The 69,529-nt window shown below is 51.6% G+C and overlaps 2 protein-coding genes across 2 annotated transcripts; one reads left to right on the forward strand and one right to left on the reverse strand.

The window, feature by feature from the left end:
• Positions 1 to 11,162: 11,162 nt before the first annotated feature.
• LOC111151618 (insulin like growth factor binding protein 4) lies at positions 11,163 to 23,238 on the forward strand. Its single transcript, XM_022509716.1, has 4 exons — positions 11,163 to 11,949; positions 19,294 to 19,451; positions 20,188 to 20,322; positions 21,988 to 23,238. The coding sequence occupies exons 1-4, from the start codon at positions 11,601 to 11,603 to the stop codon at positions 22,120 to 22,122; spliced, it is 777 nt and encodes a 258-aa protein (XP_022365424.1). The 5' UTR covers positions 11,163 to 11,600; the 3' UTR covers positions 22,123 to 23,238.
• An 11,039-nt stretch (positions 23,239 to 34,277) lies between these two features.
• LOC111151750 (tensin 4) lies at positions 34,278 to 55,181 on the reverse strand. Its single transcript, XM_022509921.1, has 13 exons — positions 54,996 to 55,181; positions 51,712 to 52,243; positions 45,146 to 45,560; positions 43,515 to 43,939; positions 41,287 to 41,373; positions 40,824 to 40,949; positions 39,469 to 39,561; positions 39,283 to 39,360; positions 38,242 to 38,307; positions 37,238 to 37,406; positions 36,057 to 36,125; positions 35,778 to 35,804; positions 34,278 to 35,257 (listed from the first exon to the last, which is right to left on the reverse strand). Exons 2-13 carry the CDS (start codon positions 52,148 to 52,150, stop codon positions 35,116 to 35,118), a joined length of 2,136 nt encoding a protein of 711 aa, XP_022365629.1. The 5' UTR covers positions 52,151 to 52,243; positions 54,996 to 55,181; the 3' UTR covers positions 34,278 to 35,115.
• Between the last annotated feature and the right edge of the window lie 14,348 nt (positions 55,182 to 69,529).

Here is a 69,529-nt window from a genome sequence, read left to right on the forward strand (position 1 = left end):
CATCCCTGGAAAGAAGTTAAAAAGATGTTTATGGAGGGTGCAGGAGGGCCTGGAATAGGGGAATTGGGCTAGGGTGGGTTTCCTCCTCCTCTTCTTCTTTTTCTTCTTCTTTATTTTTTTTATAAAGGAAAGGAGATTTGAAGGTATTTTTTTTTTTTTTTTAAGTAGGCTCCACACCCAACATGGGGCTTGAACTCACAACCCTGAGATCAAGAGACATACGCCTTACTAACTTAGCCAGCCAGATGCCCCTAGGGTGGAACTTCTTCTCACCTGTGGACCAGGCTGGGTTGGCTGGTCTGGAGGAGACTGTTCTTTTTTGTTGTTGTTGTTGTTGTTGTTGTTTTAGAGAGACAGAGAGAGAGAGAGAGAGAGAGAGAGATGGGGTAGGAGGTGCAGAGGGAGAAGGAGAGAGAGATAATCCCAAGTAGGCTCCACTCCCAGTGAAGAGCCTGACTTGGGGCTCAATCTCATGACACTGAGATCATGACCCAAGCTGAAATCAAGAGTCAGAGACCTAACTGATTGAACTACCCAGGTGCCCCCTGGAGGAGATCCTATCCCAGAGGGTCCCACTGGTCCCTGAGCTCCATGGGAGCCGATCTGGGCCTGGCAACCTTGAAGGGCCAGGGTAGCCCCAGGTCCAGGAAGGCCTGGTGTCCCCAGGGTTCCTTCGAGCCCATCAGTCCCAGTCCCTAGGTATCCACAGTGGTCCTGGGAGTCTTCATGGCAAGGAAGTCCTGAGGTCCTGGGGGTTCTGGAAGCCCTTTGCAACCAGGGGGACCAGGAGGTCCAATTCCATCTTGCACCTGGAATGAGAGGCAGGAAGGATGGAGGTGAACCACAGAGCTAGCAATGTATATTTTGGGTGTGGGGGACTCTCGTAGGGAAAGGCAATGCAGCCAAGCCAGAAACTATGATGGAATAGAATGTGTACATGGGAAAGTGCCCATGGCCCCGAAATTATTTAGAGATTTTTGAGATATCCTGGGGGACAGACATTAACTGAGTCACCCACAGAATCATTAATTCTGGGTTCAAGGCCCTATTACAGTACTTGGGCACACATATAGAGACTGTCTTAGAAGGAATCTGGGTTCTCAGTTTGAGATTCCTGTTGCCAACTTTACCCCAGCCCCTGACTCAAAGGACCCTCAACCAGCCTTCTACCCAAACAACACTATCATTTCTCATCCATTGACCACTTACCCATTACCCTCTCTACTTACCTACCATCCATCTAGCCCCATCCACCACTTACCCTCCCACCCACAAACCATCTACCTGTTTTTCCACCCACCATCTACTTACCACTCACCTCCCACCACCCATACACCATCTACCCCTTACCTCTGGTCTGACTTCTCCCTTCAAAAGTGAGGCTGATCTGGGGCTACAGGATGTGCTGAGAGGCTAGGGATAGCTGGGGGCCCTGGAGGATTAGGGGGTCCTGGGCTCCCCATAGGCCCCCTCTCATCAGTAGAGCCAGGAGTCCAGTCCTGGGGTGTTCCTCTCTCCTTGCTTTCCCTGTTGGGGCAGAAGGGCACGTAGTAGAGGTAGAAGTGGGAATGGGGGAGTGAGTTTTCTATGTCGCTCCAGCTCCTCAATCTTCCTTCTGTTCCCCTATGCCACCCCCACTGTCATCCCAAAAGTTCCCAGAGTTCCTGAAATTCCTACCCAGACAGGAACTTACCTGACATTCATGGGGTCCAACAAAACAGACACATCTAGAATATGTGATAGGAGCAGAGTTGGATCTCCTTGGAAGAGAGGAGATTCAAACTGGCTCTTAGATTACCAACCTTCTCATTGTACAGATGGGGAAACTGAGGCCCAGAGAGAGATATAACTGCAGGTGGCAGCAATCGGGCAACAAGCTGGCCTGGAGGATGGGGTGAAAAAGCCAGTATGTCTCTTAATGTGGTGGGGAATGTGATCACCTGGACCAATCACATTTTTAAAAATTAATTAATTTATTTATTTTTTATAAACATATAATATATTTTTATCCCCAGGGGTACAGGTCTGTGAATCGCCAGGTTTACACTCCATCACAATTTTTAAAAAGTTTTTTAATTTATTCATTTGAGAGAGAAAGAGGAAGAATGAAGGAGAGGAAGAAGTGACCTGGAGCTGGATCTCAGGACCCCTGGGATCATGGCCTGAATGGAAGGTAGACGCTTAACCGACTAAGCCACCCAGGCACCCCTGGACCTGTCATCTTCTACACAGTTCTGAAATTGGCATAAATCCCAGAAAATGTCCTTGGGAGGTGTGATGTTGTGATAAGAAATATGTTGGTCTTTCTTTGATCCTGGCACAGAGCTAAAACCCTTGGAATTTCCTAAGCAATCAGAGCCATAAATGTGTCTTTTGTTATGTTAATGAGGCTTTCAGAAAGCCCCTAGGTAACCTGACGACAGGGGCTGGTTGCCAGGGAGCCACCCCAGGGATCAGAGAGTGGGAACTGTTCCAAACCCCTACCTCTGAGGAGGGGAGAGGTGCTGGAGATTGAGTTCAATCACCAATGGCCAATGATTTAATTAATCATGCGTCTGTAATAAAGTCTCCATAAAGAATGGGGTTCCTCCTCTCTTTCTGGGCTCCACCCGAAAGTCTTCTATGATTCTGATACCAATTCTGATGTGTGGGTTTTCCAGCACCATCAAACAATTAGTTCTCTGAACCCTGCCCACTGGGATCCCTGTCCCATTCCTTAATGAGAGTCAGGGTGGGAGTAGTGAGAGAGGATAGACATTCCTAGGAGCTAGCAGCTTCCCTACCTCTGACTTTGGTTTGTTAACCCCAGGGGTCTGATCTGAGGAAGAGGTCACCTGGAGCTGCAGAATGAGTGAATGAAGGAATGAATGAATGGAGAGGGGGAGTCTGGACTGCGAATCTTTTGTCTCATAACTATCTATAAATCTCTCCCGTCTCTCCAAGTTCTTCATTTTGTCACATCTGCTCATCTTTCTCTGCCTTCCATCTCTGTGTCCTACTCCTTATTCAGTCCCTTCCTCTCTTGGCCTTACCCTCTCCCCTTCTTTCTATCCTTCCACCTCAAAGCATCATAGAATCTTAGAATCAAAAAAGGTCACAATAATGACACCACTCATTGGTAACCTGTTTTCAGTTATACATGTCCTTACACTTATATAGGTAGTAGCCTCACCCAGTGCTCCTTAATAGCCTTTTGGGGTGAAGTAGGGACTGACCTCCCTATTTTACAGATGAAGAAATTGAGGATCATCATGGTGAAGAGAAAAGCTCATGGTACATGGCTTATAAGGATAGAGCTGGGATTTGAACCCCTAGCTTTGACTGCAAGACTAGAGCTCTCTGCCTCACAGCTTGTGTACTCTAACCCAAGGGCAAAATTCTCCATTGCAGGCTGCCTGCCTTTCCCCTGGCTTGGGGCCCAACTTCAACTTCTCCTGCTTTTTAGATCATAAAGATTGGGTGGGGGTGAGGAACAGATTGCACAGATCTTGAGGATTACTGGCTCCAAACATCAAGCCTCTGGAAACAGTGATGACTGAGTGGGTGAGGGTGGGAGGAATCCAGGTTTCAGGAGAGGCAAGGTGGAGGCTATGTGAATTAGGGGCTCCAGGCAGGATGGCCCTTCTTTCTGGGCTCACTCAGCCTTGTCCCTTTGCCCTCAAGTTCTCTCCAGCCCTCACTGGCCATTTATAGGACTCTCCCTGCCTTTCTGGAGACAAGGAAAATCAAAGACTGCAGCAGAAGAGGGCCCTGGCATGGAAGGCCTGGTGGGCAATGTGGCTCTCTCTGAGACCCTCTCTTCCCACAGGTGGGGCTAGATCTGGGTTCTAGGCTGCATCACCAGCATTCCAATGGATGGTACCAGAGTGATCAGACTTTTGCTAGAACTGGGCTGGCAGGGAAGACACAACAGCCTCTGGGCGCACAGAACCCTGAAAACCGGAGCTAGGAAGATAAGAGCTTCAGCTGCAAAAGGGCAGGGCCAGCAGGAACAAGAGGTGCTATTTGGGTTTGGGCAAAATTCTTCAAGGCTATGGTGCCTCTGGAGGTGGTGTGGGGGTGCCAGTTGGAGCCTGGGATCCATCATGACACAAATGGGTTCAAATCACATTTAATTGCATGTGACCTTAAGCCAGTCTTTTTACTACCTGGAGGACCATCTATACAATGGGTCTAGGTTACCATGGTGATAATAATAATAATAATGGCTGGCATGGTTGAGCCTTACTCTGTGGTGGGCCCTGTGCTAAGTGCCTCTCTACATTGTTTCTGTAAGTTCTCATACAGCTCTATCAGGCTGGGGTGCCATTAGCCCTCCTTCACAACCTATTTAAGGATAAGAGGGAGGGTGTCACTTGGCCAAAGTTATAGAGCTAGTAAATGGCAAATCCAGGTTTCAGTGCAGGCATTTTGGCTCCAAGCTCTTAATCTTGCTCATTTGATTGGTCATGGCTAATGACCAACACCTTCTGGGTACTTACTATATAGTAGGCACTATGGTAAGTGTTTTATACAGATTCATTCATTTAATCATTATAGCCACTCTATATAATAGTCAGTTAACGTGAAAGCTGAGGATTCTGAGGCATGGAGAGGTGTGCTCACTTAGCCTAAACCTACTGCCAAGAATCCAGTCCAGGCAGGCTACTTGAACGCCAGCAGTCTTTAAAAAAATAAACAAAAAAGTTTTTTCTTAAAAAAATGAAAGGGTGCCTGGGTGGCTCAGATGATTAAGTGTCTGCCTTCAGCTCAGGTCATGATTTCCGGGATCTTGGGATGGAGCCCCTTGTCTGGCTCAATGGGGAGCCTGCTTATCCCTCTCTCTCTGCTGCTCCCCCGCTTGTGCTCTCTACTCTCTCTCTTTCAAATAAATAGATAAATAAGTAAATAAGATCTTTAAAATAATTAAAGTTAAAAATGAAAGTACATACAGAAGAGTGCAGAAATAAGAAATGTTTAGCTCAATGAATGTTCGTATAGTGAATATACTATGTAACTAAATAATAAACATCACCTGTACCCCATGAGGCCCTTTCTAGTAACTTCCATTCTCCCCAAAAGTAACCCCTATCGTGATTTCTGAACCATAGCTTAGTTTTCCTGTTTTTGAATTCTATGGAAAGACAATCCTACAGTAGCAATCTTTTGCTTGCTTTGTGATTCCTCTATGTTGTTGGTAGAGCAATAGTTTATTCAACTATAGATTTATCCATTCCACTGTTGATCCCAGTGTTTGGCTATTCTGAATAATGCTGCTATGACCACTGTATATGTGTTTTGGAATACAAACATGCACACACACACATACATTTCTAGTGGGTATATATCTCAGGGTAGAATTGTTGGTTACTTTCAAGCAGTTGTACAACTTTGTTTTCTTACTGGCATTATATGAGAGTCCCTTATTTCATACTTGGCACTGTCAGTATTTAAAATTTTTACCAATCTGGTGGCTATAAAGTGGTATCTCAGTATATTTTTCCGTATTTATTTATTAAATGAGGTGAAAGCAAGCACTCTGTAAGCTTGTCATGACAACCCTAGGAGTGCAGGTATCATTCCTATTTTGTAGATGAGGAATGGAGGCCACAGTTGCTCTTTTCCCCGTCCTCTTTCACGATCCACTCACCCTTCCTGGAGGCCCCTTCCCCACTTTCCCCAGTAGGGTTGGGATGCCTGGTTCCCACCAAGTTTGGGAGGCCCTCAGGTCAGGATGTTCTCCTGGGTAAGGAAAAGAGGAAGGGTGGGGTGAAGTGGGCAGGGATGGTAGGACAGAAAGGATGAGGCATAAAGAGGGGTGTGAAGAGATTCTGGCTCTTGGCATGGATGAGGGGACCAGAAGAGAGGTCTGGAAATATAGAGAAAGCACGACAGTGGATATTTGTGAATTTTTAGTGCTGGTGTAGAAAGAGGAATTGTGTAGCCGGGGAATATGAGCCCACGTGTGTATGGATGTTGGGGATTTTTCCGGATCCCAGGACCTCTTTCTGGGGTTTTTGCTAAGTCAGTGGAGTCTGTGGGGTCTCTCTAAGTTTAGAGCCCATTTAAGGTGTCACTCTGGGTTCAGCAGTCCCTTAGTAGAGTCTCTTGGGAGTTTTCTAAGAAGTAGGTAAGAGGTAGGTAACACTTTGTTCTCCATGGTTGGGGGAGTAGAAGGCAGGACCTAGTGGCCCTCCAGAGAATGTGGGAGAAGGACCTGGGGTCTACTCTGATTCTGGGCTTCTGATCTGTCAGGTCAAGAGGCACCCTGGCAAACAGGTATGCTGTTCTTTTATTCAACAGTTGTCAGGGGAGGCTTTCTAACATCTGTCACCCTCCTCCCAGAGTGCCCTCTGCATCGGTACTTTTGCAAGAGTCGTCTGTATAGATTCTCCGAGGTTGTACTTCCCTCTCCTCCCACTCTCACCTTCCTTGAGCCCTTAGCCCATGGCTCACTGGAAATGCGCTGGCAGCAGAGGCAGCCTGGCTCAGGGCACTAAGTCTGTAGCAGGTAGTAAATATATTTGACTTAAATCTTGGTTCTATTAATTACTAGCTGTTTGCCCTTTGGTGAAACTCATCACCTTTCTGGGCAGTGACAGAACTCTCAAAGGACCCAACATCATTCCCTTGACTTGCCTCCTACACAGGCTTTGGCTGATGAGTTAATGAGAAAGTGATTCCACGGGTGTCAATTGGCTTGGTGCAAACTCTGGAGTGTTGGGAGCCATGATTGGCCTGGGGTCTAGGATCGTGCAAAGACTCCAGAGGTTCTAGATTCCTCCAACTGCCCAAGCTGGAAGGGGGTTCCCAATTCAATGTGTTCCCCTCCCCCATTTTACAGATGGAAAACTGAAGCTGAGGAAGGGGAAGTGGTCACAAAGCCGGCAAGTAGGGGAGCTGGTTGGATTGGAGATAAGAAACTGAATCCTGGCCAGTCCAACTACAGATGGGCTCTCCTCTTCCTTCTGCATCCTCTGTCTGGGCGTTCATTTCTGGAGCCACATGTCCTGAGGAAAGGACCCAGGCTCTAGCTCCTGAACCAGATTTCCCTCTGCACTGTGGGGTCTCTATGGAGACTCTAGCTCTCTTGATCTGATCTCTCCAAGTATGGGGCCCTGGTGCACAAGGAGGCAGCTGTACTGATGGGCCATTGCTCAGCTCACACCTGGAGTGACTGTAAGGATGTCTCCCTGGGGTCTGGACATCAGCAGACATGGAGGGGAGTTGAGCCCCCTACTCAGTTTGGGCACTGTGGGAAGTCCAGGGCAACCAGGGAGGGGCTGGGAAGCCAAAGGTATGGGGAGGCGTGGGGCCTATTTCTCTGCTACCACCTCCTCCACTCTGACCCCCTACACCCATCTTGCACTCTCTACAATAGTCTTTTGCCTTTAGCATTTGTTTAGGATACTTCTGACAGCTATTTCGGAAGGCTGCGAAACATAAAGGTTTATCATATAAACTCTGGAGCCGGACTGGCGGGGTTCAGAACCCTGTTCTTTGACTTACTTGCTGTGTGACTTAAGTAAGTTACATATCTTTCTGTGCCTTAGTTTCCCTGTCTTAAAAAGGGGATAATGATAGCCCCTACTTCATGAGATTGTTGTGAAGTGCACTCGTGAAGCACTTGGAACCACGTCTAGCACATGACTCATGCTCATTAAGTGTTAACCTTCATTATATGCATTTTGCCTACTCCATCAGACAAGACACTCTATAGGACAAGCCCATGAGTTTGGGGGTACCCTGAAGGCAGGACTGTCAATTCTCTAAGAAGCTCATCCTGAACGCAGTAGAGTTTTGAAACTGAACCAACAAGGAGCCTAATTAGACTCTGAGCTGCAAGCCAAGGATATTGTGGGCTGGAAGAAGTGGGCGGGGAGTGGGGATCATTCTCACTTCTCCATCCGTAGCATCTTCCTGGCATCCTGAGTACCCAGGAGCTTAGGGACAGACAAGGATGCGAGAGGGAGGCAGGGGTTCTTTTTCTTTTTAAAAAGTTTATTTTATTTTTCAGTAATCCAATGTGAGGCTGGAACTCACAATCCCGAAATCAAGAATTGCATGATCTTCCAACTGAGCCACCCTGGTGCCCCAAACAGGTTCCTTTTCTGATAGAGCCCTGGGCTGGAAAAGATGACAGGGAAGGAAGGCGATGTTTCTGTCTCCGGGGGCTCCTGGAGGTGCTCTCGGTCCTCAAGGAAGCAGCAATCAGTTGGAGAAAATCAATGAGCAGCCTCTGTACCCCATTTCTTGGGTTCCAGAACCCTTTCTTATCCATTATCTCATTTTCTCTTGCAATCATCCTGTGGGGTAAGCCCAATTACCTCTCTCTTGCTCTTTCTTTTCTTATTTTTATTATATGTTTTTAAGGTTAATTTTCTAAGTTATATCTTTGTTTCAGGAGCATGTAAAAAACACAGAAGAACTGAATTCAGAATTTTTTTTTCTCTTTTTAAAATAGAGGATGAAATGACCCTTCCAGACATTAAGTGTGTATCCAAGGTCACACAGCTCTTAAGCGGCTGTGCTACAACTTGAACCCAGGTCTTCTTACTCCAAATCCTGTGCCCTTTATGTAGCCTATCCCCAGACACCAGCAAGCCCAAGGAGGACACTAAACCTAGTCCTCTGAGAGCCTCCAGTCTGCCGGGGCTGGGGGGCGGGGGTGGTGCCAGACGACCAAGGTCCTTAGTTTCCAGCCGGGTGGCTGATAGGAAGGAGCAAACACTCAGGGCCCCCTGTAGGCTGGACAATTTGCACAATCCAGTCTTTCTCTCTCTCCCCTCCTTATGCTTTTATCTTTCTTATCACAAAGCCCCATTTTCCAGGTAAGAACAGTGAGCTCAGAGAAACTTGTTTCAGATTCCCCAGTGAGCCCAGTGGCAAAGCTGGGATTAGAATCCAGGTCAACCTAATGCTAATACTCGTGCTTTTTACTCTAGCGTGGCAGATGGTTGGCTCATGAGTCACCTTCTCTGTGAAGCTTTTCCATGCCTTGGTCGTAGAACTGACCACTTATGCGTCTGGGTCCCCACGGTGCCCCACATGAATGTCTCCCAGGGCACCTGCACACTTCTTAGGTTCATTTTATTTATATGCCTGTCTCCCCTCACTAGGCAGTGAGCTCCTTGAAGGCAGAGAGTGATCTTGGTCATCTCTGTGTCCTCAGTATGTAGCACAAAGCCTGCGCAAATCACTGTCCAGTAAATATGTGTTGCACGAATGATGGGGAGGTGCTTGGATGGCCTACTTATGTCTATTTTTCTGCTTCCTTGAAATTAATCCAGACGGTGCTGTTGGGTGGTGGGTGGGCACCAGCAGATGGATGGGGGATGCTGGGGTAGAGGTCTGGGCACCTGTCTCACCTGGAAACCTTTCTGGATTTCTCACACCTGCACTCATGCTTCACTTCAGGTACTTTTTTGCTCTAAGTCCAGCCTCTCCTGCACGCCTTCCTCCACGTCCCAGTGTCTTTAGCTCTCCCAAGTTTGCTGTCTATGAGGCAAGTCTGGCATTGGTATCAGAACTGTCCTTTCTGATCCCATTTTACTCTCATAAGAGCTTTAAGAGGCAGAATAGGTGGAGATGACCTACCTCTATTTTATAGTTAGGGACATTCAAACTCCAAGGGGTGGTGTCCAACTTCATACAATAAGTTGGTGGCAGAACTAGGTTCAAGATGATTGAGGGGGATAGGGCTGGGGGAAGTTTTCTGAATCAGGGACAGGCTGGGCTTCTCCCAGGGACATGAGGATCCTGGCTCTCTTTGCTGTGCTCCAATACAGAAGAGACCCCAATATGTCTGTGAGATGGCAGGGAGAGGATTGTACAATCTTGTCCCCTGCCAGAGCTCTCCAGACCTTCTGCAGTCTTGATGATTGCCAGTAGGTGCCGTCAGTTTGCAACTTTTTGGTTCTGTCCAGGCAAGTACAGCTTCCAGCTCCTCTCTTCCTTCTATCACCTGGACAGTCTACACTTGGAGAAAGTAGGAGAGGGCCTAACTGCTGTGAGACTGAAATGAAAGACTGCTGCCTTGGGAAAGGAAGTAGGAAGCAGGAAAACAGTCTCTGATCTGCACTTGGCTTGGCTGCCTTGCTGCTTTCTAGGCTAAGTCAGGCCAAACCAAGCCAAGCCAAGCCAAGCCGAGCCAAAAAAATTTTTAAAAAGTCCACAGTGGGTCACTGATTGTGCCCTGACAGGCACTCTTTACCCTGAAACCAGGTCCAGGACAGGAGAAGCCTTTGTAGGGGAGGACGGGTGAGTACCTGGGGGACCAGAGAGAGAACCTAGGAGATGGGTCTCTACTCAAATATTACTCCAGGGTCTCTCCGGATCGTAGCAGGACTGAGGGAAGGGTGAGGGAAACAGGCATCAATAGCATCTCACAGAGGGACTAGCCAGCCTCACACACAATGCTGGCTGAATTAGAAGGCACCCCTTCCTCGAAATGCTTGACTGCCCTCTGCTGGAAAACTGTCATAACAGCTACACAAACCTACAATGCCCAGAAGAGAAATGTTGCCCCCTGGAGTTGTGCTATGCACAATTTGCACACTGAGAGTGGCAATCTCCCCAGCCAGTCCTCCTCTGGGGAAGGAGTCGGGCAGTAGAAGCAAGCGTCCTGGAGGAAGAAGAGGCTGGGCACCTCCTTCTCCAGGAGTTCGGTGGATTCAGTTCTCAGGAAGGTAGAGCGGATCAGGACCCAGATGAGACCCAGGGGAGATAGGGCGCGCGCGGCCGGGGCGGGGAATTGGAAGGGCAAGTGGGAAGAGAGCTTACTAACTTCTTAGGGCCATGAGGCCCTTCTGGGTCCCTCGTTGGGTGCTTGCTTCCTTTTCCCCGCTTCACCCGACTTGGTCTCTAGTGGTTGGGACTGGAAGCACTAGGGTGGGGTGGAAAGGACTCTGGCCCGGGAGACTGAATCGCGGAGCCGGGAGTCTGGGCTAGGAGGAGGTCGCGTTCTTGGAGGGCGGGGGGTGGGGCTGCAGCCGCCTTGGCGGGGAAGGGGAGGAATCCTCCAAGGTCGGAGGAGGGGGCCAAAGAGCAGCCCCTTGGCGTCTCCTCTCCTTTCTCTCCCCTCCCAGGCTCCGGTTCAGAGGCGCTCTCGGCGCCTGCCACGGCTTCCAAACTGCTCCCCTTCCTTCTGCGGCAGAAAAGGACTTTCAGATGTTGTAGCGGCGGCGGCGGCGGCGGCGACTCAGGACAGCGCCCCCTCCCCCTAACGGCCGCCTCTCCCTCTCCCCCCAGCGCCCCCGCTCCCCCACCTCTGGGAAGGCGCTGGGGGTGTGGCCAGGGGCCGGTATAAAGTCCGGGGGAGCCGGTCCCGGGCAGCCGCTCAGCCCCCTGTCCCCCCTGCCCCGCCGCCCGCCGCCTGCCGCCTGGGCCCGGCCGAGGATGCGGCGCAGCGCCTCGGCGGCCAGGCTCGCTCCACTCCGGTCCGCTTGCTAACTTCCCTGGCTCCGTCCCTGTCCTCCCGCAGGGCTGCCCCGTCTCCCCGCGCCCTCCGGGTCGGGTCCTCCAGGCGCGCCAGGCGCTGTCTCCCTGGGTCCCTGCTGCCAGTCTGCGCGCGCGTTCTCAGCTCCCGCGCCCAGCGCCCGCGCCCCGGTCCTAGCTCGGTCATGCTGCCCCTCTGCCTCGTGGCCGCGCTGCTGCTGGCCGCCGGGCCCGGGCCGAGCCTGGGCGACGAAGCCATCCACTGCCCGCCCTGCTCCGAGGAGAAGCTGGCGCGCTGCCGCCCCCCCGTGGGCTGCGAGGAGCTGGTGCGGGAGCCTGGCTGCGGCTGTTGCGCCACTTGCGCCCTGGGCAAGGGGATGCCCTGCGGGGTGTATACCCCTCGCTGCGGCTCGGGCCTGCGCTGCTACCCGCCCCGGGGGGTGGAGAAGCCCCTGCACACGCTGATGCACGGGCAGGGCGTGTGCATGGAGCTGGCGGAGATCGAGGCCATCCAGGAAAGCCTGCAGCCCTCTGGTAAGGTGCCCCTGTCCTTGCGTGCCCTACCTGGTGTTCTCCTCTCCTAGACGCCCCTTCCCCTTTCAAGCTGGCCCGGAAAGCCCTTGAAAATCTTTCGTGAGTTAAGGAGACAGGTACCTGGCAGGGCTGGAATGGCATGGGACAGGCTCACCCAGGGAAACTGCTGTCGAGTCCCTAGCAGCCTGTTGCCACCAGCAAGGAAGACTGTCCCAGCCCACCATCTCAAACCTCCCAAGGGTGCCTATTTGGGAAGAGAAGTCTCGGTGGTAGTCCTGGCTGCTGGTGCAGGAGTGGAACATAGCCTGACCTGGTCCAGCCAGCAGCCTGCAAGTGAGCGGCTTGGGGTCAGATAACTAGAGGATGGGGATGGCAGTGGTGGCGGCTTTCTGTTCCTGACCCTGGAATGTCCCTCATCCTGGCCACACTTGAAACCCGAGGGCTCTAAGAAGCCAGGGCTTGGCCTTTTGACATTGAGGTGGGGTGGGGTGGGGTGGGGTGGAATGAGACATGCAAATCAGAGGGGCTTTGGTGGTGGGGGGCATCAGAGTTGCCCCTCCCCAGAGCCCCTAGGCAGCTCACCCAGCTGTTTGAGAGGCATTGGGAAGACAGAGGTCTCTCTGCCAGGCCTGGGCACCTCATCCTGCTCTGGTATATGGGCACCCTGCTCCTCTCCCCTGGCAGGTGTCATCTGAGGTGGTGGAAGAGAAGCAAGTCTTGGCTCCCAGCCCAGGGCTGTAGAAACCTAACGGTGTGGGATAGGGAGTAGAGAAAGGAGAAAGAGGGGGAGAGAGAGGGAGAGGGGGAGGTGGGAGAGGAAGAGGGGGAGAGAGGGAGAGGATTAGAAGGCCCTTTGCTCTAAACTCATTCTTACACTTTCTCTTTTTCCATTTTTTCGGTGAGCCTCTCAGTTTCTCCTTATAATCGTTCTCAGTCTTTTGTATTCTTTTGTTATTTCCTGCTACATCTCTCAGTCTCTAGTTTCACTACCAACACTCTTGAGTTCTCCTTTCCTCAATGTCTTCTGCCTGTTATCAGTTTCTCTTTCTCTATCTTGTTCCCTTTCTGGTTTTGTTGTCCTGCTTCTCTCACTTTCTCCTCAGCCCCTTTCTGTTGCTCTTTCTCTTTGTGTCTCTGTCACTGTTTCTCTTTCTGTCTTTGTTCCTATCTTTCTGTTACTTTTGGATTCTCTCTGTCTGCTTTTCTGTATCTCTGCCTCTGTTTCTTGTTCCCTCTCTGACTGTTTTGCTCTCTCTGTGCCTCTGTCCGTGTCTGTCTCTTTTCCTGGTGCTTGAAGCTTCCATTGTTGCAGTCCGGATGCTGGGACTCCGGCCCCAAGCTTCCTGCCTCGGGTCCCAGACCCGTTCCACTTCCTCAATCCTCTGCAGCTTGTTAGTGGAGGAAAGCAGGATGCAGGGAAAACAGGAAGGAGGTGGACCCCAGGGGTCTGGGCCTCAGGCCTCTCTGCCCTTCCTGTCCTTAGGCAGTGAGAGATGGGTCAGCAGAAAACATTCTAGGAGAAATGCCAGCCTGGCACCCGACACATCTGGGAAGCGGGGGTGGGGGGGTAGGGGGCGGGGGCAGGGGGGCTGGTCCTGAGGGAGTAAGGGCATCTGATCCTGGGGCATAGATGCCGGTGTGAGTGGAAGAGGAGGGGAATTGGTACCAGACCAGACTGGGAGTGAGGGCTGAACCCTTGGCTCCCTGAGTATAATGGGACATCTTTTCTCCATCCTCCACTGGCCAGTGCGTATGTATCTGGCACCAGATTAGAATGGGTGCTTCTCCTCTCTCACTGACTTGAACTCAGGACAGAAGAGCTCTCAGAGGGTCTTGAGTACCCCTTCCTCCCTGGCTGAGCAGGAGCACCTCATCTTGTAGTGGGGGAAAATCTAATCCCCTAGGGGCTTTGGGGGAAATGGTATGAAGTTTGTGATTGCCCTGTGGACATCATGTGAATTGGTCTTTATGTCCCCTTGGGATTACAGGGTCCAGGTCTCTAATGCCCACTCCCTCCCTCCTTGCCTGTCCTCCACCCATGCAGGGTATGCGAAGATCTGGAGAGGGAAAGGGCAAGCCTGGAGAACCCTGGGGAAAACTTGGTACCTACTCGGCAAGCTGTGTCCGTGCCTTCTCACCTCCTAGTCATCACAGAAGCATCCCTTGCGCCATGTGAAAGGTGCCCCCTAGAGTTGTGCAACAGCCCTGCAGGGTCTCTGGTGTGACAAGATGGCCAGAGCTCAGGCCTTATCCCCACTATTCTGTCTAACCTTTCACTGTCAATAGGCCAATGTCCCTCCTAGGTCCCAAGACTTGGACCCTCTTACCTTGGGAATATTTTGGCAGAGAGTATCAGGCTCTTCTTTCTGCCTTTTCCTCTTAGAGCTAAGCTTCAGCAGGTGACTGGGGGCAGACAATCACTTGGCATGTCCCTTCCCTTGGCCTGCTATGTCCAGCTGCTTACTATTTGCCCCAGGAGCAGGTTTCCTCCTTCCATCTTAAGCCTAACCTCTCCATAGCCCTCCTGTCCCAGCTTTCTGAGCCAGGAAATGTTGTGGGTTAACACTGCTCAGGCCCCCAGAGGTGGGGGTGGGAAGGGACGTGTGTGTCAGAAGTCCACAATTCTGCATCAGGGGGCTGACCCTTGACTCATGGAATCTGGGGGAGTGGACAGTACGAAGATCGGTGTTTGGACTGGGGAGCTCCTAAACTGTGCTCTTGAGTCTCTCTGGGACAGGGTTAGGGCACAGACAGACTGGGTTAATTTTTAGTCAACACAGCAAATATTGTCCCCCTTACTTCAGTACTGGGAATCCAGTCATGTCATGGGAACAGGGCCTTCCCAGAAGTTCTGTGCCTTGGGGGAGGTAGGGGGAGGAGCATGGCTGCTTAACATTTTTTTCTTTAGTATTGGCAAAGCCAGAATTATTGGTGCCTCGGGTGTCAGGAGTCTTTCCATTTAAAGACATAGGAGCTGCAGGGATAAGTCTGTCCTCCTTCCCCTCCACCCAGGCTGCTGCATTTCCTCATCTGTAAAATAGAGATGACAACAGGACCTGCCTCACAGGCTTGGGGTGTCTGGCATGGAGTAAGAGCTTCATCAGTTAGAGCCATGATGAGGATGGTGAAGAAGAAGAAGAAGCTGAGAAGATTTTGGTCCAAACTTAAATCCTCCTCTGATGCTGGGAATTTTGAGGGACATTAGGGCAACTGAGCAAAGTAGGGGGACATTCAGAGTTGTTGAGGGGGTGGGGAGGAACTTGGTCCTTTTTGCTGCTGTAAACATGGGAAGAATAGATCAGCTTTCCTTCAGTCTGAGGCAAGCAGCGTGGCATGATGGTGAAGGGGATGCCCTCTGAACTTGACCTTGAAGTAAGGGCTGGGTACCTGGGATGGGTGATCTTGGTTTCTCTAGGGAGAGTCCAGGGGAAGAAAGAAAAAGCCTTTCTTGCGGGGTAGGGGGGTGAGCTGAAACGCCTGTGTCTGGGTGGCTGGGCCCACCTACGTCACAGCCTCACCCTGGGTGTCTTGAAGGGGATGGGGGCTGGAGTTGAGGAGGAATCATGGGGTTGGAATCAAGCTTCCAGAAAGAGGAAATCCTCTAGCTTTGACCATGAACTTTTCAGCCAGTGGTGCCAAAGCTGTGAAGTCTTTTCTCTGTCTGGGCGCCTTACCCTTGGTTGCTAGAGCAAAGACCAAGGTTTGCACTGTGGTTGCATGTTGTTGGCCTAGCTCCACACAGGGGCTGGAGGAGATGACCTGGCCCACCTTGGAAGTCCCACCCTGTAAATAAGCCTTTCGGAAGTCCGAAAGTCATATCTTTCAGGGGGCTAGGTCTGACTCTGGGGGGACCCACAGGGATTGAGGGCCCCACCTGGGTGAGCACGACCAGAAGGATGGAATTCCTGAGTGAGCGGGGAAGTAGCAAGAATTTAGCCAGCTTTGGAGAGTGGAAGGTTAACATTTTTCAGAGGCCCAAGGCTACGATGACCCTCACCCTCCCAAACCCAGTGTCTAGGGGTGGATCCTGGGGTGGATCCTCAGTCTGCCTGCTAAGCAAGGCTGAGCAAGGAAAAGTTACAGATTAAATGGAAAGTCAACAAGCGATGGGGCAGGCAGAGTGCCCTGCCCCCAGTCTGTGTCTCTGCCCAGGGCAGGGTCAGAGTGCCCGAGTGTATGTGGGTGTGCCTGTGTGGACCAGTGTGCCTGGACACGTGATTGTTTGTATATGTTTGTGGTTCTTGAGTCCTGGCCTGTCTGTGTCTGAGTGGGAAGATATGGATATACTCTGTGTACATATGTGCCTGTGAGAGTAAGTAAGACGCTACTCTCCCTCTCTGGTGTACTCTTCCCTGAGCTTAGACTCGAGGTAGGGACAGACCGGGACCAGATCTTCAGAGTGTCTGAGCAGCTGGAAGTTGGCATGCTTGGTGTTGATGAAGGACTGATCTCCTCCGTGGAGTGCCCTTTTGGTGGGGTGAAGCAGTCTGGCCTTGGACAGGAAGGGTCTGAGTATGGCATGGATGAGTATCTGGACTCAAGTATGTGTATTTTGGAGGCTTGTAGGATTCTTCAGTTCTTCAAAAAATAAAAAAGGAAGTTTGCCTAGCAACAACAAAAAAGTGGGGAAACCAAGGAAGGGGAGGCCAGGCACACTGCCTGCTTAGCTTTCCCAGATAACCCCCTTAGTGTGACATGGGGCCCTACCCACACAGCATAAGCTATGCTTCCAGCCTTGCCCTATGGCCCATAGAGCTCCAGGTTTCAGTGAGCGGACCCAATTGTCCTCCTTTTTTTTAAAAGATTTTACTTATTTACTTACCAGAGAGATTGAGAGAGAGAGAGAGAGAGAGAGAGAGAGAGAGACAGCATCCACAGTCAGAGAGAGAGGGAGAAAGAGAAAACCCCAAACAGACTATGTGCTGAGTGCAGAGTCCTACCCCTGCTTGGGGTTTGATCTCACAACCCTGAGATCATGACCTAAGCTAAAACCAAGAGCCAGATGCTCAGCTGCTTAACCAACTGAGCTACCCAGATGCCTCCAACAGTTGTTCTCCTTAATCATACCTCCTAGGTTAAGGGAAAAATATTCCATATATTCATTAATAACCCCCAAGAGTTAGTCATTTGTGAACTTCAACTCGTGGAAACTCAATGTTGGAAAGCCTAGTTGCGGTTACATTTCTACTCCAGATCTCTAGGTTCCTGAGGCCTTTACCACCCTGATGGGCCACACTTTCAGGATGGGAGACTCTCTACCTCCGTTTGTTAAGAAAACTCTTGCTTACTTCTTGAACCTGAGAACATTCTGCCGGCTTGCCAAGAGAAACAAGTGTTACTGTGCAAAGTAGTGCTTCCCTTTATGGCCATGAAAAGAAAGCAAGCTCAAAGGAAAGACCAAAACCTTTTCCAGGTTCCAAGGGTGCCCCTTGAATTAGCATCATGGGCTGTGGCACATGAGTCCTTTTGATCCCTTCCAGTCATTTCCGGGTAAAATGTCCATGGCTCAGCTCAGCTCAGCCTCTGTTGTTTCAAAATTTGGCTCTAATTCTTTTATTTCTTCCATTTCCTCTTCTTCTCCATTATCTACCTCCAGCCTACACCCCTGCAACACCGTGACTCCTTTCTAAAGTCTTATGCTTTTGTGCAAGGTGGATGCAGGGGCAGGAATCACTGGCTATTCTGGGCCTTTTGGCCAGAAAGGTTCCTTGGGAGGGTCTTTAGGGTAGAGCCTGGATCCCAGATCTTTTCTCTGGTTCTGACTGAGGGTTTGGGGTCCATCTTCTTATGGCCCCCTTGACAATCCTGGTCTTCTGAAATTTGCCCACATCGCTGGGAGGTCTTGCTATAGTGGATATTCCTCGGTTGACCCTTAAGAACTTGATGTCATCTCTGAGACGAGTCCCCTCTGGACTGTCTTTCTTAGGATATTAAATATGCAGAAGGACAGAGTATATCTATCTGCTCCATTCATTCTTTACCTTTGATTCTTTCTAAACCCGCCTTCCACCCATGACAAAACCTTCCCATCCTTGGTGACTCAATTTTATAAATAATCTTTGGGTATGGAATCTTGACAAAGACTTTCTGAAAGTCTAGATTCCTCCTTGCCTGGTTTCCCTTCATCTACTTGCTTCCCCCCACACCGCCAGAACTAGGAGAATAAAAAGAGAACTAACCCCCAACTAACTTTGGCTAGACGGAAAAATACCATTTGACCCAGAGGCAGCTCTGGGACTGCTGCCATGCGTGGAGGAACCTGCTAACTCCTCAGGAAAAAAATCCTGACGCAAACCAGATGTAACCTTCTGTCTGGCTGCCAACATCTGGAATGCTGGCAGGGGCTTTGCATTCAGGCCAGCAGCAAGCTGCCAAGCCCAAGCATTTTAGAGGTGACTCTGATCTGCAGAGAGGTCTTGCTACCTCTTTCTCCAGCTCAGCCCTGAATCCCAGTTCTGGCTGCCTGGAGGTTGGAGTAGTGGTTAGGATTCTGGGACTTCGGGATCGGGTTATTCTTGAGCTCAGATAGAGTCTTCAGGAGATCCCAGGGAGAGTGTGCAGGTCGAGCCTCACCACCCCCATCTCCACATCCCCAGTGCCCTGGCTCTGGGCAATAGACATGGACTTCGGATGGAGTCCAAAGTCTAAGGACGGAAGAAATTGGGGTGGGGGAACTGAAGGGAGGTGTGAGGGTGTTTTTGGTCCCGTGGCCACACAGTGTGTCACACACGCACGGACTCACACTTTCAGATGTAGACATACACACCCACTCCCCCTTCTTCTCTCTTGTTCAGCCAATGGGGAGAGCCTTTGGGGCCAGATTTCTCATCACTCATGGAAATTCTGATTTTGGCCATGTGGAAGATGGGTAGCAGAGCCAACAGATCTGAGGATCCCCTGGTTGGCTCAGCCAGATGCTGAAAAGAATAGGACAGGAGACAGGAAAAGAGAGCAGACGGAGTGGGGGATGGTAGGAGGAGCTGAATGGAGGAGGGTGTGAGATCTGGTGGGGAGGCTCCTGCCTGCCTTAGACCTCCCTGCAGGGCCCAGGGGACACTCCTGTTGTCTGCGCAGCTGCAGCTGGTGACTCATCTGAGGGCTGGACTGGGTGGGGTGAGGGACAAGTCAAGGACTTTAAGAAGAATATTCTCCTGAGGAAATCCCAGGAGAATGGGGAGGAGACGAGGGTGTTGCTTTCATCCCCCCCGAAACTCCAAGGTCCCCTATTCTTTCCCAGAACCAGGCTGGAGAATCCCCAAGAGAAAACCAAGGTGGGAGGTTGGGTGGGTGTGCTGCCCTGTCCTTTCCCAGTGCTGACCTCTCCCTATCTCGGCATGACTGCAGACAAGGATGAGGGTGACCACCCCAACAACAGCTTCAGTCCCTGCAGCGCCCACGACCGCAGGTGCCTGCAGAAGCACTTCGCCAAAATTCGAGACCGCAGCACCAGCGGGGGCAAGATGAAGGTCATCGGGGTGCCCCGGGAGGAAGCTCGGCCTGTGGTGAGGACCTCTGACCTACAAATGCACATGTGCACACCCTTCCCCACTAGATCTGGATTATGTTCATTCAGCAAATGTTCACTGGATGCCAAACTGTGTGCAAGAGGCACCTAGAATGCATCATCAGGACCCAGACAATCCTCATTCCTTTCCTTGAACTTCCTTTCCTGTTCATCAGTTATACATATTGCTGCAGTGGAAGTAATTGTTAAGTACTGAAATACTTCCGTACTGGTGTGTAAAAATAGTGGTTGCTCCAAGCTTCCTGGTGTTTCTTCTCTTGGATTCTGCATGCAGAATTTTTTGGTAACTAAGGGGTTAATGATGGCCGCAGCAGGGGGCCTGGAGACCCTGCCCCATGGTCTGGCTAACGTCCTTTCTGATGGATGGTTCTGATGGATCCATGCCCAGCTCTTACCAAGTTGTTAATTGTATGATGTCTGCTATCCCTCCTGCTTAGAAATCATTCCCTTCCCAACCATCTCCATAGGTTTCCACAGCCACTTACCCCCACAAGGTCCCTTCCATTCACACCCTTCCTTTTTAGAAGCTCTTTGGCTCAGGATCCTCTCCTTAGTGTCCTGCTCTGTCCACCAGGGTCCCCTGAACACTGGGCCCTGCCTGGCCTCTGGGCCTTGAGCCTCCTTTCTGGGTCTTTAGTTCTGATCTGACCCCCAGCCTTGGTCTTCCTGCCTCTCTCCCTTCTGCTAAGCAGTTTCGTTCTCCCTTCCTCTAGCCCCAGGGCTCCTGCCAGAGTGAGCTGCACCGGGCCCTGGAGCGGCTGGCCGCCTCACAGAGCCGCACCCATGAGGACCTCTACATCATCCCCATTCCCAACTGCGATCGCAATGGCAACTTCCACCCGAAGCAGGTGGGTCTTCATCCCTGCTGGCTCCATCCTGACTTCAGCTCTTGGGGCATTCCTGGTCTCTCCACGAGATGGTCCAGGATGGAGATCTCGGGAAAGGGAAGACTTCCCCACCTACACCTAACCCCTTGGACCTTCCCCCAGCCTTACAGTTTCAGCTTTTTTTGCCCACTGCCCTCATTTTGGAGATGAGGAAACTGAGGCCCAAAGTCACGGCGTGAGTTAATGGCAGACCAGCTGTCCTGCCTTCCCATCTAGGGTTATTTCCATCACCTTTGGATCTACCACTTAGCACTCCTGCCAACCTCTACCTCCCCGCACTCTCTCACTCCCTGTACTGTACTCTGTCCTATGAGTAGTTCTCTTTTGCCATAGAATGTCTCAGGTTTCATTTGGGGAAGGAGGGGCTCAGTCATGAAGATTTAAGGAGGAAATTCAGTCTGCCCTTTCCCCCAAGATGAGTAACCAAACCACCTGGGGTACAGCCAGGATGGAGGTAAAGCCAAATCTGACAGCTGGGAAAGGGAGCTTTGGATGGAAGCAGAGGAAGGAGTGGGACAGGAGAGAAAACATGAATGCAGGAACCTCCATACTCCCTCATTCCCTTGGAACATGGGTTCCTCTCATAAGCCCGCAGGAGGCTAGGATGTTCAGCAAGGTTGGCTTGCCTCAGCCCCAACTCTGACCCATAAGAAGTGGGCTTACTTGGACGGGTGGCATATCTGGGCAGAGCCTTATACTGGGTGTGACCTGGGGAGTCCTGGCCTGGGTCTTTCTCCAGCTCTTTGTGGGCATAGATACATACATTCTCCCACTCTGTGCTCTATAGATAGATCCACAAAGTGGGCTAGACACCTAGATAGGAAGAGCAGGGCTGCTCCCAGGTCTGCAAATCCCAGGATAGCATGAGGAGGTTATGAGTGCAGAACCAAAAAGGGCCTCTCAGACCAGTGCCAAACCTACCTGCAAGCTTTATCCCAACACCAATTTTATCTTTGTCCCCTTTAAAAAAAAATCTATTTATTTATTTATTTATTTATTTATTTGAGAGAGAGTGCAAGCGCAGGGGGAGGGGCAGAGAGACAGGGAAAGAGAGAGAATCTCAGGAACCCCACACAGGGCACCATCTCAAAACCCTGAGATCATGACCTAAGCCAAAACCAAGCTCAGCCGACTGAGCCACCCAGGCAACCCCATCCTTGACCAATTTCTAAAAATTTCCCCTCATTAAAAAAAGCTAATAGACTTTATTTTCTAGAGCAGTTTTAAGTTTACAGAAAAATCGAGCAGAAAGCACAGGATTCCTATCTATTCCTCACCCCCAGTTTCTCCTGTTAACGTCTTGGTTTAGTGTGGTACATATGCTACCACAAATTAAGGAACTAAAATTGGTCCATGATTTACCTTAGGGTTCACTCTTTGTGTTGTATAGTTCTGTGTGTTTTCTTCCCCCAGTTTTTATCCCACTGAACATTCTGACACTTGAGCCCTTTATCCCTAGACCAATGCTGGCCCCTGAGACAACCTTCATTTCTTGGCCAAGATCTGTCTACTCATGAAAGAGGCTCTGCCCTCAGAGGCCATCTTGGATCAGCTGTCTGACTTGGGCTGGGGTGGGACTGGGGCAGGCTGCCTGGGAACTGACCTCTCACACCCTTGTCTTGGCAGTGTCACCCGGCCTTAGATGGGCAGCGCGGCAAGTGCTGGTGTGTGGACCGGAAGACGGGAGTGAAGCTTCCGGGGGGCCTGGAGCCAAAAGGGGAGCTGGACTGCCACCAGTTGGCTGACAGCTTTCGCGAGTGAGCCCTGCCAGGAGGCAGTGGGCTCAGTGCCCCCTGCTGCCCCCACCCCTTAGAGGCTATAGAGCTGACCTGGAGACTGAGTCTGAGTTCTAGCTCTGTCTCTGGCCCAGAAGTTTCCCTTTCTCTGTGTGTGTGTATGTGTGTGTGCATGGGTGTGCCCTTGGGGTGAGCCAAAGCCTAGTGGTGTCTTTGGGCTTAGACAGTCCGAGAGTTCTGAGAGTGGCAATGGGGAGCCCTGGTGTGTCTCCAAATTGATCCTGGATTCATTCATTCAATCATTCATTCATTCAGCCATCTAAAAACACTTATTGACAACATACTACATGCCAGCTCTAGTTTTTTAGTCCTGGGGGCTCTTATTTTGACTTTGTCTGATTTGGGCATGTGAGGCCACTTCTTATAAGCTGAGCACAAGCTTGTGGGGGAAGAGAAGTCCCATTTCCAGAATCAGAGAAGCAAAGTAGACATGTACCTTGACTTTTGTACCTTGTACTATTGTCCTTCCCCTCAATTTAGTCAGAGGGTAGAGGCCGTAGGGAAAGTGTGGGGTGGCAGATGATTCAATGGTCAGGAGTCCAGACCCACTTCCAAAGCTCAAACCCACCAGGCTCCCCTTCTTCTCTTCCCCAGGCCCCTCCACGGGGAAGGACCTATAAGACAAGCCCACCTTTGGGTCTGGTGTGTCACATGGTTTGTTGCCTGGCTGCTCAGACCCTGCTGTGGGGGAGGGAAGAAGGTCAGAAGCAGTCATGCGGGATAGAGGGCTGGGGAGGTGGGGCCCATTTCTGAATATTCAGAGTGAGAGGAAAGAATGCACAGTGGGACTGCATGTGCCTGATGGAGCAGAGGACACACATGCTGGGGGGTAAAGGACTTGTCTAGGGTCTTGCTTCCTCCCCTGTTTGTGGTCACAGTCACAAAGTCACCAGGATGACTTCATCCTTCCAGTGGCTCACTGCCTGTGGCTTTGCCTCCATCCCTATACCTCCCTGTCCTCCAGGCATTTCTGACTTGACTGGATGGAAGGAGACTTAGGGACCTACCAGTTGGCCATGATGTCTTGTCTTTTTTTTTTTTTTTTTTTTTTTAACAAAACAGAACAAAACAAACAAAAAAAAATCTAGACAATTGTGTTTGGTTGATTTATTTATAATTAAAGACAGAGATGCACCAGGGGTGGGAAGGGGGTTCATCATGTGGTCCCTAGACCTATCCTACATGGTAAGAGGATTGCAAAGTCAACCAATTCACCCTCCTCTTCCCTGCAGTCTCCTCCTAGGGAGCTTCCCTGTCCCCAAAGTCATACTGTCTGTGTTCAGACTCCTGGTGGGCAAATAATGGCTTCTGAAGGAAGGCAAGCAAGGACAGCCCTGCTGGGCCAGAGCTATTTCTGGGATCGTATCGTGTGTGAAGCTGGGGTATTTCCTAGGGCACCAGGCAGATTGGATTTGCATCTGGATTTGATGTATTAATTTAGTGGGGGAGGCACTTCCCTGAAGTTGAGGGAAGGGGGTAAGCTCCAATATATTCCATAGCTCTCACTGTCCAGATTCCTTAATGAGGTGGTTGTGTCGTGATTTGATTTTGAGAGATTGGGAGTAGGGGCATCTTTGATTTTGCTCTTCTGAGTTGGGCGGGCTGTGGGCTCTTGGGGCCAGACCCAGAATTTGTGCCCATGTGGTACGATTGGATTTCTGGTCACCCCTCTCCACCACCTCTGAGCTCTGTGTGTGTGTACGCTGATCTCCTGGGCGGGGGTCCCTTCTCAGGCGGTCATAGGCAGCCTGAACACCCTGTGCACCAACTCTGCTGTGCTCTGCAGGGGTGGGGGGAAGGGGTTCCCTCCTGTTGGGTTGTCTTCTGGATTCCTAGCCCCTTTCCAGTTCCAGAGGCACTCTCAGACTTTAAATTCTCTGGCTCCTGATGAATTGGCCCCTGTGCTATCTGCATCTTAAATCTGGGCCTGCAATCCTCATCTCTCTAGCTCTGCCTCAGTGACAGCATCCCGCAGCCATCTGGTCTCCCTGAGGCACCGCAAGCCACTGCCAGCAGTAGGAGATTAAAGAGCAAAGTGACCTGGGCCCCCTGACCCCCGTTCATGGAGCCCCCTACTTCCTGGGCTGAGGCCAAGGCATGTTGGGGTGGGAGGTAGGTGTAGGCTGACAATTAAGTTTTAGGTCCTTAAATCAAATAAATGTAGGCAGAGTATCTCTTTCCCTAAAGCATCTCTTTAAATTTCCCTTCTTTATCCAGCCCCCCTTCTCAATGCTCTACCCCTGGTACCATTGGTAGTGAGTACTAAGAGGTCCTTTTCCCTTCGTGGGCCTCCAAAAAGAGCTGGATCTGCTTGGGAAGTAGCCGCATATGTGGCCTGGGATGTGCCTTTTTTATATCTGCATATTTGTGGTACCTGTGTGTGTGGGTTTGAGTGTGGGTGCACGCACGTGTGTAAATACAGCAAAGTGCTACTTCTGAATACACGAAGCGAATATACAAGGTGAGATGTGAACACATGTGTCCTGGGTGTGGGTGTGCGTAGGAGAGATGCTAATCTGAGGGGTGTGTTTATGTGGGCTGTGTGAATCTGTGAATGCAAGCGACGTGAGGCGGGAGGGAATGGAGAAATTCACAGAGTATGTCTGTATTTCCCTGCCGACTATGAATGCATGGCCTTCACTCATTAGGTCTCCCCATTGCAGGATATGTGGGGAGCTTAGGCAAGCATCAAAGAATAGAGGATACACACTTTGGGAGAGGGAATCACACATCCCACGGAAACACTGCCTGGCACTTGCCTCCACCATCTGGGAGTCAGGTCCTAGGTGTCCAAAAAGAAGGAAATAAAGGCAGCTCTGTGTCAGCGTGGGCACGCTCTACCACTCCCAGGCTAGAGGAAGTACACTGTCCTGGCCAGTGCCACAGTGGGGAGAACCAGGCTTCAGAGGAGAATTGCTGGTCTAGTTTGCACCTGGCCCCACCCCCTCCCTGCCCAGCCATGGTCTCCAAATACCCTTGGATGGTCGCTCTAGTAGCCACAGGGCATCAGTATGTCTGGCAGCCATGGAAGGGAGGAGGGGGCAAGGACTAAACTCTTGTGTCCTGTTGGGACTTACCTAGATAAACTTAAAACTGAAGTCCTTGAGGGCTCTGCTCTGCTTCCCCAAGAAACGTTATTCCCCTCCACTGTGGCTTGGAGCAGGCGGGTGGGAGGCTCCCCACCAGGATCCCTTAGCCCATTGGTGCTGATCTACTTCAGGCATTTGGTTTCTATTTCCCAGCTCATTAGTTGAGATCAAGCCCTGCTGTCGCTGAGGACTGGGGGCTGGGTGTTCCACTGGCAAGCCAGCAGGGTGCGAGTAGGGAGAAAAAAGGGGAGACTTGGACTGACTCCAGTATTGGATTCAGGCAGGGGCATCTCTGGAGAGTTGGCCAAGCTTCCTCGCCCCTCCTCCTACGAAGGCCCCTAGGTTCCAGCTACTGCAATCCCTTTAGCTCCTTCCAGGAAAAGGCTGCTTGTCCCAACCCCTCTGCCCTCTGGGCCACATTCAGCTGTACCAAGCTGCTCCAGGAATGTTATGAGGCATGCAGGACTTGGGGTGCCTGCTTGGCCCCCCTCCCTGGAGGGGATATGACTGTGTGCTAAATGACCCTGAAACATTCCCAGCCAGAGAAACTCCCCCTGCATTCCAGCCCCCTATGGCACTGTCACCTCTGACCTAGAAAGAGAGAGTCAAGATGATGTGGGAGGCAGGCAGGCAGCTGCGACATTGGGTCAGTTGGTGGGTCCTGGGGTCCTCTCAGGGAAGAGGGGAGGAAAGGGTGGGTTTGTGAGTCAGGGGAGAGGATCAATGGGGAGGAAGCATATTCATGGGGGAGGAGAGAGTTAATGAGAACAATAAGTGGAGGAGAGACAATGGGGCAGACCTTTGGGTATACCCACGGGGGCGGGGGCGTAGACACCACTTCAGCCAGCCAAGGGTCTAATTAGATCTTCACTGTCAGAGTGATCTGTCCCCTCTATGTCTGAGGCCCCAGGGCCTGGAGAGAGTTAGGGTCAGGGAGTAGAAGTGGGGGTGCTGAGGATAATTAGAAACATGCTCTACTGAGTGAGCAGGCGCCACCAGGACCATTTCTCCCCTCATGGCCCCCCTCTCTTCCCCAGGTCCCCAACCCCCTTCTCCGAGACCTGGACAATTCCAGCCAGACTAGGGAAGGGGCTGGTGGAGCCTGGGAGTAGAAACCCGGTGGGATTGGCTTCCTGGGCCCTTACACAGTCTCTAAAGAAGTGCAAACAACATATTTTCGCCATGCAATGGTATTTAATTACACATAAAAACAGAGCCATTAAACTGAAATTAAACCCTTGTTGGAATCACTTAATTCAGGGCATGACAAATTGCTTTCAGTGGAGGCGGCAGTGAAGTCCCCACAGGGAGAGATGGAGATTAGCGGCTTCCATGGCTGGCTGGGTCCCCTTGTTCTCTTTAGAGCTCGCTCCCTTGCCAGCTCTAAATTCTGAAATTGGGATTGACCTTCTTCCTAAAGACCACCCAAGCCAAGGGAAACCTCTGGGTTGGTTTAGGATGATAGAAATGGAGGGTTGGGGAATCACTGTCCCATCCAGTTTTAGACAATACTGGCTAATTTTATCGACGGGGAAGTTGAGACCCCAGTGCCAAAGTCATCCAGGGCCAGAACTAGGACCCTGGCACCAAAGCATGACCAGGAAGGTTTTTTTTTTTTGTTTTTGTTTTTTTTTCCAGGCTTTTATCCTGCACATCCCAGATAGAAGTTGGGACTGGGTAGGTGAGGGTTGGGGAACCTCACTAGCTGGGGTGGGTAGATGTCTCCAGAACTGGGCTCCCACCTGGTCCAAGTCTAGAGATGGCTGGGAAGGCAAAACGGTGGCTCTGGTTGCTTACCACCTGGGTGAGGTTGGGCAGGTGGAACTTTCTACTTCTATGAGCCAAAGTTTTCCCATCTTTTGAAGGTGGGATTGTAATTCCTAATAAGACTGCTGGGCAGAATGCAGGAACAGGGGTTGGGTCCGAATTCAGTAAGTGATTCTATTAGACTTCCTTCTCAGGACCTCTGCTTCCCCATTTGTGATAGGATCCAGGTGGGGCCTTGTGGTTTCCAGGACCTTGCTTGCTCTGACTCTGTTTGCAGCCCCTTTTCCTCCTTCCAGACCCCTCTTTCCTTCAGTTTTCCACTCTCCTCTGTAGTCTGTCTTTCTAACATGGACATAGTTCTGGGGTCTATATTGTTGCCCCCTAAGATTTGCCTCACCGAGTCTTCCAGTTGCTGTGTGAGACCCAGCTGGGAGGTGAAAGGAGATCTAATAGGACAGGGGCTGCACTCTGGGGAGGGGTTGGAGTGGGGGGCGGTTCCTATGCACAGCCTCCCTCCCCCATGTGCCCTCTATGATCTGGGAAACTGCTCTGATTAGAACCAAATGGGTCTGCTGTGGCCTGAGGCATCTCAGAAGTCCATTCACTCAATGCAACTTCCCCCTCACCCAAGGAGGGGAGGTGGGTGTAGTTTAGGGAAAGTGGGGACCTGGGGGTTCTCTGTGCCCCAGCTAGGAGAGAGAGTCCTTTCCCTCTTTGCTACTCTACCCACTAGTGCCCTGGTAACTTTTCTATTAGTCCAGGAAGGGCAGCAGTGGGGCGCTGGCCAGAGGACACATTTGTCACGAGGCTTGGGTGGGTAGCCCCTGACCATCCGACCATCCGACAGCCTCCTCTGGGAGTAGTACCCCATCCCCCACCTCTGCAGTGAGGCTCAGCTGCAGGTTGCCCAGTAAGGGCTGACTAGGTCTGTACACTGCCTCCTGCAGTGGCCTCAAGGTCATTCCCCTTCCCCTTGGCCTCCTAGGCCTTGGTGGACAGAGAGGTTCTTGTGTTGGGGGTTGGGGTGGAAGGGCTGGGGCCCAGGGTTCCTGTCATTGCAGGCCTGGCAACTCCTCAGCTGCAGATGGCTCCCCCCTCAGCCTGGCGGCCAGCACAAATGCCTTACAGCTGTACCTCTACTGGCTTGCCCCACAGAGACTGGAGACAGAGGAAGGAAGCTGGGGGGCACAGAGGGGCACACATGGATTGCTGGGGTAGGTCTGGGACAGGCCAGGATGGATGCCCAGCAAACCCAGGTTGCTGGGAAAGTGAGAATGGCAATGAACACTGGGACCTTGAGACTGTAGGGCGGGTTGGGGGAGGAGCTTCCTTACCCTGCAGGGGCTGGAATGGGGGCTTCCTGGGAAAGGATTGTGGGGTGGGGGAGCGTCGTGCTTTCTGGAAGGGCCAAGGCTCAGGGTCCCTGCCTCCCTCCTGGGTCCTGGTTTCTGAGCGCAGCCAGAGCTTCTAAATTGGAACAGCAGGGAGGGAAGCCCAGTCTTGTCCCCACCCAGGGGAAATTGGACCAGACTGCTCAGGAAATAAATTTAATTTTCCAGCATCATGGAAGTTTAGCCAGACAATAGAGGTTTTTTTTCCCCCAAAAAACATAAGTTAAAAAAAAGTCCAATTGCCTTTGGCCGAGCTGTTTCCCAACTTCATTTCTCAGCCTCAGTTCAAGGCTTTCCATTCAAAGTGACATGTGACTGTTCAGTGACCCTGGCCTGATCGCTGGCTGTGTGAGGGGTCAGGCCAGGCCAGCCCGGAACTGTGACCACCCCCACTTCCAAAAGCCCTGGGCAGTGCTTGCCCTATGCAATGAGGGAGGGGTTTTGGTAAAAACAAAAACCCTCCCCAAAAGAGATTTTGAATTTAGGGGTGGGTGAGTCCCAAATCCCAGGCAGTAGGCCCAGAAGGGTTTATGTAAGAAATGTAAACTGGGACCTTGAAAGTTTTGATAAGTTTTCTTTTTTTGGGAGAGGAGTGGGGAAGTTTGCCTTTAAAATGCAAAGGGATTTTGTAAATCCCTGTGTGGGGATGTTCTTGGGGTTCAAATGAGGGGAACCGGCCCACAGGCTGGGGAAGGGCTAGTTTCCCTCTGTGTTCTCTGCAGATGGTGGCCTTATAGGGGACTCTGGGCTCTGGCAGAGGAAGGGAGGGTCAGCACAATCCAAAGTAGAGGGCGGGTCTGGAATGGGGGGAGAGCAGAGGCTGTCCACAGGCACATCCCATTGACCTAGGGTGGGAGGTAGCAATGGGGAAGACCACACAGGAAGCTTTGGGGAGAGCCGGGTGGTATCTCACTGGAGAAGGGGTACATGTGGTGGGAGAGAGGATGGCTCCAGCCTGGTAACTGAGAAAGGTCACTATCAAGAAGACTAGGGCTGGGAGCAGCCTTTAAGTTCTTCTCCAGTTCACCCATTACACAGATGGGAAATGGAGGCTTACTGGGGTCTGTGACTGGCTTGTCTAAAGCCATAAAAGAGCTGGTGGCAGAAGTGGATTAGAACTCAGGGCGATATTCTATTTGCACCATCTCCTAGTGAGTGCAGGGGGAATGTTTGGGCACCTACCTTTTCCATAGGAAACTCTTCAGATACCAGAAAGGAGAAGTTAACTAAGAGCTCTAGTTGGAGAGGAAGGAAGGTGGCCTGGGGGAAGATTCTGGGATTCTGGGTGGGAGATTATAGGGGGAGATGTGCCACTTTCCAGGCAGGAAGGAGGAGGGGTGACTTTGTCAATATCCTGAGCAGCCTGGGGTTGGGGACCTAATCCCTGATTTGAGAGGAGGGGTTTGGCCGAGACACCAGAGGAGTGGCAGACAGCCCTATCCTGGTGTATGTGGGGATTGAACTTGATGACCTTGGGTTCAATAAACTCCAAATATCATTCTTATTGTCATCATCACCATGGGTTTGGGTCCAGATTGCTTGGGTTCAAATCTCAGTGTGCTACTTATTATGGTTAGACCCCAAGAGGCTGACTTAGTTTCTACTCCATAGTTCCATATCCATCAAATGAGCATAAATAATAGTACTTATACAGTATTGCTGTCCAGGTTAAATGAGATGGGGTGCCCGAATGGCTCAGTTGGTTGAGTGTCCGACTCATGATAAATCATGAAGCTAGTCAATGGCAGAGGGGACCTGCCACCCACATCTGCCTGACCACCCAGGCTTCTAATTCTTGATGCAGAAGAGGGAAGTTGTGATGTGTGTGTGTGTGTGTGTGTGTGTAGGTGAGAGCGGCGAGAACTGGACAAATGATATGTCCCATCTCAGTGTTCACAGGTGTCACATCTCATGCTGTGGAGGATAGAACATCTGTGGGGCACATGCAGACCTCTTCTCCATTCCCTGCCCAGCCCCAGTATGGCTAATGCTGTCCTGTTCAGCACATGTTTGGTGAATGAGTGAATGAGGTGAATGAGTGAATGTTTGGTGAATGAGTGAAGTGAGTAACATTCTCCCTTCTCCTTTCCCTCCTCCTGGCTCTCCTCCCTAACCTCCAGGCCTGCAGCAAGCCACGCTCCACTTGACTTCCTCAATAAGACCCGATTGCAGAGAGGTAAAGGCTGAGATGCCTTCTAGGAAGCAGAAGCTTACATAACAAGGCCCTGGCTGCCTCTTAGGGCAAGGTTCAGAAAGAAGACAGCCCTGGCCCAGCCAGCACCGGGGAGCTATGGGAGTGGGGGATGTGGCTGGGGCAGGATTGAATTGTGACCCTCTAAATTCATAAGCCCTAACATCCAGTGTGATTGTATCTGGAAATAGTATTTTTAGGAATTAATTAAAGTTAACTGAGATCAGAAGGGTGGGGTCCTAATGCTAGAGGCTTGGGGCTTTGTTAAGAAGAAGAGAGATTTCCCTCTCTAGGAGCCCATACTGAAGAAAGGCCATGTGCGCAAACAGCGAGAAGGTGGGCATCTACAAGCCGAGAAGAGAGCTCTCACTAGAACCCAACCATGCTGTCACCTCAGGCTCTGGAACAGGAACAAAGTTTAGGTATCTGTTGTTTAAATCACTTAGCATTGCGTTATGGTGCCTGGGGAGACTAAGACCAGGGGGACTGGGAGGCCCTGGTCCTGTTTTTTCCCACGTGGCCCTTCAGGCCTGAAGAACCCAGGACCCAGGCCTAGATCAAGCAGGCTCCTGTCCCAGCCTATCTCCTTAGGCTCTTATCCTTTTCCTGGCCTGAAGTTCCAAGTTCTCACAGCTTTCTCTTCTGATCACACTTCTCCTCAACCCAGGCCTCAGGTCTTGTCTCCTGCCCCCACAGCCATATTTCTAAAGCACAGATCTGGTCACTTACTCCTTAGCTAAAAAGCCTCTGATGTCTCCTCGTTGCCTACAGAATGAAATCCAAGGAAGGTGCCATGTATGACTGTGCATTGCACAACCTGTGCAACGGTACATGAGGGGTCTTGAGTTCAACCTCATTCATTCATTCACTCACTCATCCATTCATTTAACAAGTATTCATTCCCTAGACATTCTCAGCTTAGAACCCAAGGTTCTTAATAATCTGGCTCCAGACTCCCCTTTGCTTCCTCTGTCACTTATTTCCCTGGGTACCATATACTTTAGCCACACTGAACATGGTACTGTGTCATACCTGTGTGTTTCACACACAAATTCATCCATCAGCTTGTCTGAGACTGCTGAGGCAGCGTGGCCCCAGATCAGGAATCCCATTTCTCTGCCATTTCCCAGCTAGGAGAATATGGGCAAGTTAACCCTCCAAGCCGCAGTAAAATGGGATTAAACATATAATGTGCCTCACATTACACTTAGCACATAAGAGCCTCCCAATAAAAGTTGGTTTCCCCACTTCTTTGTGTGCTAAACTCCTTTTCATTCTTGAAGATCCAGCTCGAATGTTACCTCCTTGGTAACATTGCCCTCATTCCCTCCAAATGGATAAAGTTTACATTCCCTGTTTCTACTTTTCCTGTCAGTCCCACATGGCACTCACATACCTCTGTTAGAATGCTGTTGTACTGATCTGTTTTCCTGGCTCACATGGACAAAGCATTCAGCCAGAAAACCCTTGTTGCATGAAGCAAAGCACCAATGTCTAGGTTGGGAGCCCTTCACCTCCCAGGCCTGTCCTGGCTCTAAGCCCTGAGCCTGTTGGATAGCTTGAGAGTCCAGGACAGGAGGCAGAAGATGAAAGAGAAGAGATGGGCAGACAGAAGAGGGGGTGGGGTGAGGTTTGGTAGAGGGGTGAGGGTGTTTCAGCCTTCTGGGGAGGTTACCGTGTAGCCAGAAAGGAGGCAGGGCTCAGAGAGGGTGGCAGTCTGAGGTTTGCAAAATGGTTGGCAGTGCAGGTAGCTGCCCCTGTTCCTTCCCATTGACTTGAGCTAGGCTTTGCTGTGGGTCCGGCCACCTGCGGAAATTACAGGGGACAAGAGGGAGAGGGAGGAAGGTTTTTCTGTAAAGAGGGAAAAGACAGGTTTGAGGCAGGAAGGTTAAGAAGGAATGAGTTGGAGAAAGATGAGGGAGAGGAGAACCTGGGGAGGGAGGATGAGGGAGGACTGGGTAGGTGGTGTATGTGTGTGTAGACAGCGGGTTGCAGAGAGCTAGAAAGTTGGGAGGGGTGACATTAGAAGGTACTGGGGAGGGAGGCTTTAGAACAAGGGCTCCAAGGCCTGGGACCTCCTGAACAGAAAAATCTTGGGGTATGAAGACTCCTCCCCTCCTGGCTCCAGGCTTGGTGGCTGTCCTTTCTCTCTTCTGCTCACCGCCGCCCCCCCCCCATCCTTGCTGGGCTGGCTGCTCTGTCCATCGGCAAAAGTCTAAGTCAAGTTCTTTCTTAAATCTTCCTGGAGGGAAGATGAGTTGTTGTAAATGTAGCAGAGATATTACATTCCATGGACTGGGTCCATGGCCAGGTCGAGGGGGCTGGGGTGGGAGGATGGAATTCAAGTTTGGTCGTGGGAGGGGAGGCAGTCTCCTCAACAGCCATTCAAGGTCATTGGGAGGGTCTCTTTGCAGGCCCTCCAGGGCAGCTCCTGCCACTGAGTCATAGAACCCGGCTTAAACAGAAGCAGCAGCTCTCCTTCCTAAGGCCCTTCGGAAAGCAGATTTCCTGAGGCCCCTCTTACACCACTTGCCAAGGCTTGGACTGCCGGCTGGCAGAAGCTGGTGGTAGAACCCCCAGGCCCAGGGCAGGATGAGGAAGCCATTGTCTATTTCTCTATGGCTGAGCTGGTAGCTTAGGGCTCATTTGGGTTTGGAGACCCTTCCAAACTCCTGCCCATGTTTTTCCTGCCTCTCCTCGGCCCTCAGGGAGCCCAAGTGAGACCTTGGAACCTGACAGGGGGGCCACACAGACTCACCTTCAGCTCTGGGACATGGGCGAGATCTCAACTCGTCTTCCTGGCAGAAAGGCGACCAGGGAGTCACGAGGGAGAAAACTGTGTGTTTGGGCCATGTGGGGGCACAGAATGGTTTGAAGAGATGGTTTACGAAGGGAAGCCAGTGCAGACTGTACTGCTGTGACCAGGGGTGTTGGAAGGAGTGTTCTCTACGACACAGCCACCGCCTGCCAACTCGGGTCCCCTCTCTGTTCAGGTCTCCACCTCTGAGCGGGCTGCCCTGAATGTCTTAGAACCGATTGTTTTGTCAAGACAGACGCTTTATTTTCCACGGGAACTACACAGCCACCCATGGGTAAAAGGGGGGCTCTCTGCCCGCCTCCTGAATATGACCTTAAGAACCTGTCTAGTGCTTTCTACTCTCCAGGGATGGGGCAGTTCCTGAGCACAGGCTGGGTGGGCTTCTCTCAGCCAGTCGCACCAGCCCAGGGCAGCCTCAGTCTGTTTTGGTTTCCTGGGTTGAAATCACAATCCGTCAGACCCAACTTTGGCCAAAGATAATGATAACGATGGGTGGCAGAGCCCACAGCTGGGAGGGGGCGGGCACTTGCTCCTTGTAGAACAAAAGTGGGCTTCTTCTCTGAGCCTCCTCTTCCATCCTCACGGTATGGTTTTCTTAGGACCCCAGACCTATTGCACAAATGATTCCAGCTTCTTGGGAATCTTGATGGAAGTGGGGGTGGGGGAAAGACCGCCCAGCTTCTCCAAATTTCTTGAGTTGGCTGCCTGCACGCATTCATGACTCTCTGCTGCCCCCGTGTGGCTGTAAGGACAGTAGATGCCCGCCTGTTGGGCCTGTCTATGTGTCTATGTGTGTGTTTTGGAGAGTAGGGGGCAATCAGCAGGTCTGGAGCTGAGGCAGAACCAGAGAAAGCTGGTCCTTGTGTCTGCTCCGGAGAGCAGGGGGATCTCCCTGCCCCCTCCTACCTCTTGTGGGTTACATAGACAGCACGAGGGCCATTGTGACGCCTGCTGGGGGACACTTGCTAACCAAAAAATTGAGAGAAAAGATGGGGCTGATATTCATTTGCAGTGGTGGGGGTTAGACATCAAGAACGTGAGGGCAGCTGGGTGGTCTCTGACCTTGGGGACAAGTTCCCCCTTGCTAAGCTGCCCTGACAACCGTGTCCACACTGTCTTAAAGAGTCCAGGGCAGACAGATTCTGCTTTGTCCTGGGAACAGCTGCCCAAGAAGCTATTATGGGAGTGGGGAAAGGAACAGATCTGGAGGGAAATAGAGTCCATCTATCCATCCTTCAGTCGATCCTTGCATAGCACCTCTCCCAGGTCAGCCTTGTGCGAGGGGCCCATGGGTCCTGACCCAGCACCTGCTGTTCGCCATGATAGAGAGTCGCAGGTCTCTAACTCTGTGCTGTGTTGGTAGTGTCCCAGCTGATGGAGGCAGGCGTCCTCAGAGGTTGTTTCCATGCAGGGTCCTCAGATGTGGGCATGCTTCTGAATCGCAGGGAGCTTGTTAAGATCTCATCAAAATCTGAGAAGCATAGCTGGTCCTGTCTATTGGCCTCTTTTTATGGTTGAGGAAACTGAGACAGCTGGGTCTGGATGAAGGTCACTGCTGATGGTCATAGGGTTTCCAGGGTTTCACTTGGTACCGTTCTCCTCCAGCCCAATAGATTAGCTCATTAGTGTGGCCACAAGCTCCTGCTCAGGGGTTCCAGCCCTCTTGGGATGTCAGGGAAGGTGCGTGGGCAGCTCCCTTCTTCTACATCCTTTCTGTGTCCTGCAGCAGGGCACCCACGAGGCTGATGACCTGGGAGGCTGGCTGGACTGGGTCGTACTCCGCAAACAGGTGGCACACATTCTCTTGTGACTCTGTCTGGCTCTTGGCCACAAACCCGAAGATCCTGGTGGGAGGACATAGCCTGAGTGAAGTGGTGGGTCTCAGAGAGGCTGGGAGGGGTGAGATCAGTTTGGTGCTCTGCTCTACCCCTTCCCCAGCTCTCTGAGGGTGGGATGGACCTCCTCTGTCAGACTGGGAGATCCCTGAGTTTAAGACCTGGGTTTCTCTCCTTTCAATGAGAGCTCCCTCAGGACAGGACCTATGTATTCCTCATCAGAGTAGAAGCTTCCTGAGGGCAAGGACGTGTTTTGACCATCAGACCACAGCATCCCCATCAGTTAAGGCTCCCTGAGATTAGAGCCTGTGCCTCCTACCTAAGACCGAGGCCTCCCAGGCTCATGTCTCCCCCTTCAGACTGGAGGATCTCTGAGGACCTGTGCCACCCCCATCAAAACCACGGGCTCTCTTAAGTTCTTAAGAAGGGCCTCCCTCCTTCCCCGAGTTCCTTCTCTTGTTGGGTCCCAGTTTCTGGCCTAGGGAGACCTTTCAGGGTGACTGACAGGGTGACTGACTGAAGGCCTTACCAGGAGGGCTTGCAGTACTTTTGCCACCTGTGGGAAAGGAAGATGGACAGGAATGAGTACTGAGGCTTCTCTGCATTCCACAAGACTCTGGCTGAGGAGCTGGAGACAATGGCCAGCTGTGACCACGCCCCACCGGGTCCCCTCCCTTCATCCTGTTGTTCCTGGCCACTTGAGGTTCACAGGCTTTGTCTGTGACCCCAGTCCCAGAGTCAGCAAGAAACTTCAGTGGGCAGCTGGGCCCTGGATGGCTTTTTGAGTTTGGCTTAGCCTTGAACTTACTTCCGTTGCTCGGGGTCCATGCCACAGAAGCGGAGGGTAGTGAGGGGGTAATGGCGCCGGAAAAACACCCTGGAAGAGAAGGACAGCTGGTGAGAGTTGGTCCCAGTGCCATGTCCTACCTCCATCATCTCCAGCTTTCCCAAAGTTTAGATGCCCCGCTCTCCAAGAAGCCTCCCAATTAGACCCCTTACAGCCTGGCACGTACTTTCCCACTACTGGGCCCTGGGGCAAATGTTTGCACTTCTCTCTTTTCTTTTCTTTTCTTTTTTTTTTTTTTTTAAAGATTTTATTTATTTATTTGACAGACAGAGATCACAAGTAGGCAGAGAGACAGGCAGAGAGAAAGAGGGGGAAGCAGGCTCGTTGCTGAGCAGAGAGCCTGATGTGGGGCTCAGTCTCAGGACCCTGAGATCACGACTTGAGCCAAAGACAGAGGCTTTAACCCACTGAGCCACCCAGGTGCCCTTCCTTTTTTTTTTTTTTTTTAAAGTTTTTTTATTCATTTGAGAGAGAAAAAGAGAGAACTCAAGCGGAGGGGTAGAGGGAGAGGGAGAAGCAGACTCCCCGCTGAGCAGGAAGCCCGGCGCAGAGCTGGATCCCAGGACCCCGAGATCATGATCCGAGCCCAAAGGCAGACTCTTAATGGACTGACATACCCAGGTGCCCTGACCTTCTGTCTTTTCATGGAGTGACTCTGCCTTGTGTCTTATATATTTAGGTTTTCTGCCCTCTCTCCGCCCTCTGCCCACGGTGTCATTTAACGGCTTGAGGATGGGAATGATGTCTTGCTCATCTATTGTTCCTCCAGCCCAGGACCAGGCACCTACTAGACTGGGAAGCCCTGAGCCCTAGGAAGGAGGGATTCCATCCACTGTGTCCCAGTGGGCAGCCAGAGTCTGGCCTTCTGCGGTCGTTCCATCAGGGGATGCCGATTTAACCAGGGCCCAACGAATACTGGTAAATTCCATCTCCATCAGTTTAGGGGAAGGGGGACTTTGGTAGCAGGTCATTGGCATGAGGCCCAGAGAGTGCAGAGAACTTGTCTGGAGTCACTCAGCAAGCCACCGACCACATGGAGTCCAGGATCCTGGATCGTACCTTCATTAGTGATCCATAACCATCTCAGCTATCCCCTCCAGATCCCCCTGCCCTGCCCAGCAGCCCCAAGGGAAGTCCCTTACTTCCTCTGGACATCGGTCAGGGTGATGCCTTGATCAGTGACTTTGAAGTGGACCACAGTGGGTGTGGGGAGGACGTCCCTCTCAAAGGTGGTTGAGATGGCCTTCCGCACGGCCAGGGCTCCGCTCAGGGTCTCCACGCTCACAGAGGTCAGGTACAGGGCATGGCAGCCTGTGGGAGGTAAACACTGTGCTCAGGCCTTGCCAGGATCCACCATGCAGGGGCAGGAAGCGTTCCCCCTTGCCCTGGTCCTCCCTCTGCCCAGAGCCAGGTGTCTGGGCTCTTCCTTGTTCAGGAATCAGGGATTCCTCTGAGCCACCAGGCAGGCAGGAAGGAGTTGTGGAGGTGACTGAAATTCAAGGCCAACTCCAGTGGACGTTGCTCTGCATTGCTCTGGCCTCCGGCCCTCTGGGGCCGAGTAAAGGAGGGGCTGTTGCTCTCTGTATAGGGATGTCCAGGCAAATCTTCCTTCTGTCCAGAAGCATGCTTGGCCCTGCCACCACCTCCTCCACCCACCCTGCGGCCCTGGTTCATTGTCAAGAGAAGGTGCAAGACAAGAATGGGGAGGCACTCAGACAAGCGCTGGTCTGTGCCTGGTGTCTGGCTGTGAAGAGGAGCAACCTTTCCCCTATTGAAACCCCCAAGACTTGGACCCGACACTCCACAGAGGATCCCGGACCCAGAGATCTCCTCTAGGGCAGATCCCTCAGAACCAGAGAGACCCCAGCACGTACATATGTGCCCATGTGTGTCCAGGATGGGGTGTAAACCCACCAACCCCCACCCTCTCTTGCCACCCCTGCACTCCTCACCCCCAGGCTTGCAGACTCTCACCTCTAGGTTTATAGGGACGGGGAGGACCGCGGGGCACCTCTTTTAAGGATGAAGAAACAGAGCTGGAGTGGGAACATGTGTGGACCTGTGCATGCACGTGTGTGTGTCGGGGGGGCTGGGAGGCACCCTCCGGGGGTGCAGGCAAGCCTGGAGCCTCCCCCACACTGCTCACCTGCAGATTTCTTCAGGCAGGAGGCCTGGCTGTCTGTAGTGTCCGAGGAGACTCCACCTCCCAATTCTGAGCCAAAGCAAAGTAACAGGCCCCAGAGGGGGCGGGGTGGGGGGGGTGGAGTGAACAAAGGAACATTAATCCCTTTGAACATCTCCCACCTCTGCCCCCAGGAAGCAAGCCATTGAGAAACCTGGTGTGATTACCCTAATTAGACAAACAAGGCCACTTGGGGCTCCCCAGATGCCTGACTTGCAAGCCTTTTGATCCCCCCCCCCACACACACTCCTCCAGCCCCAGGACTGGGCAGTCACCTGGTCCTCAGACGCCTCTGATCCTTCTTTCAGACCCCACCCCAAACCCACACCTTTCTTTGCAGAATGTAGGGAGGCTTTCCCCATCACTACACCAGGGGATCCCCCTGCTCTATGTCCTCTCCCAGAACCCCTCAGTTGCTTGTCCTGGACACTCAGAGATTATCTACTCTGGCTACTGGCATGGCCGGGCTGGGGGCTCAGGATGGGACTTCCTGATCTTCGTTTGAGGTCTGATCTGTGTGTCTTCGGGCAAGTTACTCAGCTCCACGAGCCCTCCTTTTCTCATCCATGAAATGGGGATAACACCTATTTGACACAGTTGTGGTGAGGGAAATGTGAACGAGGGAGCGCCCAGTAAAGGCTGGATCTGGGAGAAAAAAACCCTGCCCTCTCCAAACCGGCTGCTTTATGCTCCTTTCATCCTCTCAAAGAAGGCTCCTGTTTATCAAATATATACTCTGTGATAAGAGCCTTGCCTGGACCAGCTCTTTTAACCCCCAGCCAATCCTGTAAGTAAGTATGATGATGGCTGTCTTCACTTCATAGAAGAGGAAACAGAGGTTCACAGAGGTCGACATTCTCAAATTCTCAGGCCAGGAAGTGGAGTTGCTAGAGGATGCTAGGCAAATCACTTTTAATTGTGACACTAATCCATAAATAAGGTGGGATGTGACCACTAGGAGTCTTTCTAGTGCCCTAGTGTTGCCTCTTTGGGGCCCAGACCCACCTTTCTGTGGGATGGTGAGTTTGCAGGGTAGGGCCAGGGCCATGATGGAATGCTGACACACAAAGGCAGAGAGGCTCCCTGCAAGGAAACAGATAGCCCTGTGTGAGAAGGCTTTCCCCAGATCAGTCTCCCAGCTCAGAAGAGCGCCCCCCCACCCCCAGTGGCCTGCAGGCTGGAGAGGCTCACCAAAGTAGGGTTCCTCGTCTGCTCCTTTGAGATGCACCCCTTTGGCAGAAGACTCGATGAGGAAGTGGCGGATGAGGTCGCTGTTGTCCTCACCTGGACAAGGACAGAGGAAAGAGTGCATGAGGATGGGAGTTCCAGAGCCCAGTGTTCAATGAACACTGACCCACTCATTCCCTGACCTGCCTCCTCTAGGTGCACCCAGAGGTTAATTGGTTCGTCACCTGCCTCGGGGTGGGACTGCTAGGTGCGACCCTGTCTTCAAGGCCTCCCACAAAGGAGGTCCCAACATGTTTGCTCTAAGGCTTCTGCATCCAGTAATTCTCCTTTTAGGAGAACTTTCTCTTGCTCTCAAGGGCTACCAGGGATGGTCCCAACAACTACTGGGATGAAATCTTAATCCATCAGCCTGATTTCTCTCTCCCTCTACCCAGTCCTTCCCAGGGGCTGTTATTCTCCACCAGATGGTCCCTACTGGAACTGGTTGGCCCTGGAGGGAAACAGTACCCCTCTGCTCTTCTCCACCAGCCCATGGCTTCCTCCTCTCTGGGCTTGTTGGCAAGGCTTCCTTGAAAACCAGCCCTGCTCCAGATCTCATGTTCTGATTTAACCAGAGCGGCATAGTGTAGAGAGCACAAAATTGGGGTTTTTGTCTTTGCTCTGGAGGGGGTGGGGCGGGCAGTCATTAACTAACTCTTGGAGCCCCGTTTACCTGACCCTTTTGTTACATGGAGCTATACCCTGGGGCTTGGGGAGGGGCTGTAACTTAGGTACCTTGTACTATAATGATCTTTCATTATAGTACATTTCATTATACCTCTTTTCCCAGCGAGGTATCCCAGGGCAGGAGGGACGCCCCAGAGATGTGTGTTGTGTGTGTGAGACCATGGGAAAACATGTGATAAGCTCTCACAAGTGTGATAAACCAGCACATATGTGATAAGCTATCATGCACGTGTAATAAGCCAGGGCATACCCTCGATAAGCTATCACACGTGAGAAACCCTCGCATACATATGACAAGCTGGGACACATACGTTATTACCACATCAAGTTCCCTCACAATAAGGCTGGTCTGGACAGCTGGGTGGGGTACAGAGGAGAGCATCCTGAAGAGGGGCTGGAAACTCCCTCCTCTTGCCCCCATGAGAGCAGAGCAGGGAATCTGGGGACTCCTGGAGGCAGAGGAAACTCAGGCTTGCCGTGGAAGGAGCTCCTTACAGAGCCTTGGTGCAGGAGGTGGGCCCTCCTCCCAGGAGTCCTTTCAGGCTGGCTGCAAGGTAGCGGGGGAGCTAGGACTAGAACCTACCACAGCCCCTTGCCTCTGTGAGGTCTTGAATAAAGAGGCGGGTGCATACCTGACCGGTTCACTGCAGGAGCAGGGGCCTCCTGGACCTTCAAGGCAAGGCCAAATGAGCCTCGGTAGGAAGAACTGTCCCTCACGACGAAAGCCCCAGGCTCCTCTTTTCTCAGCAGCTCGATTGCTAGAACAATCCTTGAGTCAGAGAGAGTTAGCCACCCACCCCCACCTGCAGGGGACACCCCCTGTCTCCCAGCCCCATAGAATCTTCATAGAGCAGACATTACAGAATCACCTTGCGTTCCCAGGAAGTCCTTCCTGTTGTCTAATCTCCACCCTTCCTGCTGCAGCCCCTATTTCCTCAGGACATGGGGTTTGCACGATATCCCCCTTCCCTGGACCTATCATTTGCCATTCCCTCCCCTACCGTGACCCAGGGCCCCATCTGCCTGATATAAGGTACAAGACCCAGACTTGACTCCTGGATCACTCATCCCTTGAAACACAGCACTTCCTTTTACCTTGTTCCCGGGTGATGCTTGGCTTAAACCAGTATTTAGACGTGTCCATCACAAACTTCATGGTGGGCTGCATGTCCCTGGTGGGACCTGGAGATAGAGAGGGGAGAACACTTTAGGCTGGACAGAGGGGAGCTGAGACACCCTTCACCCACCTCTGCCCAGTGGTCCCATTCAACTCATCCTACCCTATCCCAACCCCATTGTATCTCCATCTGCCTACAAGAGGCAAAATCCAACAGAAGAATTCAGGGCTTGGCACATCTAGGACCTAGGAGTCTCCCCTTGTATCCTTGGTAATGAATCACAAACAGATAAAATCTCAGTTTAATGAGAAACAGTTTCTCAAATCTTGTGTTGTCTGGTGGGGATGGAAAGAAGAGACAAGGGATTCTGAGAGGCATCGTGTTTGGTTTTAACCTCTCTTCCCCCTTAAGAATCCTACAAGGGTCTTTGGGGGCATATTAAGTTTGGAGAAGCAAATGAAAGAAAAGTTTGAGGAAAGAAAGGCTGCAGATTTGGTTGGATGAGCCTGAGCAGAAGTCAGGAGACAGGATTCCTGACTCTGATTTGGGACAACAGTCTTGCTTCTAAAGCCCAGAGGGGACTGAGTGTACTAAGCAGTCTCTGAGGGTTTTTGACGTTCCAATAGCCTAGGCAATTAGGGTGGATTTTGTTTTGAGAACAGTTTGTGGAATTTGATAAGACCCCAGGGTATAATTAGTGATATCCCAGGGCATCACCAAACCAGGATGGGAATATCACCGGACTTAGGAAATGTGCTCACTGCCATGACACAATGGCCATCTCCCCAGGTCCCTAAGGCAGAGAACAGTGGTTCTCAATTTTGGCACCTTGAAAAGATGTGTTGTGGCCAGCTGAGAGTAACTCATTATTAAAAAAAAAAAAAGTACTAAAATGCAAATGATTTGTCCTGGGAAAACGATCAGAGCAGATTCAAAGGCACACCTGTCGTGCCGTTTTTGCTTACATTGACATGGTTTCCTGCGTGGCGGTGCAGGCCAGACTGAACCTCACACCCCTAGGAGTCACCCTGACGCTTGTGGCTGAGCGACGGGGGAGAGGCGGGACAGTGTCCCTGGGGCTCTGCCGGGGCGGGGGGGGGGGCTCTACTCTGGAGACGTGTACCCTGCGGGTGCTAAGCCTGAGCCTCTGTGTTTACGGCTTTGGGTTCTGGCTGGTTTTGTTCTTTTTGGACGCCTGTAGTCACTGACTACGGGAAGGAGGGTGTTTTCTGCTTTGTGGTTTTTAGCTGTCTGAATTGGAATGCATTGTCTCCGTCTGCTCTCTGTGTACTCGTCATCCACGAACGTCAGAGGTAGGACTGACTCTCCTTCTCTTTCTCCCTCTCTTGGGTTAGTCATCAAGCCTGCTGTTTTCATATCCCGAGGGTCTCCTGGCTCTGTCTTCTCCCCTCCGCCCTGCCCTGCCCTGGTGCAGGCCCCCGTTACAGCTTGTCTGGACCACTTCATGATGAAAATCAAAACAAAGCTGCTCTCCCTGTCCAGGCCGGGCCCTGCAAGTCAACTGCCAGCTGCTGGGGTGATCTATTAAATGTATACCTCTGACCCCATCACTTTCCTGTTTGAGACTCCCGCTAGACCCGTCCTCACCCTCTAGCCCGCAGTCTAACGGGGAAAATCCATCCTTTAGCTTGGTGTTCAAGACCTTTCCCAATCTCGCTCCAGATTTCTCAACCAGTTCATCCCACACCCAACACTCCAGTCATTCCTTGAACATGCTTGTTCTTCTACACCTCCATGACCATGGACTTGTTCCCTCTGCTCGGAAGGCCCCTCCTGTCCTGCTCTGGCTCTAGACATTTGATCCTCTTTTCCAGATCCAACTCAGATGTCACTTCCTCCAAGGAGTAAAAAACTCCAAGGAGTTGTTTAGACTAAAAAGATCACCCCTTCTCTGTCTGTCAAATAAATAAATAAAATCTTTAAAAAAAAAAAAAGATCACCCCTTCCTTTGTGGCCCCATAAGACTTAGGACATCTCTACTTCTGTGTTTGTTCTACTCTATAGTGATCTTTGGTTTTTGTCTCTTTTGAAGCTCTGTCCGTCTCTGTCTCTACTCTTTGGCGAACTGCCTGGCACACAGTAGGTATTTAGCACATGGACCTGCTGTTGCAGAAACCCACTGATGCTTTGTCTATGCCCCCAAGCCAAACCTCACAATGGCTGAAGGACTGGTTTACAACATACCCTCCGAGGGTGTGGTGAGAGGGGCATCTGGCAGGGTCTGGCTGTCGCTCCTGGTGGCTGGACAAGAGTTGCTGGAAGAAGTGTCCCCAGGTCGGACAAAGTCCTGGTGTCCTGGGATCTGCTGGGTTGGGGGAGACCCCGGTTCTGGACAGCCATTGATTAGCACGATGGGTATGTCCACCATGGAGTTGGTGATGGATGGTGGACAGCTGCTGGCATGCTCCTTGGCCGCTGGCGGGGAATGAGTTGTTCTGGGTTGGCCCATGTTTGAGGTGGGATTGCCAGGGACCTGAGAGTCGCTGGCTCTTGTACACAGGGACACTTGGCCCAGGCTGTGGAGGCTGGAGGAAGAGCTGGCTGGGCTTTTCAAGGATCTAGAAGATGACTGATGGCTGGAAATGCTGGAGTGGATGAGGGACTGGCTGCTGCAAGGAGGACACCAGACAGGCAGGGTATTAGGGTGTCAGTGGACACGCAGGAGCCAGAGGCAGGCTCCAGAATCTATTGATCTGGGTGCCCACAGCTCCGGTTAAATCAAGTATTGCATACTCCATCCCCCACAGCCCAGAGCAAAGTACATGCCCACCTCATCCCGAAGGGATGCTGAAGGATACAGAAGTGTCCCTGTACTGCAGAGTCTTTGGTCATTTAAAGTAGCTAATGAGCTGATCCCTTGCAGGTCATGTGGGCTTAGGCTGGACTGGATATCCTCCATCTTCCCAGCTGGGCAGGTCTGACTGAGCTATCACACAAGTACCCAAAATTCGCAAGAGTGAGCCCTGCACGCTGGCTGGACCACGTCCATGGCGGATGCAGAGGGAACTCCCCAGCTGGAGGAAGAGGAGGAGGCCAGCTCTGCATCCAGCTAGACTTTTCTCTGAGCTTGGAGGCCCATGCCAACGGCCGTGGCTGTGGAATCCTGGCCTCCTTGCCAAGGACTGCCTTGGCACATTGGCTTTGGAGTCGGTGTTGGGGACAGAGGTCCTGTGGTGTGGTCCTCATGTGCAGGTTGGCTGTGTGTGTGTGTGCAGCTCTACTGTGAGGCCAGCAAACTGGGCAGTTTCCCCCTCCCTCCTGCTAGGTTTTGCTAGCAACAAATAATGCCCAGGCAAGCTTGCCTCCCTCCTGCTAGGGAAGAAGGAAGGAGGCTTTTCTTTCCTTAATGGTTTACCCTAGGCCTCCAAATTTTATTTACATCCCTGTGTTTTGACGTTTTAAAAAAAGCCCTTCTTTCTCTGCCTACCTTTCTGCCTACTTGTGATCTTTCTCTGTCAAATAAATAAATAAAATCTTAAAAAAAAAAAAAGAAGAGAAAAAAATCCCTTCTTTGAGATTGGTTGTGTGAGTGCTGGAAGGGATACAGGTGAACCTCATGAATGTAACCATTCTACCAAGAGGTCAGCATAAATCAAAAATTTTGTGTATTGAGTTATAGTCTAGGTGCTTGAGGAAAGCTTGAGGTCCAAATGGCTGTGATGGCATAAAAGAGAATATTCACTCTTTTGTTTTTGGTGTGCACCCTGATTTTGCTCAGCTAGAACGGGGTGCCTGTCTGATTTTAGGGTGTGTGCACGTGTGTGAGTGTGTGTGTTGCAGAGACAATATCAGAAGCTATAGTGGGAGCGACCTACCTTCCGAACACATAGCTGCCATCGGACACTGGGCTGGCTGACAGCACAGAGACCCGGCTGCCTCGCTGTGGGGCCAGCCCCTTCTCCAAGCCTGGAGAAGCCGCCAGTGGGGATCCCAAGCCGTGGGAGCCCGAGGCCTTGCTCCTCATGCAGGGGATGGAGATGCTGGGAGAGGGTGGAGGATGGGAAGAGGGAGCCCCTGAAGGAGGAGGGGTGCGTTGGTGCCCCCTGCCCTGGCTCCCAGAGAAGATGAGGCTCTCACTGCTGCTTCGAGTTTCTCGAGGGATGTCTCTGGAAAGGAGGAGGCCACCACTGCGTGGGGAGCCAAAGGGCAGGGTGGCAGATGGGCTGGAGCAGCACTGGGGGCCATCGGGACCCCTTGATCTGGTGGAGCTCACCTCGATGTACTTTATGTCTGGGGAGAGAGCAGAGCACTGGTGAAACCTAGGAGCCTGGACTCCCAGAACAAGAATTCTGGAAGAGTCTTCCAGAACCTCTGGTCTCCCCTCCTTTAGGCAGATGAGGAAACCAAGGCTCCAAGAGAGGACAAGTTTGCTGGGTTAGGATTAGCACCCGGCTCCCCCTTCTAGGCGCAGTTCCAAAGTCACCCTCCTTGTGATTCCTCCTTCTGGTGGGGGGATGCAGTGGAATGAACACAGGCTTGGGGGTCTGATAGATCTGGGTTTCAGATCTGGTTCTGCCACTTACTATTAGAGCACTTGGCCAAACAACTTCACCAACCAGAGCCTCGGCTTTCACACTCGTGAATGGGGCTGACTATATCCAGTCTCTTGGTAAGTAAGGATGAAATGAGATGAATGCAGGTGGCATAGCACTGTTCTTGGCACATGGCAAATACTTTAAAAATAGCAAATCCTTTCCTGTGTGAATGTCCCCCTCCCCAGGTTGAAAGGACTGCTTATAGAGGGTGCCAGTCACATCTTCTGATGGCTCCATTGTTCAGGGTTGGTGAAGGCTGTTTCTACATCTGTGCCTACAGTCAAGGCACAGAGGGGTTTTCATGCTTGTTGGCACACTAGAATCACCCGATGAGCTTTTCAAAGTCCTGATACTCAGGCTACCCTCTGTGGCAAATAGATGAGAATCTCCAGTGTGGACCCAGACATCAGGCTGGTTTAGTTCCCCAGCCGATTCCACTGGGCACCAAGCCACAGCTCGGTGGCCCCCTGCCCAGCAGCGCCATGTCACCTGGGGGCTGGTCAGATGTGCAGAATCTGTTTCCACCCCAGACCCACTGAAGCAGAATCTGCATTTTAGCTAGACTCCCTGGCATCTGAGAGCACTTTAGAGTCTGAGAACTCTGCTTTAGAGCAGGGGCTCCCAGAGGCCAGGGTTTGCTACACTATCCAGCTGTGGACCTCCCAGGTCATGCTTTTAACTGGTATGCAGTTGATGGTTATCAAACACGGCCCAGGGTGGTGACTCACTCCAATGCTGCTTCTATTCCCCAGTGTGGGCACCCAGGGCTCTTGTTCTGAGAACTTGCTCTTCCCTGGAGTGGGGTGCCCTGTGGTTTTCCCCATGGTGAGTATGGACACCCCGCCTCCTGACCTGGGGGAGGGGAACTGTCCTTGGTGCTGTTCCAGCAAAAGTGGGAGGAGATGGGGGCTACCTAGCTTCCCTCCTAGAGGCCTGTCGAGTCCTGTCTCTGGCTTCCCAGGATGGAAACTGGGGCAAAGTCAGCAGGAAACTGCACCTTCAGCCCCTGTCTGCCAGCCTCCCATCCCCCTTGGGCTTTGGCCATGAACCAACTCCCTCCTACTCTGTGGAATCCCTGCCTGCCCCAGCCCGCTCCCGGGTAGGACCTCAGAGCCTGCTGGCGGTTACTGCTTCTGTCTGAGCCTGCTTAGGCTGGGGTGGGGGTGGAGGATTACATCAGATGAGGGGGGGGCTGGCAGGCTGACCCGGACATGCTGTTCCAAGGGGTGTAGGAACAGGCCTGGCTTTGCCATCAGACAAACCTGGGTGTGAGTCCTCGTTTTGCACTTTCCCGCCAAGAGGCATCAGGTAACTTTCCTAGACACTGTGAGCCTCAGTTATCTGCAAAGTGGGGATCGAAAACTAACCTCCTGAGGTTGTGGTAAGGATAAAAGACACTGATGAATGGTGCCTGGATCCTGGCCCATGGTGAGCTTTGGAGAACTCCTCCTGCCTGCTTGCTTTTTGAGGCCAGTATTGGCCAGAGGCTGACACTGTCCAGCTAAGGGGGGAGTCCCTCTGCCAAGGGTAAGAAAAGACTATTTGGCACAATGTGTTGTGGGTTCTGAAAGAGTAGAGGTCTTGGAATGGGGTGGATTCTTCTGGAAGGTTGGCAAGCACAACTTCTATTTTTATAGTACTTCATCGTGTTTTTACCCACAATCCTCTCGACCCTTATGCCCAATGCCAACATTCCTCAGGAGGAAACTGAGGCTCAGAGAAATGTGGCAATGGGGCTGGCATTTACTGCAGAATTTTTAAGGCTGGTATTTACTGAGTGCTGTGTGCCAGCACTGTTGCAAACACGTTACCTGTACTAGCTCATTTAACCCCCACAACAACTCTATTGAACTAGAAAATAATATGAATTCCATATAATAGATGAGAAATCAAGGCTCAGAAAGGTTAAGGGAGTTATCCGATGCCACACAGCCAGAGTGGAGGAATCTGACTCCTGCTCCTGTGCTGTGTTTGGAGGGCCTCTTCCAGGACAAGGGACTCCTCAGGATACTTTCCCAAGGCCTTGTGCTCTGAAAAGGTGCTTGGCTGCTTTGGGGGAGGGTATTTCCACCTGGTGAAGCTCTGGGCTTCCTACTTACCAGGTCATCCCAACACTGACCAAAGGCGTTGCTCGGGGGACTGAACAAGAAGAGCAGGGTGGGAAGGGAGGAAGGAAGGAGTCCTGGAGCTGTGAGTCAACTCTCCCTGCTGCCCCGAGGTGCATGTGACTAGGGGAGGTGGAGGCCCCCCCACACCCTCACCTGGGTCCAGCCGCTGTTTACAAGCCCGTGGGGCAAGTCCCAGCAGTGCTGGGTGGATGTAGGCGCCAGCGCCAGGCTGGGCTGGTGGAAGGGGCACGTGGGCGGGGGGCAGAGAGACAGTTATTAAACACCCTTCCCTTGGAATTGGCAAACAGCCTTGCCTGGCAGAAATTGCTGGAAAATGAAATGTGGGTGCTTGTTCCAAAGATGGGGAGGGGAGGGAGTGGCGGAGATGGATATGGTGTTTGCTTGGAATAGCCATGCTCCGTGTGGGTTGGGAGCCCCCCAGGGTCAGTCTGAAGGAAGGTAAGCAAGAGGCAGGGGCAGGGAAGCTGGGGGAGGTTTGTGAGCACTGGGGGAGGGGGAGCCCCAGAAGAGGAGCCTGAAGGCTGCCTCCTAACAGATCTGTTCTTCGAAGCTCCGGAGGACAGGAAGCTGGCTCCAAAAAAGAGAGAGAAAGGCAAGAACACAGACTTTGGAGGCCAAAATCCAAGGCTTTGGGGCCTGACCTACGACCCATTGGCTGTGTAACCCTGGGTCATTACTTCTTCTCCCTGAGCCTCACTTTGTCCTCTGTAAAATGAGGCTACTGCTGTTTCCTTCCCAGGCAGAGGCTGAGATCACGCACTACACAATCTATCTATATATATTTAGGGGAGGGAGAAACATAGGATCGCCAATGCTTAATTTTTAATTTTGCCAAGTGAGGACAAAGAGAAACAGTGAACATCTGCTAGCACCACAATTATAGAACACCTTCCCTTTGACACCCCAAGAGAAGGAAGGATGAGAGGCGAAGGGAGGGCGTCCCACACATTTGGATATGTTTGGCCCAGTGAAAGCTCATCACGATGCCCAGAACGAGTTACGCTGCCATGGGCTGGCAAGCGCTCTGTCACCGGTTGTGGTGGTCTGAGGGGAGGGTTTTGGCAGGTTGAGATGCATGGGACAGGTGCCGCCCATCACAGTGACACACTATTAGGTATCACAAGGAACGCAGAGAGGGACTTTCTAACGGGGAGCTGACTGTGCCGGCTGTCTCAGGGTGTAGTGAATTCCCAGGTGTCACCGTCATTCAGGCAGAGGTTAGAGGAGAGGATTTTCTTATTGCATCAGAAGATGCTAGGGCAGAACTAGGGGGCTTCATCAGAGCTCTCTGACCACTCTTGGCTGCTCGCTCACCCCCCGAACCCCTCTGCCACCCAGAGTCAGGTGGACACCTCCCCACCTTGGCAGGTTGTGTCCAGAGCATCTGAGAACACAGACTACTGACCACTGGCCCCTTGGAGGAAAAGGATGTTGCTCACATCTCCACCCCGTACATGTGGATGCTCCACAGAGGCTGGTCTTGCCCCTGCAGGCCCTGAGTGTGTGGAACCCCTACATTGGGGCATGAACATTAAAGCCCTGAGCTTGCTCCTGCCAGTGATAATTAGACCCAAGCCACCTTCCCTGCAGAGACATGCCTGTGACTGGCCTCAAGAGGCAGGAAGATCTTGGGGGGTAGAGGTGGTTCTTTCAACAGCCCTGGCAGGCAATGCTCAGTGGGAGAGGCAGAAGGCAGGCTGGAGACTGGGAACTGGGGCACCAAAGGACCTGGGTGCTGGGCTCACCTCCACCCCAGTCCCTGAGCTTCCCCTGGGGCGGGTCCTAACTGCCACCCCAGTGTTTAATGAAAACAGCTACCATTTATAATGACTAACAGCATGTCAGGATTTCTGATAAACACCCAAGTGTTATTTCTTTTAAACCCTGTAACCCTCATGGAGGTAAGAACTCATCTCTGTATTACAGATGAAGAATATGAAACAGAGGAGCGAGGTCACTAGCTTGTATGAGGTTTGCCCACCTCAGGGGCGCTTGGGTGGCTCAGTGTGTTAAAGCCTCAGTCTTCGGCTCAGGTCATGATCCCAGGGTTCTGGGATTAAGCCCCACATGGAGCTCTCTGCTCAGCAGGAAGCCTGCTTCCTCCTCTCTCTCTCTCTGCCTGCCTCTTTGCCTGCTTGTGATCTCTGTCAAATAAATAAATAAAATCTTAAAAAAAAAAAAAAAAGGTTTGCCCACCTCCAATAGATTAGGCTAGACTGACTCCTTACTGAAGTCTGTCAGCCTCAGTATTTTTTTTCTCTAAAATGGTGATGAAATATTTCATGGGGATAGATTGGGAGGATTAAATGTTCTCCTGTAGGGTGCTTGGCAGAGTCTGGATATTATAAGATCTCAATAAGTGGAAATTCTCATGGACCCTATCACTGATTCTCATTGTACCCCTTAATCCATGCTGATCCTTTAAAATCCCGGAGACCTCAGTCTTCTAGCCTGTCTAATGGGACTGCTGCTCCTTGACCCTCATCCTCAGAATATACCTGAGACCCTTTGTTTGGGACACTGACACCAGGTGTAGAGATTTCTAGACTCCCTTGTATGCAGTGGTGTATTGAAGCCAACTTGTACCAGCTCGCAAGAGCAGACTATTAAATTTTTAGGATTTTGTCCAGCTGATTTCTAAACTCAGATGTTATTAAAAATTAAATTACATAAGCCTACAATGAAATAACTTACAATAAAAACAAAAGTAATAAATACAATTCATCATATACCAGTTATTTAACTAGATGCTGCTATTATCTGGATTCTTTTTTTTTAAAGTTTTATTTCTTTTGGGGGGCACTGGCTAGTTCAGTTGGTTGAGCGTCTGACTCTTGGTTTCCACTCAAGTCATGATCTCAGGGTCGTGAGACTGAGCCATGCTCAGCATGGAGTTTGCTTGAGATCCTCTCCCTCTGCCCCTCCCCTTCCTTGTATCCTCATGTGCTCACACTCTCCCTCAAATAAATAAATACATAAATACATAAATAAATAAAATCTTTTAAAAAATAAAATTTTATTTATTTAAGTATTCTCTACCCTCAACATGGGGCTCGAACTCATGATCCTGAGGTCGCGAGTCACACTCTCTTCCGACCGAGCCAGTCAGGTGCTCCAGTATGATCTATACTCCAGAGGTTATTTGGTAGAAATACTGTATATACCGTAATGGCCGTCTACAGGTTATCTCTTTCCAGTGCTACGTTTGGTGACATCATGCTGGTAGCCTGAGACTGGCCATAGTGAGAGAGTCTATCCCATGAAATTTGGTAGATGTTTCCAGCTGGAGCCTTTAGCACCCCAGCATGGAGCTCGTTGTTAAACCTTTACCAGCACACCACTGCTTACCCACAGCAGGGTTCTGCCCTAAACAGACTGAATTCTGTGTCTTTCCAACCCTACTGCTTCCAGCTCTCCAGAGAGATAACCCCTAAAAAGGGACAGAGGCCCAGAGAGCAATCCTATGAAAGTTTCAGGGGACCCAGGTTAGGACTTAAAGAGATCTACTATGGAACAGTGAGGTTCAGGGACTCCACATTTCTTGAGCTCTTATTTACATGTATGGCATTGTATGACATTCATATATATATATATATATATATATATATATATATATATACACATTAGCTTATTTAAAGTTCCTGAAAGATCCCATAAAACAGGTATTCATCACTTTTCCCAAGCACCCCCTCCTGGCACTGTGTCCCAGATCCTTACCCAAGGCTTCAGCATCGTCTTTCTTTTTCCTTGAGGTAGTGCTCTGGGTGGGCTCAGTCCAGGGGCTACCAGTTCCTGGGGGGAGCAGCTGGAAGGTGGGGTCCAGTTCCAGAATCATCTGGTTGAGGCTCTCCAGTGAGAAGTCAATGTAGGAGTTGAGGTCCTCCAGGGTCCCCGAGGTCTGCTCAGCGGGGGACTGTAGGAGGCGGCTGGCTTTGGCTCCAGTCTCTGGGCCCTGCTGGAGCCTGCTGGGGGGCCCCTTGAAAGGCATAGGGGCCATCAGGCCCTGGGCTCCCCAGCCTTCTGTGGTGTAGTAAGGACATTGGGGTGGCAGGCCAGGGCTGGGTGCTGGGTGCAGGGTCCTCCTGGGTTCTTCGCAGGGAGTCAAGCCGACTGCATGGCCTCCTGCCAGCAGGGGGCTGGACATCACTTGTGACATGGTGGGGGCAATGGCTGTCTGTTTGCCTCTAGCTTCAAACCAGCCTCACTTACACCCCAGATATGTCACTTGCCAACCAGGAGCTTCCAGAATCTGAAAGAGGTCAGGGTTGGGAACTGAGTAACTTTGGTAGTTGAAGTTCCTCCCACTCCTCCCCCCAAGCAAAGGCATGTTTATTCATTCATTAAAAACATGGGTACTGGAGCCAGATTGCCTGGGTTTGCATTCTGGCTCTACCACTTACTAGCTGTGCCATGCTGGACAAGTTAATTAACTTCTCTGTGCCTCAATTTTCCTTAACTATAAAATGTGTTGAGATTTGTAACATGCTTAGGATGGTGCAGGGCACGTAATAAGCACTATGCAGGTGACTGTCAAATAAAATCACTTCAACAGAGGTTACCGAATATCTGCTCTGTTACAGCCTTCTTTATTAAATAAATACCAGCTAATATTTATTGAGCGATTACTATGCACCTATATTACACATAAAGTCTTTTAAACTCCTCCTAACAACCCTCTGAGGTAGATACTATTATTTTGCATTTTATGATATGTGAATGGAGAGACAGAGAGGTTAGTGACTTGCCCAAGCGTCATGCTGTGTCATACAAGTGTCAGAGCAGGCCTGGATCTCAGGCTGCCTGATGTCAGGAACCCTGCATTTAATAGCTACTATTGTGTGTGGGCCAGTTAGTGAAACACACAAGTAAGCAGGTGAGCAATTATAAACAGTGTTACCATGGAGGGGCAAAACAGAGGAGACTCTGTAGCACTGGTGCAGAGGTCAGGGAGGACTTCCTGGAGGAAGGGACCTGGATTCCTAACTCCATATACCTCATGGAGTTCAAATGCGGAGGGATATCTAAGGTCCAGAGAGGGCGTATGATTTGCCTGAGGTTGCATTTTAAGTTAATAGGAAAAGCCAGGCTCCCTTGTCCCCCATGGTTCCTGTAGGCTCTGTTGCCAGACCTCTCCTCGGCTGAGACCTGGAGCGGGTGGTGCGTCTCAGGCACCGGCCTGTCTATAAATGGCAGTGGAAGGGACTAGGCCTCCGAGCAACTTCCTGGGGGCAGCTGAGGACACGGAGCTGTGGCTCTTTCCGCATATCCTCCAAGGGGTCTGGGTTTCTTGGGGCAGGATCTCGGTGCATCCTGTAGGGTTTTTGGCTGGGCCCCGCAGAGGAGGTTACTGACTTGGAGAGCACACTGGGGGCCTGGGTCATCACTCAGGACCAGAATCTAGGATGTCTCCTTACTGACTGGAAACTGCTATTGTGCTACCCTTTCCTCTACAGGCCTCAGTTGTCCCATCTGTATGATGGGGATATAATAATAACAACTTTAAGTTTACTTGTTACATTTTCTCAGTGGTTCTGTGCGGAGGGTATTTTTACTGTGGTGCTGGAGAGGTTCAGGGATTTGCTTAAGGTCACAGAACCTGCAGAATCCACTGGTGGAACGCGGGTTTGAACCCAGTGGCTTTGAACCTGGGCTCGTAGCTCCACAGTCCCAAACTCTTTTTTTTTCCTTAAAGATTTTATTTATTTATTTGACAGAGAGAGAGAGCACAAGCAGACAGAGCAGCAGGCAGAGAGGGAGTGGGAAGCAGGCCCCCCGCTGAGCAGAGAGCCCGATGCGGGGCTCGATCCCAGGACCCTGAGACCATGACCTGAGCCGAAGGCAGAGGTTTAATCCACTGAGCCACCCAGGCGCCCCCACAGTCCCAAACTCTTAACCCTATATCACTACTTCATAGATTTAAGACCCTTTTCATGTCTGCCCCTTCTGGGGTTCTGGAACCCAGACAGGGTTCCAGACAAACCTGGACAGGCCTGGGATTGAGCAAAAAGCAGGCACTCAGGCTCTTGTTCAAGCTCTTCTCCCTTTGAATACTCCCTGAATCACGCCACCAGTGGTGTGGGGCTGAGTCTGCATCTCATTCCTTTTTTCTGGGCACCCTCACCAGCCCACTTCTCTAGCTCTTTCTTTCCTGCTCTAAGGAGGAGGGGAGTGTCCCTGGGGCTCCAGACTTTGGGGGGGGGCGGCATGTGTGTATGCGTGTGTACTTGCCTGTGTACATGGGAGGGCTCCAGCCAGCTCTGCCCTATTCATAGGTCTTTCCCGTATATTCCCCCTTCAGATTGACTCAAATATCTTTCTTTGTTCCCAAGGGCTCCGGAGGGAGAGATCCTGAAACCTTGGCAAACTCCCATTGCCACTTCACTGACTTACTCTCTCCCTCCTATCTTAAGCCCAGGTCAGGGAAGGGAGAGGGGACAGAAGGTGAAGCCTGAGCCTCCTCAAAAGCATTTTGCCTCAGTAGCCCACTCCACTGCCTCCCTCCCCCCATCCTTGACAAGTGCCTTCGGATTGTTTCATCCCTCCACCCAGATCCAGTGAAACAGAACCTGGCCACAGCCCCCACCCCTGGATTCCTGGCAGCCTGGGAAGGGCCCAGCACGGGTGAAGGGGGTCAGGGGGGAGCACTCAGGGCCAGGCTCTGGGCTCTGTGCTGGGAGGCAGGAGGCCTAGGTTCTGTGTCCATTCCCTTCCCAAGTCTCTGTGACCTCGGGCAAGCCTCTTCCAAACCCCTCTCCCTGCCCCCCAGACCTTGGTTCTCTCATCTGTGCCCTGAGGGGCATAGATTTCATTCTCTTAAAACGCTGACCTCCAGGGTCTGTGGTCCTGAGACCACCTCTCTCATCTCCAGCCTCCTCCCCTTTCTCTCTGCTTTGACTTCTAGCCCCCAGGACAGGTGGAGAAGCTGAGGACAAAGGGTTAAATGAGTCAGGTTGGCCTCGGTGCTGAATCTCCCTCTCTTTTTGGAGAATAAAGGCACGTACCTGGAGTCCGGGCAGGCAGATTGCTGTGTTCACTCCTGGCTCCTGGGACCAAGGCTGCTCAAAGTCCAGGTGTGGAGTAAGGGGAGGTGTGGTTCACCTCCAGACCTGCCTTAAGAGCAGACGGCTCTCCTCCCTCCCTCTTCCCCTCCAGGCCCTACATGTGGCTGATAGCCTGCAGGCCCGCCCCGCCTGTGTCTGATGAGCTCAGGTGGGGCTGGAACGGGCACCAGCCCTGGCAGTTGCTGGGGCTGTGTGCATGTGTGCGTGTGTGTGTGTGTGTGTGTGTACGTGATTCCCAAGCTTCTTGTTTGCCTGTCCCACTCACCCCTCCTAACTCCCTTGTGTTGTGACGGGAAGAGGGGTCCATGGACCGCACGGTCAGCGGAGTCCTGCTTGCTAGAGACAAGCTCTGTCACGGGGACAGGGCCTTGTTAGGACTAAGGGGCGATGTGGGCATTCCGCCCACCATGTGCCAGCCAGGGAAAGCACCACGGGGTGCAGAACGAGCAGACAGTGAAGGCGCTGGCCCAGGAAAGCAGGATGCCAGTGGGCAGGAGCCCCTTCCCCCACCTCCTCCTGTGCTGTCCGGGGTGGGTTGCCCTGCGGCAGGCGTAGGGTAGGGGCCCACTGGAACTAAGACTGGGCATAGATCTTACATTTTCTTTCTTTCTTTTTTTTTTTCTTCGCCTGGGAATGGGGCTTCTGACTTAAGGGAGGGAGGCTCTGAGTGTCCGGAGGACTTTGAGAAGGGGCGTGTAGCTTTGCTTCACTTCATTAATTCACTCACAGCTAGTCTTTTGCATGGTCTGGTCTGTGCCCCAGGGCAGAAGCTCCCTGTGAGGGTGATGGCAGAGAGACCAGAAGTCTAAGCATCCCTTCTCCCTGGCCCCAACTCCCTCTTTGTTCCGGACCGGGGTCCCAGAGTGTTGTGAGGGGGCATCCCGTCATGGTGGGGGAAGGCCCCGGTGCTAGAGCTGAGCCAGGTCTGGGTAGGTTGGTCTGCAGTGAGGGAGCCAGCCAAGTCTCTAGCCCAGGGACTCACGGTGATCCCAGCAGTGGCTGGTCTCGGGGATAGGCGTGTGGGCTGCTCAGTGCCCCCATTATGCTCAAGGGAAAGGCTTTTGGCCTTCAAGTTTTCTTTTTTTAAGATTTTTAAAATTTATTTAAGAGAGAGACAAAGTGCATGAGCCTGTGAGCGGGGTGGGGAGGGAGGGGTTGCAGAAGAGGAGGGACAGGAAGAGGGAGACAATCCCAAGCCAACCCCACGCTGAGCTGAACCCCATCATGGTGGGATCTTACTATAACCCTGAGATCCTGACCTGAGCCGAACCCAAGAGTCAGATGCTTAGCTGACTGAGCCACCCAGGCACCCCAGCCTTAAAGTTTTTGACACCCCGTGGCTTCGTGGAGGTCTGATGAACCAGGGTCATGGGAGGCCAGGGAGCCCAGCCGGCAAAGTTATAAAAAGGTGTCCCTCCTAATGGCCGCATTGAAAGTCATCTCTGGACATCTGTGCGCCCGGCGGGCACGTGACTTGGTGAGCAGTTGTGTCTTTGGACAAAGAAAGTGGGGAGGATGCAGGGCGGCAAGCGACAAGCCAGGGTGCATGGCACGCAGCGGCTTCCCTCACCAAGGCGGCGCAGCTCCGGATGGGGGGCAGGGATGGGGAGTGCATGGGAGAGGGGGGTTGGCGGAGAGGAGAGGACCTGTGGAAAGGGCAGGTCACGGGGAGCTGATCGTGCTGGGCCAGGACTGTAGGGTTCTCCGTTAACCCTGGGGGCTGGCACAAAGGGTAGTCTTTGTGGCAGTAATTCAGGGCCAAGCGGCCCCCCCCAGCCTTATGACCCTGTGCCTGAGGTCGGTCATAGTCTTTCTTGGAAGGTGTGGCTTTTTTGTTTACATTTGGTGGCCACTTCCTACACCTTCAGCCAGTCCTAGGAGCACCAATTCCAGTCTCAGCTGCCATCCCCATGCCACCTTGCCTCTCTCCCAACCTCTCTCTGCTCCTCTTCTTCCCCCTGACATGATCAGTGTCCCCAGGGGGCGGGACAGAAATACAGCCATGGATATGATTGTGTGATTTTTCTTCTTCAGCTTGTGGGTGGGATGGAGTATGTTGATTGATTTTCAAAAAGGCAGAACATGCATTTTTCTGTATTTTTCACATTCCTTTGCCTCTGAAGTCCTGGTTAGACAACAGGTTGTGTCAGTCCTGTGGTCTTGGGAATATGGTTTGTTGCTGCCGGTCCAGCATGGATGGGGAGACACTGGGATGCTGGGGCTGCTGTCTTCTGGCATCCAGGGTTGGGCTTTGTGGGTGTGGAGAGGTTGTTGCTGAAACAGCTTCCTGATCCTGAATCAGTGAGGTGATGGTTCTTGAGGTCAACAGACGTTGGGTAGCCTCTGATTCTTTACCTTCCTGAAGGGAGCAGAGGGAGCAGTTCCTAAGCGGGGGCCTCATGTTTTCCTGGGAACCATTCCTGCAGGTGCAGCCTGTTCCTCTAGGCTTTCTGATGATTTTGTAAGCACAGAACACATGAAATTCCTTGCTGCTTAAATTAGCTAGTGTGGTTTCTGCTTCCTGCCAGTGGGTGATGCTGGGCAGGGGGAGAAGGGTATGTGGGTTGGCCTAAGCCGCCTGGCTGTTCTCTTGTGGGCAGTGGAGATACAAGGGGATGCTTTGAAGCAGAGTAGGACCAGGGGAGGAATAACATGAACATATTTGTGCCATATAAAGGTATTTGCTTCAGGGAGGTGCTGAGTGCCCTGATAGCATGGCACAGGGACAGGCCTCACTTTTCTCTGGAACTCTTTCTTCTTCGGGGTTAAGACAGATGCGAAAGATGCTGGGGAGGGATGTTGTTTGCTACGGTGGAGGCAGAGAACTGACCTGAGTGGTTAGCATCCCAAACATTCTAGGCTTTATTTGCAGCATGCAAGACCAAAATTAAGAGCAGGAAGGGCTTCCCAAATAGAGATGATAGTTAGAATTTTGGTACCTAAAAACCAGGTTCTGCATCAAGGTCCAGAGAGGCCAAGTCAGGTAAAAGGCTGGACCTGGCTCTCTGGATCCCTGAATTCACACCTAGTCTCCATTGCCAATTTGCTGTGATGCTCCAGGAAAGCCAGTTACCCTCTCAAGACCTCCTGATTCCCTCTGAGCAGGAGGAGAATAGTTTTGTTTTCCTTCCGCTGTTACAGTGGGAGGGATGAGGAGGAGAGGAGTGAGGTCCTTCTCAGGCAGGGGTAGGCGTTCTGGTCCTTATGAAGGGACTGCCCTCAGAAAGTGGGGTAGGCTCAGGTCTTACTCTTCCATACCTCTGGCTCCTTAGCTACAAAATGTGTATTCCTGAAACTCCACCTGCAGACCAGGTGAGGCCCAGTCCAGGAACATCTTTGTTATGGATACCCCTACCCAGGACAGAGGGCGCCCCATGCTGTCTCTAATGCCAGAGCTAGAGGAGGGGGTCCCTGGCCCTGCAGACATCCTTGAACCCAAACTTTACCGTTCATACATCCCATCAGTAAGAAATATTGAGCACCCCTGGTAACTACGAATTTATAAATTATATACATAGAATTTTATATACATGAACTGTATACATGAATATATGTTAGTATGTATATAACATAAACCTATGGACATTACAAAATGCATCATGTACATTATTCATATATGTACAAGTCAGATATCATGTATATTATTATATCATGTATATTATAAAGCCATATACATAGAAATGAAAAATGTAATAAATAAAAACCATGTTTTAAAGTCATGTTTATGACCTTTCATTTAATCATGGTGTAGAATCCCTTTTTTTGTTCTCACAGCAAGAGCAATGCCTTTGAAGATGCTTCTTTATTTTTGAAAAGCCTGGTTTAACACTTTAGAGCAGTGACTTGAATGTCTGGTACTAAATTCGGTTTACTTAATATTCAGGTTTCAAGGCTGTCACAGCTGAAAAGAGGGCCTCACCGAGATACCTGGATCCAGACGGGTGGGGTGCATTTTGGGCTCCACTCATTAAGTCTTGACATTCATTTTTCAGTTTTCAGTGCCATCCACCAATTATGCAAAGGTTTTGTTCAAAATTGACTTTCAAATTTCCATCTTCTCTCATGTCAATCAGTTGTTCTTGCAAAGAAATTGGAATATGTTGCATTTTAATACTTCCAGCAAATGGATTTTAAACCCACTCAAACTCTTCATTTGGAAGATTTTTTAAGCAAGTTAAAAAAACTCCTTTTTTTTAAGGCGCCAATATGAAAGATCATGGCACACACAAGATTTTCAGCAACAAAATCTTGCAACAATGGGAACGCTTTCAAATTTTATTTCTAAATGCTCTCTATATTATTTTCCTTCCAAAAAAGTTACTTCCTCAACAACTGTTTAAAGTTCACCTTTATCCTGATGAAAGAGATTGCGTTTTTGGAAACCACAACCACAGCACTCAACAGAGAGCCCTTGTTTTCTCTTTATGAAATGTCACATGAAATCATGTCCTAGGATTAAGGGGAAGCACTGCTCTTTTCTTGCTGTTTCTTTGCAGAAATCTTTTTAGGTCACTTGTCCTTTTTTCCCGAAGGAGGGTTAATTTAGTTTGCATCAGACATTACAATCTGCAAATTCCACTGAACTGGGCATATGTAAGAGTCAGTCTGCTACAATCTGTTGCAAAGTGAGCAACAGAGAGAGTGTGCCCCTCTCCAGTCATGGCTGGAGGGGGCACCTGCCCCTCCCTCCAGATACTGACTGATGCATGGGGATATGATTAGCCAAGAAGGGGTACATAACATCTGTGTGTTAACTATTACGACGGCCGAAGTCCTTTCTTACTTTTAGATGGGAATACTGCATATACCTTGTATTCTTTTTTTTTAAGATTTTACTTATTTATTTGACAGAGAGAGAGAGATCACAAGTAGGCAGAGAGGCAAGCAGAGAAAGAAGGAGAAGCAGGTTCCCTGCTGAGCAGAGAGCCCGATGTGGGGCTCGAACCCAGGACCTTGGGATCATGACCTGAGCTGAAGGCAGAGGCTTAAGCCACTGAGCCACCCAGGCACCCCTATACCTTGTATTCTAAAATTCTTCTTCCCATATGTGAGCAGATCTTTCTGTGTTACCCTAGGGTTATGTTTTACTCTGTTTTTAAATTAAATTAAATTAAATTAATTTATTTGACAAAAAGAGAGAGAACAAGAGAGGGAATACAAGAAGGGGAAGTGGTAGAGGGAGAGCAGGCTTCCCACCAAGCAGGGAGCCCAATGCGGGGCTCGATTCCAAGACCCTGGGATCGTGATCTGAGCTGAAGGCAGACAACAACTTCACCCAGGCACCCCCATACATTTTACTTTGAAGGCTGGATCTCGCTGGAATGGTGTGTCACTGAGGCTCAGAGAGGGACACCAGAGGGGAAAGGGGTGACTTGAGGGTCCCATGGCAGGTGGTGACAGAGTCAGACTGAAACTAAGGTTCTTGCCCACTAGGGCTCTCCCCTGATACGAAGAGAGGCACGTGAAAGCCGTGCAGGCTGGTCTGTGCAGTCCACATCCCCACTGCCCAAGGTCCTGTGGCTCTAGGAATTCCTACCCTTTTGGGGTCCAGGGTGGGCTTCTCATTCTCCCTGGGGGAGTGGAGGTGGAGGGACACTCCTAGGGACATTGGTGCCTGTGCCCCATCCCTGACCAGGAGCAGCAGTGACCCAAGCCAGAAGGCTCCAGTTCCCTCTACCTCAGGACTTATCTCATGGGAACTCTGCTTAACCCAGAGCAACCACGGCCCACCTCCATGCTACAAATGCTCCTCCAAGGACCTGCTGAAATGCCACCTCCTCCACGAAGTCTTCTGTCTGAGCCTCAGGCAGAATTAATCTCCCCCAGGGAGCACTTTGCTGGTACCCCTCCTCTATGGCATGCCCCCACCTGCCTGGGGTTAGAGCACAGAACTCTGAGTCCTCCTTACCCACTAGCCAGGATCAACCCGTGGCCGGTGTCCCCAGGCATCTGACACTGTACCGGGCCCAGCAGAGATCCAGAGAGATGAACCTTATATGGTTCCTGATCTGGAGGAAACCAATCCCCAAAGAGATCCCCGGACAGCTGGAGGAGGGGGAAAGGTGCTGTGTGATCCTGCATAGCCCTAGGCGCCCAGTGAGCTCATTGCATGAGCAAGGCTTCCTGCTGAGCCTAGTAGGTGAGTAAAAGGACACACTGTGCTCTCACACCTCCCTACACCAACCCCTGCCAGCATGCCTACCCTTGTCTTCACTTCTCGTGCTCAGCTCTGTTGCCATGGATTGCACCTGGCCAGCCCTTTGCCTGCCACACCCCTGGAGCCACGCGTGGCCAAAGAGCGTGTTTTCCTCCGCAACACCATGCTGTCTGTTCCCCAGATTCAATTTCCTTTCCCTCCTGGGCACATAGTGTGGCTGCGTTTCCTGGCCTCCCCTGCAGTGAAACGGGACTGTGGACTGAGTTCTGGCCAGTGGGAGGTGGCTAATGAAATGTCAACCCATGTCTTACCCTGGTCTGACCCCTGAAAAATTCACCTTGGCTCACTTTCTCGCCTGTCCAATGGCTGGATGTGGAGGACCCAGGCGAGAATGTTAAGGCCTTCATGAGACTGGGGTGGGGGAAGGGTCCTGGTCCCCGCAAGGCTGTGAGGAGCGGAGCCCACACCCACTGAACCTGTGTGAGAAAGAATTTTTATGTGTGAAGCCATGGGAATGCTGGAGTGGGTACAGAAGCGGCAACCTGATTAACCCCATGTCTGACCCCAGATGAGAAGTGGAGGGGCTTGAATTCAAAAGGATCTTGTGAGGCAACTCCGTGTAGGAGTTAGACTCTACAATTTCTCCAGTTGGTGGGCCATGTGATTCTGGGAATATTAATCAATGTCCCCAAGCCTCATTTTTCTGGGATGTTTGAAAGGTATGTGTAAGGATTCCTGTTTCCCCCACACTAAGCATTTATACATGGTAATTACTATTAGGCTCATAGGTCCTGCTGAACTTGGCTTCCTCCAGAGCAGGGACCACATTTGGCTGAAGCAGTTGCCCCCTAACATTTTCAAGGCCTGGAGAAAGAGGCCTAATAGATACAGTGGTAGGCAGATTTCTAAGATGCCCCTATCTTAAGATCCCATCCTCTGCTTACTCAGTCTAATACTAATCTAGGTCCCTTACGAGGGATTTTATATATATGAAGTCCCAGGTCGGTTGTTCTTAAAATATGGAGGTGAATTAGATGGTCAGGCCTTATGGGACCAGTCCTTTAGAAGAAGAGAGTTTTCTCCTGTCCGATAGCAGAATGGGAAGTAATAGAGATTTGCAGCATGAGAAGGATTTGACTCCAGTGACCCTTAGTTGACAACCAGTAAAAAAACGGGGACCACCTCAGTCCTACACCCCATGGAACTGGATTCTGCCAACAATCTGAGTGAGTCTCCAAGTTTCTTCCCCAGAACCTCCAGAGGAGAGCCTAGCCCGGCTGACCCTTTGGTTTTGTCCTTGTGGGAGCTCAAGCAGGGAACCCAATTAGGTCCATTGGACTCCTGACCTGTGGAGCTGTGAGTTAACAAATGGATGTTCTTTTAAGCGGCCATGTCTGTGCTTATTTGTTACACAGCAATAGAAGACAAATAGAGGTACCCAAGTACGCTGAGTCTAAACATTCAAAAGCTGTAAGTCAAGCTTATACACTGTTAATAAAATATGTTCTATCCGTCCATCTTGACATATATATGTTCATAATGACCTTGAAGGCCAGGGTCAAATTCATAGTTCTCTGATGACTTAAAATTCGGTGCCAGCAGGCAGTTGCCCAGAGAGGGGTGGCCCCTGGGTCCCAGTCCCTGGTTTGTGGTCTGACCCCTCTTCTCTTTCATTCCTGGCTCCATCCTACACCAGAAGGGGTGGACGGCCCAGCCAGATAAGCTAAATTCCAACTACTCCCCAGCAAACAGCTGTCCCTTGTCTGCCCCTTGGGCCCAGGGTGCAGTTTGCCTTTGGGAAAAGGAACTTGGAGAAATCTCAGGGTGTTTAGGCAGGACATACATCAAGTGCATCAGCTATGGTCTAGAAGGGAGGCCATGGCTTTCTGGTAGGTACATCCACTCAGATCTTTGGACCCATCCTTCCGTGGGGGGCAGCAAGAGCAGGATCCCTCTGCAGCGGGAGACCCAGGGAAAGGGCCTTTCTTTTCTCCTTTCAATGTGGTAAAATAGATATAATACAAAACTTACCATTGGGCACAATAAGTTCACTCACAACGTTGTGCAACCATTCTCTCTACCTAGTTCCAAAACATTTTCATCATCCCCAAAAGGAAACACTATTCCCACGAAGCAGTCACTCCCCATTCCTTCTTCCCCCAGGCCCTGGCAGCCACTGATCTGAATTCCGTCTTCGTTCGCTTACCTTTTCTGGATCTTTGGTATAAAGGGGGTCACACAATATGTGTCTTTGTGACTGGCTCCTTTCACGTAGCATTATGAGTTTAAGAACCATCTGTATTGTAGCACGTATCCGCACATCACACCTTATTAGGGCCAAAGGATGTTCCCTTGTATGAATACATCACGGCTGCAGGGGGCCTTTTTTTTTTTTTTTTTGCCAGGATCTAAGACGATATTGGGCAGGGGATTGGAGAAATCAGCTGGTGGCTCTGCTTCTTTGTTCTCCTCTCCTCTGTGCCTCTTGGGATCTGTCACTCTTGAATATGCTTCTGGGGCCTGGGGACCCAGGGAGACAGCCAGTCTCACCACGTCCCCTCGTCTCTGCAACCTGATCCTGAAATCCCGCCCAGTGGTGGCGGCATCAGACGCAGCTGGTGTGGACCCATCCCAGGAGGACCCTCCTGTTTGGGGGATTCTTGGCTGTCTTGGATCACGGTGCCCCAGCTGAGTCCAGGGAAAGCTGGAGGCCTTCTCTGGTGACAGTGCTGAGGTCACGCAGGGTAGGGAGGCTGCTGGGGGGAAGGGTGTGTGTGGCCTCAGGAGCTAGGATTGCTCAACTGCTGGGCCTGGAAGGCAGTGGGAGTCCAGCCTGGCACCCGGCGAAGTCGGCCCCACGCCCAAAGGGATGCTTAGATCTTCACTCGCAGAGCCCATTTTCCAGAGAAATTTAATTCCACATTGTTTGTTCTCTGCTCCGCAGACGCCTCAGCTGAGGAAACCACGGGAATCTCATTTGAAGAAGAATTTGGCCCCTGGAGCCCCCTCCCCACTTGCTGGTGGGAGGGTGCCAAGCCTTTGGTCACCGGCCACCACCACTGCAAACCGCAAACCACAAACCACAAGAATGCAGCGGGGTCACCTGGGGACAGAGGGAGGGTGGCTGGACCGTGGGGCAGCAAGCCTGTGGGCCTGGGTCACACGGGGGTCTGCTGTCCTGGCATGGGAGCTCTGGGCTTGGGGGCCACAGAACTCAGGGTGAATCCAGGCTCTGCCACTCTGGTCTAGGATCTCGGTGGTCGCATCCGGGGCTCACCAAGCTCACCTGGCTGCTCTGGCCCTTAGCCGGATGGAGGCAAGGAGCTGAGCTTCAGGGTGAGGGAAGCCACATAAGGGGTGGGGGGAGAGGCAGACATGGGAGGAGGCGAGCTTGGGAAGAATTTTCTAGGCTGGTGCTCTGGAGGCTGAGCTGGGACGCACCCAGCACTAACAGGTGACGTCTAGTATCAGGGGAAAGGACCCGCATCAATCGTGGTATCACTTACGGGTTGAGCGCTGCTCCAGGCACTTTACTGATTCACAGCGTCTCTCCTTACAGCAATCTTTCGATGTGGAGGCTGTTATTCTCTTTTATAGACGAACAACCTGGGGAAGGTGAAGGGATTTACCCAGAGGAGCAGGCTGCAAAGCCAGAGGCTGGACAGAGGCTGTCGTCCCCAGATACTGTTCTCTCCACACCCTGTCGTGGGTACCCGACTCGGTCCTCAGGCTTGTTTCTTGCTGGGATAACAGTAAAAATCCCAATACTTTTGAACTAGAATAGAACCTGGTGCATGTTGCCATTCTACAGACAGGGAAATTGAGACCCACAGAGGGGGAGGGACTTGCCCAGAGTCACCACCAAGTAGCATGCTGATCCATTGCCCGATGCTCACTGACCACTTGGCCCACATGGGTAGAGAAGTGTCCAAGGCTGTCTGTAATACCCAGTGGGACAGAAACTTTTTCCTCTGCCGGGTTCAAAGCCTGTCTGCTAGTCTGATCCTACCTCTGGTCCTGGAGAGTGTGGTCGGCTCTGTGCACCCTGGCCTCACCAGCATGGCAACAATTCCAGCTCTGGTTGACAGGATTCTGGAAGGCAATGCTGGTGGAGGAAGGCCCACTCTATGCTGTCTTGTCCTCAGAGGTGTATGTCACCTGTGCTGACGGCTTTAGCTCAGCCACTGTCTGAAAGGGTCACCTGAGCCTGGTCACCTGATGGGTTGGCCAATGTGTATGGAGGCCTTTCTGGGAACAGTCTACACTCTAGGTGCTGGGGAAACAAAGCTGAAATAACGTCCCTGGCCTCAAAGAGCTCACGGTCTGGTGTGGGGGAGGCAGATCTTCAGAGAAACCATGACAATTTCATGACATCCTTGCTTTACAGGAGGGCGTGTAGGCACAGTGCGGGGAGGCCAGAGGGGGCTCCCCAGAGGACACAGGCCTGCGTTGATACTAGAGAAGTCACTGGCCAGGTGGACAAAGCAGAGGCTACTGGGTTAAGAGTGGGGGTATGAGTGCCGAGGAATGGGTATCCGAGGTGGAATTAGGGATTATCTGAGTAGTTGGAGTGGATGAGGTTGGACGATGGTAATGACAGCGTGGGGACATGAGGAGGGCTGGGGGTGATGTCCTGCGTGGAAGCCTTTGTGTGTAAGCAGGTGTCCTTGGGGCAGTGAGGAGGCACAACAGACTTTAATCAAGGGACTGGCACAACCAGATCTGTGTTTTGGAAGGCTGACCTGGGAAGGCCTGATGGGGGTGAGGAGGGCAGCCAGTGAGCTGATGTGACCTGGTTGAAAGGAGGGGAGGAGTCCTCAGGCTGGTCAGTGGTGGTGTGGACAAGGGAGTGGCAGGCCCAAGGGACTGTTGTCTGTTGGTTGGGGAGAAGGGAGTGTGTTTGTGGCTTGGGTGACAAGGTAATTGAGGTGCTGTTCCTCCTGACAGGGAAAATGGAGGGGTAGGTCTGATGGTGGGGATGGGGACTCATCTGAATTAAATTTAGGGCTTGATGATTTCAGGTGCTCATGGTTGGTTGATATAAAGACTTGAAGATGAGGGGGAAAGTTAGGAATGGAGTTAGAGATTTGGGGGTAATCCCTAAATCAAATGCAGATGTGTTAAAGGACCACAGAATGCTCTGGAAGCAGTACAGGATGACTTTGGCAGAAATGGTCAGTGCCCTGTCCATATCCCTCTGGCACAGCGACCCTGCAACCTCGCCAGATGGCTTTCTCTGCAGTGAGAGTGGCCCAGCCTGTGTATGGGACAGGCCAGCATGTCCCCAGGAGTATGGAAATCCCAGCTCCTGCCCCTTAGGAAGTGTGCCCCTTACCATCTCCCAGAAGTTCTCACATTGGCCCCCCAGTCTGGGCTTCCTCCCTAGCTCTGGGCCACTTCCATTTTCCTGTCAGTGCTTCCTGGGCTCATCTCCCAAGCAAATGACTTGCATGCTTGTTCTTGTCCTAGAGTTGGCTTCCGAGGGAACCCAACCCAAGACATGGGTTTACTGAAAAAGGACGGGAGTCTGCCTGTTGGAGTCATGGCTTCCCACCTACCAGTACCCTGACTCTCAGTGGGCCTTGAGGTGGCCTGCAAGTGTGTTCTCCTCTGTGCTTCCAGCACCAGGACAGCCAGGTCGAGGGATCGCTCAGCAAGCTGCTGAGTATAGGGAGGGATAAACCCACCAGTGGCTTCTCCTTGCTTATAGGGTCAAGAGCAAACTCTTCAGCAAGTCCCACGAGGGTCCTTCTTTCCTCTCCATCCTCATGTCATGCCATCTTCCCCTCCACTTGCCAAACTCTGGGCCCCTTCCCTCTCCTCCCCTTACATTTTCCGCGCTCCTTCTCCCAGATGGCACACGTGGTTTTCTCTGCCTCTGCTCCTTTGTCCCACCCGCACTTCGGCTCAGGGAAGATATACATCCCTGTTCAGCCCTCTCCAGCCCAGCCCAGCCCAGCCCAGCCCAGTAGGGTCCTACTGCTCTACTCCCCCACAGCACTCTGGGTACCTCTGCATGCTCCTTAGCAGACACGTGAGTTCCAGGCTTCTGGAATTACTTAAATATGTTTAGACTGGTATTTTTCGAACTTTTTTGGTTGTGACGCACAGTGGGAAATACATTTTGTGCTGGGACCCAGTTCACATAATACATCAATAACTGAAACAGTGCTTTTCCCTACTCTGTGGGGGTATGCTGATACTTTCCATCCCATTCCATCCCGTCTCACTCCATTCCAGGCTGTATTTCATTTTTAAATATGTTGCCCGTGACCCACTAAATGGACTGCAGGTTCGCAGTTCGAAACTCATCTGGACACTAAGCAGAATGCCTGTAAACTCAAGATGATAGTGGCTGGATCTACTTAAAAAAAAAAAAGATTTATTTATTTGAGAGAGAGAGAGAGAAAGCATGAGGTGGAGGGGCAGAGGGAGGGGAGAGAGAGAGAAAGAGAGAGAGAGAGAGAGAATCTCAAAGCAGACTCCCAGCAGGAGCCCGATGCAGGGCTCCATCTCACGACCCTGAGACCAGGACCTAAGCGGAAACCAAGAGTCAGACGCCTAACTAACTGAGCCACCCAGGCACCCCCAGGCCCATTCTCATTCCGCACTGTATTTGCAGGGCATAGTACAGTGCCTGGCATGGAGAAAGGTCCTCCATCAATATTTGTTGAATGACCAAATGGTAATGTACAAATACGTATGAATAAGTGAATGAATTGTCTACCCCACCCAGACAGGAAAGTGTGGCTTTGATCAGATTCTTCCGTTGCTGAAAAAACCAGCCCACTTCCTGTGGCTTTGATCTGCAGCCTTCATTCTAAACTGCCCGGCCTCAGCCAACAGCTCCCCACAGCTCATTTCCTGCTTTTTGGCCACCTTATCTCTCTCTCTAAATATTCTGCACCTTTCCTTTTCCGGTTGAGTATGCATAGCACCCCCCACACCCCGCCCCCGAGTTCCTTCTCCCCACACCTTTGGCACAGGGTGGGGCTGACCTCTTGGTTCAAGTACTTCCGGAATTCCATCCCCCTGTGGAACAGGGCATTTCTAGGTCAGGTGCGTCCCTGGGTTGGGCTGGGCATTGGACCACATGCTGCTGATGGTCTTTGGGGTAGGAGCGACACAATGATGGTGTATAGACATTGATGGAATAACCATGCAAATGCATAATTACAAACTGTGAAAAATACTCTGAAAGAAAAGCTAAGGTTGCCTGGAGGATATGTAATGGGGAACTTTCCATCGGGGCATCAGGAAGGGCTTCCCCATGAAAGAGATAATTCATCTGAGATCTGAAGATGACAGGATTTAGGCAGGTGAAGAGGAATAAAGGGGGAGAAAGAGCTGGTAGGGAGGAGACTGTAAATGCAAAGGTCCTGAGGTAGGAGTGCTCGCAATTCACTTGACGTGCCAAAGGAAACTCAGTGTCCCAAAGATTGAGGGGCTTACAATCAAGGCTGGACAGGTAGCCAGGCATCAGTCCCTGTGGGCCAGGTTAGAGATTTTTGATTTCTCCCAAGAGCAGTGGCAAGCAACGGTGTTTGAAGAAGTAAAATGACACTGTGTTTTGCAAGATCCTTTGACTATATTATGGCTGAAGGATGGTCAAAGTGAGGAAACCAGGGGACCAGTTCAGAGGCTGCGACATCTCTGAGATGGAGTGGAGAAATACGGCCTTAAGGAAAACTGCACCTGGTGGGTCATTGATTCATTCAGCACTTTTAAACACCTACCAGGAGTCTGCTCTGTACTAAGCACCTTGAGCCAGAGTCAGGCTGGTCTCTGCCTTTGGGTAACTCAGTCTTTCTCGAAGGACAAGCCAGAGACATCTCAGCTAGGTTGAAAGTCCAAAGTGCTCTAGGAGGTTCAGACAGCACATGCCCCAAGGCACACGCCCAGAGGGAGAGTGGGCACCTGGAGTGGGTGCTCTCTGCAAACACTGTTTGAGCTTCTGGCGGAGAGAGGGCAGGGTTCTGGTAAGGGATCTGTTAAGGTCCCCTCTCTAGCCTGCCAGCATCTGCAGGAGTCTTGACCCTAGGAATCTCCCTGGCACCCCACCCTGAGGAGGCCCTGGGAATAGGGGAGCCTGAAGGTATGGGAGGACACAGGGTCCCCCCAAGTGCCTTGGGCAGCTGCACCCACCAGGCCAGGTGAGGACCCAGCCCAGTTCTCTCTTCCTGTCTCTGAGTCACTTTCCTTGGAAGTGCCATCCTTGGCAAACCTGCTTACTCAGAGTCTCCACCCTCAGCCCTGCCCTTCCCTGGGGGAGGGAGCGGTGCAGTGGCCTGGGATGTCTCCGCTGGGAAGCCTGGGC

Source organism: Enhydra lutris, unplaced genomic scaffold, assembly GCF_002288905.1.
Source record: "Enhydra lutris kenyoni isolate GAN:26980312 unplaced genomic scaffold, ASM228890v2 scaffoldscaffold26, whole genome shotgun sequence".
Taxonomy (NCBI): domain Eukaryota; kingdom Metazoa; phylum Chordata; class Mammalia; order Carnivora; family Mustelidae; genus Enhydra; species Enhydra lutris.

What these genes read in the sequence shown, in the direction of transcription:
- LOC111151618 (XM_022509716.1), top strand. Translation starts at nt 11,601, where the DNA reads ATGCTGCCCCTCTGCCTCGTGGCCGCGCTGCTGCTGGCCGCCGGGCCC. An exon ending in GGAAAGCCTGCAGCCCTCTG is followed by an intron (nt 11,950 to 19,293) that starts GTAAGGTGCCCC and finishes GCATGACTGCAG; the next exon opens with ACAAGGATGAGGGTGACCAC. An exon ending in GCAACTTCCACCCGAAGCAG is followed by an intron (nt 20,323 to 21,987) that starts GTGGGTCTTCAT and finishes TTGTCTTGGCAG; the next exon opens with TGTCACCCGGCCTTAGATGG.
- LOC111151750 (XM_022509921.1), bottom strand. Translation starts at nt 52,150, where the DNA reads ATGTCACAAGTGATGTCCAGCCCCCTGCTGGCAGGAGGCCATGCAGTC. An exon ending in ATGGACCCCGAGCAACGGAA is followed by an intron (nt 35,805 to 36,056) that starts GTAAGTTCAAGG and finishes CCTTTCCCACAG; the next exon opens with GTGGCAAAAGTACTGCAAGC. An exon ending in AAGTACTGCAAGCCCTCCTG is followed by an intron (nt 35,258 to 35,777) that starts GTAAGGCCTTCA and finishes TCCTCCCACCAG; the next exon opens with GATCTTCGGGTTTGTGGCCA.